Source organism: Nannospalax galili, unplaced genomic scaffold (assembly GCF_000622305.1).
Source record: "Nannospalax galili isolate Female #2095 unplaced genomic scaffold, S.galili_v1.0 scaffold786, whole genome shotgun sequence".
NCBI classification, from domain to species: Eukaryota; Metazoa; Chordata; class Mammalia; order Rodentia; family Spalacidae; genus Nannospalax; species Nannospalax galili.
The window spans coordinates 2045715-2113351 of record NW_008355774.1 but is presented as its reverse complement, the minus strand read 5'-3'; the positions used below and the strand labels follow the sequence as shown (position 1 = coordinate 2113351).

Below are 67637 nucleotides of genomic sequence, written 5' to 3'. Positions count from 1 at the left end.
TCAGGGGTCAGGGGTCAGGAGTACATGGGATGGATTCAGTACTTTCGGGCTGGGGCTAGGATAGAGACCTTGATTCAGGGCACCCGGCATGGGCAGGAACTCACAAGGCTGGGTTACAGGCACGCCACCAGCAGTCGTGCATACCCTCCGGGAAATGAGGGGTAAGAGTGTCCTCAAGATGCTGAAGTCATTGACGAAGAAGAAGAAATCACTGGTTGGCTGTGAGGCAACGCGCTTCAACTCCTCAGGATCAGCATTCTTGATTCCTGACATAATGCCCAATCAGGACTCAATTGCCTACATGTTATCTGACTGGTCCCCACTCCAGATGACCTCTCACCTCAACTTAGTACTCACCCACAGCAAACAGCTTGACTCCCTGCCCCTTCAGTTTCTGGGCAGCTATGTCCACTAAGTCCTGAGACTTCCCATCTGTGATTAGGATACAGACCTGGGATAGGTGCAGAGACCAGTTAGATATGCCTTGGACACTTCTTTTTGGGTCACCTTGGGAGGCATCGTAGCTTTAGGGATCACCTTGGGGATGCCAAGTCGGGTCAGATGGGGCAAGAAGACATGGTCAGACACATGGAGGAGAGCAGCCCCTGTACGAGTGTTGCCACCCTTGTAGCTGAGCTCACGAATGGCACGGATAGTATCACTTCCAGAGTTGAGAGCATCCAGACCAAACTCTGTCCTGATGGGAGGAAATGGGGTGGCAACAGGCAAGGGGTCATGACTTCTTCCAGCCCTAGCCTCTGAAGTAAGGCTTCTTCTTTTTTTTTTTTGAGACAGGGTCTCCCTGTAGCCCCAGCTGTCCTAGAACTCATTATGTAGACCAGGCTGGCCTTGAACTCACAGAGATCCACCTGCCTCTACCTCCCAAGTGCTGGGATTAAAGGAATGCGCCACCGCGCCAGGCTTGGAGTAAGGCTTCTTGAGAGTGACCTTGGTTCTGAGATGCCTATCCTGAAACTTCCATATCAACAAACTCCTTGGTTGCTCTTTTGTGTACCATCTATTGCTAGCCCTCAACAGGTCTGGAACCCTTGGGGTCCTCAGCCTAGAGGGACAGGATATCTAGTTAAATAATTACAGAAGGAAGGTCCCAGTTGTAGGAAAGTGGACATTGGCCAAACAGAAAACTTTTCTGGTGAGCAAAGAGGTGAAGGGGTTCAGGGAGCCAGAACATGGCCATTCCAAGAGACACCTAGCACTTAAGACTTCTGGACCCCTCCTGGACTTCCCCTGTCCATCCAGATCAGAAAACAGAGCTTCCCTGTGTTGGGCAGGACACTAGCCTAGAGGTGTTTCACTACTCTTCCTAGTAATCCCTATATATCTCCAGAGAAATTCTGCCTAGGGACTCTGGACTTCTCAAGAGGCACCCAGCCTGAAGGTTTCTGGGCTCTTCCCTGTAAGGGGAAGGAGTCTTGGTGGTCCTATCACTGATCACTGTCACTACTTACTGAGGGTCATCACTGTACTGCACCGTGGCAAAGCGGACGCCCTGTGCACTGGCTGCCCCTGAGAAAGGAAGCACCAGTCCCTCCAGGAAGCCTCGCACTTCTCGGAAGTTGCTGCGGCCAATGGAAGAAGAGCCGTCGAGTAAGAAAACGATGTCAGCGGCGTAAAGACGAGTGCAGGTCACTGAAGAGGGTAGGAGAGCTCATTTGACCTTTCCATACACCCTCCTCTCCTCACTGAGATTCCCTGGGACTAGGGGACTGAGTTGAGGAAGGCCTCAACTGTGTAGACAAAGCGAGCCCAGGTAGGTGTGTTTGGAGGAAGCTGCAGTGGGGCTCAGAGCAGAGCCTCCTGGGGAGGGCTGGAGCACTTGCGTGCGGGGGAGGGAGAATTGACGCAGGGGTGTAGCTCTGGAGCTGAGGTCACAGCATCTGAGGGGCCGGCGCCGGGTGGCATAGGGCAAGGAATTAGGCATGCGTCTAGGTAGCCAAATTTGGGTCCCAACAAGATAAGAGGCAGTTTAGGGAACCCAGTGAGGAATCTGGGGAGTCTGGGGAGCGTTAGAAGGCATTGGTGAAGAGTTCGGAGGCACCCGCGGTGAGGAGGTGTCAGTGATGAGGTTCGCGTGGACCCATGGGTGACAGGATGCCGGTGCCCCCAGAGGGCGTCCTTCCCAGCCGGTGCCCACCTCTCTCCCTGGGCTGGGCCCACACTCCAGGCGCCCCTGCCAGGATCTCGGCGCAGAGCGCAGTGACCAGGAGCCGCACTCTCATCCTGGGTGATAGAAACAGTCAGTCGGGATCCCCACCTCTGCCCCTTGTCCCTGGCGTCTTTGGCGGGTTGGAGCCCAGTGCCCCCCACCCGAAGTCCAAGCCTTGCCTGTGCTTCTGCCAGCTCCCGCCGCCGCCGCCGCTGCCGCTGCCGCAAGTCCCGCGGGCAGAGCTGAGAAAAGTCCCCATCCCAGGAGGCGGAGCAGCAGGCGGGGACCCAGGCGGCCCGCCCTCACCCACCTCCCCATAGGTCGCCCCCCCACACTTCTCCTGGACAGATGATATGACGCACTTAAATGCTAGGCCCCCTCCTGTGGCTTCTGGGAATCCCCCCAGCCCCGGGTTCTTGACAGACACTAAGAGACCCCAACCCAATATGGGGTCACAGATGGTGACTACTTTTAGTCAGATTTACCAGTGGAGTGGCTACTGCTGATTGAAATATGGCCAGGTTCCTGCAGACCATAGGGGCAGCAGCAGGATGGTAGGGGTAGTGAGAGCTGACTCACCTCCATCGCGGTGGGGGAGTCCAGACAAGGCCTTAGGCCATATGTCCCAACTAACAAGTCTGTGAATCAGCTATCCCTCTGTCTGGTGGACTTCCTGTGCCCCACCCTAACCTCTGTGACAGGCAGAGCAGACCCCAGCAAATGAGGGTCTTTGGGACTTGGGGAGATCAAGATCTCATTGGGCTGGCTCTTAGTACACCTCCTTTTAGGAGGGGGAAACCAGGAGAGAACCTATACCATGCTTATTCATGTATCCAACCCAATGTCCCTCACTCCCTACTATGCCTTGAACCGGTCCCAAGCAGATGCCATCCAGCTGTGTTTGCAGGAGGGGGCTGTCCATGTGCCGGAGGGTGGGACCACCCACAGGCACAGCTCATCTCTCAGGAATTCACCTCCTGCTACCCATGCTCCCACTGGCAGGACCTATGTCTCAGGCAAGGTTCCCCTGTCTGTCATCATTCTGGTCTCTAGGGGTCTCCCCCCTCAACCTACTTTTCCTGTAGACCCCTTCTACCCAATTCCCCAACTAGGCCCACTTCCTTTCCTCACTTCCTCAAGGTATCTAACTTTCCCTTTCATAACTTTCCCTCTCTTCTTCATCCCTCCTTGCTCCCGATTGACATCTATGATTGTGGACAGGCATTCCTAAACTAACACCACCACCCCCAGATCAAGCCCACTGTCTTTGGATATCCATATTATCTTCCTTTGATGGGTGAAGTCAAGGCAGAGAGACACTCCTAAGAAAATGAGCCCCCATGTGGGTGTGGGCCTGGCTTCCTTGTTTTCTATTCAGTCCTGAATAGTTCCACACAGTCCAGAAAGCAGATCTTCACTTACTGAAGCTACTGGATTGCTTCCAATATGCCTGGCCCTGCAACCTCCTCCCCTCAGATCCACAGGCTAAGTAAGGAGATGGGGATGGATGACAATTCTGTTAACATTTGTTTCCCCTGGATCTGTCTAGGTCTGAGGGTTCTCTAGCATGACCAGACCTCAGGGTAGAGAGGACCATCCAAACCCATTTTCTTGTTGTCCAGGAAAGCTGGAGCTTTCCCTTATCACTGACAACCCCAATCCCAGAACTATCCGGGACATAGTGGTGTCTTCACAAGACCCAGAACCTTTTTCCAAGGTCAAGGTCTCCTCAGCAGTGTCCTGGGACCTCCCACCCTTGGAAGGTGTGCTCCAGATGGGGGCAGTAGAGAACCAGGCATGCTCCCATAGAGATAACCCCTGCCCTTAAGGTCATCATCTACTCTGGTACAGCAAGGGTGGATGACAGCAGGGCAGAGATGGCATGTACGGTATGGACATACATGCATATGTGGGTCTGGCCCTTAGGAAAGATACATGGCCCAATTCAAGTGTTGGCATCAAGGCAAACCTCTCTAGAACTTAAGTACCCCTGAAAGGAAGGGCACTGTAAGGATCAAAGGAGTCTGTTGAGAAAGTAGAAGCAAAGTTGGGGAATGATTTAAGTCTGTAGTGGTCAAAAGGTTCAGGGTGTGGTCCTTGAGGCCCCTGACTGCAGCAGCCTGACAAACACACAGCATCAGGCACAGCCCTGGAGACCAGTACCTACCTACCTGCAGCTCTTCTATTAGGAAAGTGTGGACTGTCTTATGCCTCCCTGTACATTTTCTTCCCTGGCTTCAGTTGTTTTACCAGATGGCACCATGTTGCCAACCAGGGCCTCTTTTTGAGGTTCCAGTGGCACATCCCACTGTATCCTGGACATCTCCAAAGTCCTCATTGGAAATGTGGTTAAAACTAGGCAAGCTATCCCTCCCTCTGACCCACTCTTCCTCTGGGTCCCCCAGTACTAGTAGGAATGCTGCCTTGCTTATACTTCCACAGGCCACTCCAACTGTCCCTACAGCCCTGACCTGGACTGCCACAGAAATCTAACCTGAGTCCCCATGCTAATAATTCACAGCTCTCACCAAGCCACTTCTCTTTAAACTCCAGGGCACCTCCCTGACATGCTTCTAGAGGATAAATGTTCTGGCTCTTCATTATGTAAGGAGTCCAGACACTCCCAAGTCCCAGCTCTCTCATGTGTTCAGCATATCTGTAGCCTTTGGGGTCAAACATTGACTTCAAAGAGTCCCATCTTTTTCACTTGTTTTTTAATTTTCTTTTAATGATGTATTGCCTGCATGTTATGTAAGTATACCCATGTCATGCAATGCCCACAGAGGTCAGAAGAGGGCTCTGGAACTGGAGTTACAGTTAGCTGCAATGTGGGTGCTAGAAACAAACCTGGGTCCTCTGCAAGAACAGTCAGTGCTCTTAACCGCTCATCCTTCTCTCCAGAGCCCTAGAGTCCCATCTTCCAGTTCAGTAGACTCAGCATTCATTCCCTGGCCTGGGTACTTCATCTTAAACTACCAAAGTTGGGCCCAGCTAAGGATTCTGTTGCCCAATAGCTTCTCTCCAGCTGATCAAACAGTAGGATAACCTGTCTGGTACCCATGCAAAACATTAAGACATGCTCCCTAACTCACAATTGAGGGAAAGGCCCCAGGGAGCTTAAGAGTCAAGGCTTGTTTTGGCTTTCAGAAGAGGGTGATGGGAGACTTCTGAATAGTCCCCTCTCAACAAACTTTGTCCCATCAGCAGCCAGCAACTTCAAGAGGACCAGGCTCCTTCCTCCCATCTTTCCTACTGGGCCTCTCAGGAACCTGACTTGTAGAAGGATGGGGGGGAGGGGGTTGTGGGGCCTATCTGTTCATGTGCCTTAAGGGATTAAGGCCCCAAGGAGCAGCAGAGATCCAGCAGCTGAGAGCGCCATTAGATTAGTTAGGTCCTGGCTGCCTCAGAAAGATGGGGAGGGGATCACTAGGCCAACAGCTCAAGACTTGCCTAGGACAGACCTAGAGGAGGGAGGGGGCTTGGGCTCCACTGAGCTCAGGGTTATTCTTGGAGCCTGAGTCAGCAGCAAATCAAGGCAAAGGATTCTTGCCCTACCCTGCCTGTCCAGACAGCAGTTACAAACCAAATCAGAACACTGTGCCCCAGGCTATCCTCTCTGTAACACAGTAAACACTCAGAGGCTTCCTCAGGGATGCCCATGGCCCCTCCTAGTCCATCCCAGTGGGAACAGGGGCCAGCCAGAGTGGCCCTGTACAGGGTCTGCAGTGAGGGTTTTCTACCTAAGCTCCCAGATTCCAGGTTGGGACCTCTACTAGGGCATAGGCTGGGCCTGTAGTTTCCATGGACTCCCACATCCCACTCCTGGGACAGGCTGGCTGAGGAATGTCCCCCATGTAGCTGAGTGGAAACATCTGGGCTTTGCTCCCTGGAAGCATCAAAGGCTTCCGGCCTCTGTGTTGCAGCCCCCACACTTGCCCCTGGCTGAGGACACATTAGCCTGGGAGAAGACAGAAGGATCTAGGAGATGTAGAACTCGGGGGAAAAGTCCTTGTGCCCCAATGGACTCCATGCCAATGCTAAAGGAAGAACACCACAGTTCTCAACAGGACTTTATTGGTGGTAACTGGCAGCATGGGTTTGAGGAACCAGAATAGTATGTTTGTGGCAGAGGACCATGAGCCCTGGCCCCCTGCCTTCTTGCTTGCACAGGCTTCCTGCCTAGAAGCGCAGCCAGAACATGCCACTACGAATCCGGTTGTAGTCTGGGAGCTGCTCGATGGGGCCTGTGGGGATAGGGTGGGGAATCAGGGTGGAGTGTCTTGCCTGCACAGGGACACCTGGCCCTGTGCCATACCCAGCTCAGAGTGGATGCCCAGAGCAATACAAGACGGGCTTTGAGTGAAAAGAGGGAAGAGCACATTCCCCAGGGTGCAGAGCCTGTCCTTTCATGCTCTAGCCCTGGCAGCCCCACCCCACATGCAGGGTGCCCGTTACTTGGTGGGTTGGGGGCAGGGGGTATTGATGGAGGCTGCCTGGCAGGGACCCAGGGAGCTGCTGGGACAGGTTTTCTGAGCAAGAACTCCCTGGCAGCCAGGCTCCTGAGGAGAGCCTCTTGAGGACCTGAACTTCTTTCTCAAAGTATAAGCTGGCTTGGGGAGCAGAGGCAGACAGGGAGGCAAAGATAATGGCCTGAGGAAAATGATAAAGAACAAGCCTTCTAGACCACTCACCGTATCCAGCCACTGCTGGACACTGGTCATAAAAGTACTTGGAGCAGACCTCACGCAGCATATGGGAATCCACCACCTATAGGGGGAAGTAGAGAGCGCACTGAATGACAGGTACTTTGTACCCTCTTGGCCAGTTAACTTTTTTGAGTCAACCCCTATCTTCCAGGTATTCTGTGAAGCTGTCCCTCTACTCAAAGGGGAAATGTGGAGGGTCCTCCCTACTCTAGATGCCTGACTACCCCACCTCGGCAAGTGGTAGCCACCGAGGACAACAGAGATGTCTATGGGAACAAGCTCAATTCTGTCAGACCCCAACCCACAACTCCACAGAGGCCTGCCAGCCCTAGGCTCCAGAATTTCTTCCAGGGCCCACTTACCGCAATCCTGCTCTCCCATTCGGCCAGAGGGATGCGACGGCCATAAGTGAGCAGGCTACGACCAATATCTTCACACACAGGAGTGGTGCCTTCAAGGGAAGGGGAAATGCTTAGAGGTCAGGCTGACAAGGGCCTCCAGGACCTTGCTCTGATCCCAGCTCATAATCTTTATTTCTGATCTGGGCTACCTTCACCTGCACCTGAAACTCCAAACCCCTGCATGTGGGGTGGCAGGGCATGGTTTGATCTTCAAGTCTTCTTTCTTCTCTTCCCTTCCTCCTCCCTCCTTTTGGTTTCTTTTACTTTTTTAAAAAAATTATCTTTATTTTTTTGTGTATGAGTATATTGCCTACAATTATGTAAGTGCTCCTGTGTCATGCAATGCGAATGGAGGTCAGAAGAAATGGATCTCACGCCTGACCTTGTTGCCTCATCTCTCAAATGCTGGGATTACAAGTGTGAAAACACCACACCCGGCCTAGGTTTTCCTTTCTATACTTGGTTAGGAACAATGGTTACACTATAGATGCCACTGTGGCCCCTGGCAGGACACCCTCTATCCTTCCCTATAAAGCTGCAGGACTCACCATCCAGATGAGACACCAGGGCATTTCTGAAGATGTTTTTGCCCCTATTCACCTCACTCTCTGTAGCACTTGTACACAGGCGCATCCTAAAGCAGGGCATAGAAGGAGGGGGTGCAGCAGTGTTCATTCTGGAAGACTGTGCTGTCTCTTAGCCTCCCACCGTGCTGGTCAAAGGCCTCTATCTCACCCAATAGTACTGAGCTGACACTCACCACTGGCCTTGCAGGAAGAACATCATGTCATCAATGTTCATGCTATCACAGACGAAGTGCGCACCCAGCAACCCAGTGTCTGCGTAGCAGATATTGAAGGTCTGGAAACTCTGGCACAGCTTGTTAGTTACAGCAACTGAAGCCAGTGGGCTGGACAGATGCTGCCAGAGGCAAGGACAGTCATCACCCACCTCTTATCTGTGGCCCACATCCTGAGTCCCACAGCTTCTAAGACACAACCCAGCACCTCTCCAGACACAACCTCTCCTCCTTGAAGGCAAGGTACCATCTCTGTTCCTGGTACTTACGACTCCACCACCATAAGTACAATCATAGTGACCGATGATGGCATTGGCCACTTGGAGGGCAACATTATCTGGGTTAGTCCAACCAGGTCCCTCTACTGCAATGGCCACATGGGCCAAAGGCAAGGCATCATCACGATGGCGGATCTGAAACAATACATATCAAGGTTGATAGGCAACCAGCTTCGGGGCAAATAAAAAGGATGATGTCAGAACCCTTGCCAATTCCTTAAGTATCTAACATCACAAAGACAACCTTGTAGACAAGGGTCCTCCCAGAAGTTCCCAGCAACCCTGCCCACCAGGTAGCACACCTCACTCCCAGTGAAGCGACATGGAGTTATAGCAGGTATGGCATCCTCTTCATACGCTCCAGAGATGCTGCTAAAGTGCTTCTGGGCAAGATCTAGCAGCTGCCTGTGCTCCACCCCTGGGGAGACAGAGTAAAGTTAGTGACTGACCAAAATTCATGGCATAGCATAGGGGAATCACAGACAGGTGCAGGACCTCCATGTCCTGTGTCAGTGGAAATGTACACTAGAACAGAGTGAAGGAAGAAGAGGATCCATAGACAAACCCTGTCTCAAGGAGATAGGCATCTTGGGGCTAAATGGCTCTCATAGGCTCAGGCATATTGAACTTAAAAATGATGGACTGGATCCCAGAACTCAGGAGGCAGAGGTGGATCTCTGTGGTTTCGAGGCCAGCCTGGTCTACATATCAAGTTCCAGGCCAGCTGGGGCTACAGGGAGACCCTGTTTCAAAAGGACAAAAAAAAAAAAGGTGGACTGGGAACTGGGATAGGAGAGTATGTCAGTGGTTAGAGCACTTCCTTAGCATGGATAAGGCTCTAGCTTCACTCTCTAGCACCACAAAGATAAACAAACGAACAGACAAAAAAACCCAAAGGACTGTCACATCACACAAGTACTGACTTTCTCCCCAGAAGCACCATCTCACCTCCATCAAGGAGACTGGTGTGCTTTGAGTACAAGGCTACCTGGCTGCTTTGACCCTTCCTCTACTCTATTATAACCAGACCCGACTGATGAACCTAAAGAGGTGTTGAGATAGAACAAAGTGGTACTCCTGTAGGGCTATGATTCTCCCTGGACTCTGAATAGCTGGGGTCATTTACAAATAACATTACAAACTTATGTGACCTTTAGGATTCTGTGCCAGACACCTTGCCTCTTAGCTCATAAGAGACCTTTGGCGCCTTGACTGCCCTAGCCCTGCTAAGATTCAACAAAGTCTAATGGGTCAGTAGCTTACAATGTTCTTGGCCCCCAGGTTCCCTGACTAAAGCACCCAGTTATGCTCCTATCGGTCTTTCTCACCCACCCTGGTGGCAAGGCATGAGCAGGCCTACTTTCTCAGCCACATCCAGTCCTGTCCAGACCTGCATCAGAAAACTATCCTGAGTCCATCTATCACTCTCCCTTGCTCCTGTCATCTCCAACAGGGTACCTGGCACACCCTCCCTAGTTAGAATGCAGAGTGAGCCTTAGAATATACACCAGGCCACCACACTGTCCTTCTCCTCTGCTCAGGTTCCCACTAACAACTACCATCCTTCAGAGAAATCTACTCAAATGACCTATGTACAATGCTCCTTACCCACCTGTAAATCTTAAAATCTCTGCTCCACACATTAAAATCTCTGCTACCATTCTGTGCTTTTCAAGGTGGTCCCAGCCCATCATCACACAGCCAATGTCTCTGGCACCCAATGGCAAGGCCAGAAGGAATAAACGCAGGAGCTGATATCTTACACCAGCCAGCAAACTGGGTATCCTAGAACCAGTTGAGCCTAAGAGTTTAAGGCCTAAGGAGGTACTGACAGCACAACTGAGGCATGTGCTAGAGAGGGAGTACCCTTATATGGCCAGCCTCAGTGTAGTCACAGTCTATCCCACCTCAAAGCACAGAAGATGACACACTTCGATGATCTGACAGAACAAGGTTCCTCAGTTTCCAGGAGGCCCACTACAGTCAGAAGGCCCACTACAGTCAGAAGTAGGAGATCTGGGCTTTGATAAGCAACATTTGGGCCCACCTGTCCAGGGCTTCAGCAAATCCATCACTTACCTCCAGCTGCTGCCAGCACCATTCGAGGGGCTTTGTAATGTCTGCTGAGGTACTCAGTCAAGTCTGCACGCGACAGCTTCCTGAAAGACATGCAGCCAACGAGTCAGCTCTTCTACTCCACAGCAAGCTGAGTCACATGAAATGCAGCTCAGAAAAGGCATAATGTCTCTAAAGCACAGGCTATAACATACCCCTCAACCTTCTTCTCTGCCACCCACCTCTCTAGGACCCAAAGGGCAGCCTTCCTAAGGACCTGTCTCACAGCCCTCCAAGAAGTGCGACCTGAGTCCAATGTTGGCTTACGCTTCCTCAGAGGGCTGTGAATTCTAAGGGCAGCAGACTCTTCCTGCTCTGTATACTCCACACAGCACCCTCCCCATGAGAGGACATGGTAGTGGCACACAGAAGGGACACCTAGGTGCTTCCTCCCTCAAACTGTCAGTACAAGCTTAGAAACATATCCTGAACAGAATCCAAGGCTCAAATGAAGCGCTCATAGGCAACGGGGTCACATGACCATACAGCAGTACAAAAACTATAAATTAGGAAAACAAACACAGACAGCTAGCCAACTAAAAACATGATCTGAATGGTATGTGGCTCATGGGGACCATGTGTTACTCCACAATCACAACCAGTTCTCACCTGACGTTCTCACTGGGTCCCTCCACAGCCTGTGCTAGTGGTGTGCCCTGGAACGCTGTGGCATGCAGGTAATCAAAGACCACGTCCTGTAGAGATGCATCATTCTCCTGCATCTCCCGCAGGATCACATCTCGTTCTTTCTCTATCTGTGAGTCTTCCAGACTGCAATTCTGTACAATGTCAGCTAGGAGCTCCACAACTGGATACAAGATGGACAAGTTAACCAGGTGTGGTGATGCATGCCTCTAATATCAGCATTTGGGAGGCTGAGACAGAAAGATCACTAAGAGGTCAAGGACAGGGCTACATAGTGAGTTCAAAGCCAGCTTGGGCTATATAATGAGATATTGTCTCAAAAAACCTAAGAGACAACTCAATGGGTAAAGGCACTTGCCACCAAGTCTGATGATCTGAATCAGGGCCCCAGAACCCACATGGTACAATGAGAGAACTGATTCCCACAAGCTGTCCTCTGATCTCTACACGTGTGTCATGGCACACAAGATATACACACACATAAAACAAGCCAGGCATAGTGGTCCACGCCTTTACTCCCAGCACTTGGAAGGCAGAGACAGGGGGATCACTGTGAGATTGAGGCCAGCCTGGTCTACATAGCAAGTTCTAGGCCAGGCTTATATAGTGAGACCCTGTCTCAAGAAAATCAAAACTAAAACCAAACCAAACACACACACACACACACACACACACACACACACGAGCATGTCTAGGTGCCCAGTAGAGCCCAATGGCAGCATAAAACCTAAGCCTGGCATACCATCTCCTGCTATCATACACTCCTGCTGGTTGCACTGTGCCAAGGCTGCATCCTCATGAGTAAGTTCAAGGCTGTGGCCAATCCAGGGGCTCCTGGGAGCCTGACCTCGGCTGCCCTGAAGACCTATCCTTGTGTTCCCACATCCTCCTCTACATGTTACCTTTTGGCAGGTCCTTGGACAGTGCCTTGACGTAGTAAGCTGTGTGCTCCCGAGTGCTGTAGGCATTAAGATGGGCCCCCAAACTCTCTACCTCCTTCTCTAAGGCACTGCCAGGTCGATTCTTTGTTCCCTGGAACCAGACATCAAGACAATCAATCAGGAGCCACACCAGATTGCAAGAATCCTGCCCTCAAAGGTTAAAGCCTCAGCAGGACCAGTGGTTCGTAAGTATACCCTCAGCAATATGTACTCATTGAGCACTAAGCAGGCCTTGAGCTGAAGCCACAGCATCATGGTCCAAAGGATGGAGTCAGCCAGTGGGGTCCAGATAGAATAGCATGGCTTTAACAACTGTTACCTAGTACCTAGAGTTCTTATAACAGCCTGACCTTACCAATACGCCACATCCCCTTACTGACAGCCATGTTCAGAGACGCTCACACCCGTGAACAAGTGATGTGATCTAGTTCTCTCACCAATGCCATTATGTAAGCTAGCAGCCACCTCCATAAGGCCAATTCTAGGTCCACATGTATAAGGGCAGCAGACTGTCTCATGGTGCCATCTCATGGCACACACTGAAGCATGCACACACAAATACATCTGCATAAGCACCTGTGACAACATAACCAACTGAGATGAGATGCCCATTCCAACTCCTCATCAGCCCCACCCCCACTTACAGAAAACACAGCCTCTGCTCTATAATTGAGAGATATAGGTAAACCATCAGAGCAGAGCATTTCTTTGACCATGCCTGTCTGTAATGCATATGCACATATGTGCAAGTTCATCAAGTCCACCTGTAGACATGCACATGACACAAGCCTACAATGCTTAGTTTTAACTGTCAACTTGACAACCTAGAATCATCTGGGAAGAAGAGTCTTAATAAAGTATTACCTAGATTAGGTTGGCCTGTGGGTATGTATGCCTGTGGGGGACCGCCTTAATTTGTTAATAGATGTTGGAAGGCCCAGACCTCTGTGGGTGGTACCATTTCATAGAGAGTGGGCCTGAAGCAAGCTCAGCACAAGCAGCAAGTAAGCAAGTAACATCCCTACATCCATTTCTCTTTGCACTTGACTGTGGAAATGATGTGACCAGCTGTTTCAAGCTCCTGCCACTGTGACTTCCCTGTGATGAACTGAAATCTGGAACTGCAAGCTGCTAAACTGCCTTTTGTCAGTTTAGCAACATAAATGAAACTAAAATACCTAGCCTCCGTAGTAAAAAGAGGGGCTCCTATGGCTTCTTGGGGACCTCATGCAGGGGCTCATCAGATAAGCACTCAGCCAAGAAGCTGAGCCCATATGACTCTTTCCAGAAATGCTAATCAGAGATTATACCCCAATGGGCCCATAATCAGGAAGCTAATTTTTCTATCTTTCATTCTTAAAATAGGCAGCCCTATTATGAGGGAAAAGAGACTTCACAAGACTTACCTTGAAAGCCAGGTGTTCCACAAAGTAGCCTGCCCCATTGTTCTTCTCAGTCTCATAACGGCTGCCAGCATCAATCCACACTCCCACCTGGACAAGAAGCCACAGACAAGAGTAACCAACAGATCACTCACATCCCCACTCACAAATCACTGAGTAACTCAGTACTGCGCCACGTAGGTCCTCATAGCTGTCAATATGGGGAGGAGCTGATACAGTAAGATCACTATGATTAGAGGGACAAGAGGGCCTAGAGCACAGAGCACGAACCAAATGACTAGTCAAACTGCATCACCTCTTCTTCCTTCCCTATTTCTCACTGGTTATCAAAGACATCCAGAAGCATTTTTTATTTGTTGATTTTTGAGACAGTATCTTGCTCTGAAGCCTAGGCTGGCCTTGAACTCACAGGAATCCTCCTGTCTTAAGCTTCTCAATTGTGCCCATTTACCTGGCTCCACAAGTATAAAATTCTTTTTTTTTTTTTTTCAGGTCTTTTTGAGATGGTTTCCATGTACTCTCAGCTGGCCTGGAACTCACCATGTAGACCAGGCTGGCCTAAAACTCTTAGAGATCTGCCTGCCTCTGCCTCCCGAGTGCTGGGATTAAAAGCATGCGCCACCAGGCCCGGCAATTTGTGCTCAAATATGGGGTGTGACTATTGAATGAGACTATTTTCTCATTGGCTTAGAGAATTAACTGGTGAAACAGGTGTTCTAAGGGGGCTTTGGCAAAAAGAGAAAAACCTCTGGGAAACTAATATAACAGCAATTCCTAAGTCTGCCAGTAAAATCCTGATTCATTACTTTAATAGAAAGGATGTTGAGTTTTTTCTTTCATGAGACACGGTCTTCCTGTAGTCCCAGCTGGCCTGGAACTTTCTACCAGCTGCCAGCTGGCCTAGAACTCAGAGATCCACCTGCCTCTGCCTCCCGAGTCCTGGGATTAAAGGCATGTGCCACCAGGCCTGCAATTAATTCTATTTTTTCTGGGCATGAAGCTTATCATCTTTCTTTTTTTTTTTTTTCTGTCTTTTTCAGACCAGGTTTTCCTGTAGCCACAGCTAGCCTAGTAGACTAGGCTGGCATGGTTTCTCAGAGATCTGCCTGCCTCTCTGCCTTCTGAGTGCTGGGTTTAAAGGCATGTGCCACCATACCCGTTATTTTCTATATTCTAAGACTCATACCCAAGCCAGGTGTGATGGCATACATCTTTAATCCCAGCACTCTGGAAGCAGAAGCAGGACTGAATTCAAGGTCAGCTTCTGCTTACAGAAAGACTGTCTCAATAGACAACATACTATAGCCTGCCTGTGTTCTGATGATTTTATCCTTTCATCAAGGAAGGAGGCTATTTTGTATTAAAGAGCTGGTTGTGGTGGTGCTTGCACTTTGTGTGTGAATGTCTGTGCATGTGTGTGCAGGTGTGGGTGTCAGTGCACACATGGAGGCCAGAAAGTGGCATCAGATCCCTCAAAACTAGAGTTACAATCAGGGTTCCCAGCTTATTAGGCAATGCTGGAATCTTAACTCTTGTCCTGATTACACAGCAAGTACTTTTAACTGATCCACAATATAATCCTTTGATTATAACTGGCAGCATCTTTTTTGAAAATTTATTTTTTCTTTCTATCTATGTATGTGTGTGCCTGTGCATACGTGAATCCTGCTCCCTGTGGGGGCCAGACATTGGATCCTCATGGAGATGTGGTTATAGGTAGTCTGAGCCATTAGACATAAGTGCTGGGAATCAAACTCGGGCCCTCTGCAAGAGCAGCAAGAGCTCTCAACCAGTAAGCCATCTCTCCAGGCCCTCTACTCCTCCTGTTTTAAACAGTGTTCTTTCTTTAGAATTGAAGCACAGTGATACTCCTTACAATCTATGGTATCTCAGTCTCCAATATACAGCATGATTTACTAAGCTTTCTTAATGGGCTTTGGGTTAAGTTTAAAGAGGTGCTACGTAGCAAGGAAGTTGTTCACTGTGTTTTCCTGTATTTGGTAACAATTTATATCATAAAACATTATTTGTTCCTGGAAAACTGCCAAGAAAACACAAGTCCTGGAGCTAGTGTGTTGGGAGAAGGGTGAGTTCTTAGGAGTTTTCTCATCTATTCATACATCTACTCAAGATTTCTATCTTTGAATCAATTTTGAGGATTTACAACCATTTTTAAGAAGTATTTATTCTGTGTGTGTGTGTGTGTGTGTGTGTGTGTGTGTGTGTGTGCGTGTGTTTACCTATGCGTGCAGGTGCCCAGGGAGGCCAGAAGAGGGTGTCAGATCCCCTGAAACTGGAGTTATAGGTGGTAATGAGCTGCCCAAAGGAGGTGCTGGGAACCAAATTCAGTCCTCTGCAAGAGCAGCTATGAATTTGCCACTGTTTTTGGATAACTGTTTAATTCACTGCTATGCTATTCACTTCAGTGTTATGGATCCAGCCCAGGGCTCTGTATATGCTGGCTCTACCATCGACTTACATCCCCAGTTCCTCAGAGGCTCTTGTTTGGGTGTGTATGTGTGTGTGGTATATGAATATGTAAGTGTACTTGACCATACATTTGTTTATTAAGACAGCAAAAAAAGTTGGGTGTCCTCTATCACTCTCCACTTTATTTACCTTATTTTAAAAATATTTTTATTTTTAACTATGTGGAGATACGTGTAGTTGAGCACAGGTGTCCTCGGAGGCCAGAAGAGGGCAATGAATCCCCTGGAGCTGGAGTTACAGGTAAAGCTGTGAGCCACCCAATGTGGGTGCTGGTAACTGAACACTGGTCCTCTGCAAGAAAAAGGCAAGCTCTTATCCCCTGAGCTATCTCTCCAGCTCCTCCACCTTATTTTATGAGACAGGGTCTCTTACTAAACATGGAGCTTGCTGATTGGCTAGAGTTTGAGCCCCTGGGACCCACCTGTCTCAGCAATTCCTGGCACTGTAGTTAGGCCCATTTCACATTTGGCATTCAAATTCGGGTCCTTATGCTCGAGCAGCAAGCACTTTACCCACTGGGCCATCTTCCTAGCTCTTCAGAGGCATTTCTTGAAGTCCATTTCTAGTCTAGCCTGGTGATTATGAAATAGGTGGTGCATCTGACAGAGGTAGACGATTTTACATGTCACTTAAGTTACCTCATCACTTAAGTTACCTTAAGTCTCTTAAATAATTTTCTTCATAGTAAGACAGAGATAATGATCATTTCTCTCATGTGGGTGGGACAAAAAGCTGGAAAAAAATTTGGCCCTATCCTTGGCAGGTGTCCTATGCTAATGCTGGCTGCGAGTGAGGGGGCTGCCCCCATGAAGTTAAGGCAAGGCTGAAGTAGGGATCAGAGGCAAATCCGGCAGTGAGTGAGCCAAAGTCTCCACCCAAACCACAGGCGGAGGACTGCAGCCCAAGGTCACAACCTGGGAAAAGCGAACTGGGCCAATCCAGAGGTCTGGCGCCCACTCACCGTACAGGTAGGCTGGTTGGAATGCTCCGAGGCCACACGCAGCCCGTTGTCCAAAAGGCTGACCTGTGTCTCCGGCACGCTCTGGAGGGCCTGGGCGAAGGTGGCGGTGCCCCGCAAAACAGGTGACCTTAGCAGGGCCGGCTACAGGGAGAATGCGGCCAAAGTGAGAAATGGCTGGAGAATCGCTCCCGGGACTGCCGGCCGGAGGGGTGAACGCCAGTTTTAGCCCCCGTGCCAGCTAGATCCCCACCCTCATCCCGGGCCTCAGCCGTGACCTTCCCACGGCCCTGACCTCGCGACCTCCCCACCTCCACCCGGCACTGCCAACAGCCCGCTCCTTATTGGCGCGCAGGAGGCCGGAGCGCTGCAGCCCAGCGTTCTCACCGCGACCTCACCGAACGGCGGGTGCGCAGCAGCGCTTGCGTCCCAGAGCAGGCCGCCCGGCAGACTGCGGACGCCGCCATCTTCTAGCTCGTCAGCGTGAAGCCGCGCCACGCAAGCGCAGAATGGGGAGGTGGAGTCTGGGGGCGCAGGCGCAGTGTGGACAGACTTGGCGTTCGGCCGCCCCCTAGTGTCAACCACGTTTATTGATAACGCATGTGCTCCAGTTCTGTCCCTGCGTCCTTCAGTCCATCCACCTTCTGGCCGGCCCCTTCGTTGCCCTCTTCCATCTGTGGGAAGGCAGAGTGCCCTGTGTCTCTCCAGCCACCCGAGCCCGGGATCCTCTGGCTGCCAGCAGCAGCACCGAGGCCTGGCGGGTAGGAGGCACAGCAAACCCGAGTCTCAGTCCAGGAGCAGAAGTGACCTGTGACCTGGTGACCCCGAAAGCCACAATTGTTTCTTTAAAAAAAAAAAAAAAAAAAAAAAAGAAGGAGTCTATTTAAATGGTTGACTTGGAGGAAGTTTAATAATACATTGCTAAAGTCGACCGTGGTGGCGCATGCCTGGAATGAATGTGAACGCTTGGGAAATGGAAGCAGCAGGAATTGAACATTCTTGACTATATGATTGGTTTGAAGCCAGCCTGGGCTACATGAGACCCTTATCCAAAAAACTGGGGAAAGGGTGTATGTATGAAAAAAGGAACAATGTAGAAGTTAATTAGTGAAATAAGATTCCTTGTTTGGGGTTGGAGAGATGGCTCAGTAGTTAAGAGCACTGGCTGCTCTGGAGAGGACCTGGGTTTGATTCCCAGCACCTGCATGGTGGCTAACAATTGTCTTTAACTCCAGTTCCAGGGGATCTGATGCCCTCTTCTGACCTCTGAGGGCATTGCATGTCACAGGTGCACTTACATATATGCAGGCAATACACTCAAACAAAATAGATACATAAATAAGGAGTCCTTGTTTGGAAAAAAAAAAAGACATGCATTTTCTATATGTGCGATATTTCCAAAATTTATTCCAAATTAACTATCTGAAATTGGACAAAAGATGCTTAGTGTGTACTAGTTAATACTTTATGAACTAAAATTATGATTTAGAAATTAGAGGTGAAGTGAAATTGAATCTTCTATCTGCCTTTTTATTTTAGGAGACAGTCTCATGTAGCCAAGGCTGGCCTCAAATTCACTTTGTAGCCAAGAATGACCATGAACTTCTGATCCACCTGCCTCCACCTCCCAAGTGCTGAGATTATAGGCATGTCCACCACACTTGATTTATGTGGTACTGGGAAGTGAACCCAAAGTTTCATGCATGCTACACAAGTACTCTACCAACTGAACTATTTTTTGTTTTGTTTTGTTTGTGTGGTTTTTGAGACAGGGTCTCACTGTGTAGTACTGGCTGGCCTGGAACTGAATATGTAGACCTGGCTGGCCTTAAACTCACAGAAATCTGTCTGCCTCTGCCTCCTGAATGCTAAAATTAAAGGCATGCACCACTATGCCCAGCCACTTATTTTTTAGTTTTTACAAATTATTTTTTATTACCTCTTATTGTATGTAGGTGTGCACACAATGTGTGCATGGGGTGTCGGTGCTGTGGCATGCATGTGAAGGTCAGAGGAAAACTTTAAGGAGTCAGATCTGTCCATCTACCTTTAATGGGTTCCAGGGATCAAATTCAGGTCACCAGGCTTGGAAGTACCTTTACCCACTGAGCCATGTCCCTGCCCCTGAACATTAATTTTTAGAACAGCTTTATATTTACAGAACAGTTGAGCCTATGGTATAGAGAGCCCCCATACACTCCACATGCACACATGAACAGCTTTCCTTTTATCAACATCTTACATGTGTAGTTCATCTGTTAATATTAATGGGCTATTATTGGTTCATGATTAACCAAAGTTCATAGTTTATTCAGATTTCCTTTTTTTTTTTTTTAACCTGACATCCTTTTTCTGTTTCACAATTCCATTCAGGATACTACCTTACTAATAGGTGAATCGAGTCAGTCGGGAAAAAGCACCAAGACACAGATAAAACTCCAGCAGGATAGTTTATTAGCAGAGGAAAGCACACAGGACAGTCTCCTCCAAGATAGAGAAGCTGCAGGTCGGTCGGTCCTTCAGGCTGCTGGCTGGGGGTTTTTTGGGGGATGCCGAAGGCTGGAAGATTTTTTAAAAAGTTAGGCAGGGGAAAGAGAGAGAGAGCCCAGGACTTATCAGGAGAGAGTAGCCTCTGTCAAACCGCCCCTTTCCATCCTCTTCCATCAGCCAGGATCTGGGTCAAAAGGTGTAAAGAGTCTGTTTATCCTTGTCTTCCAAGATCAGGGTGCTTATTAACTCAGTTCCTACATTCTCAGGGGCCCTGCAGAACCATGAGGCCCTGTTGCATTGGGGAGGGAGTTGCTAAGGTTTGAACCCTAACACTTACATCTATCTGTCTTCTGAGGCTTCTCTTGCTTTTGTGAGGTGTTTGTTTTTTTCAATCCCAGACTTCAATGTGACCCTTTATAAGACTTTCAATTTAAAGTTATAGTGAAAATTTAGTATACTATTTTTAAGCCAAGTTATACAAACCTGTGGAGTGCAATAAAAAACACTGATCAACTTGGCCTTCCTTCATAAATCTTTATAAAATCTCAAACTCGGCTGGAGAGATGGCTCAGTGGTTAAGAGCCCTGGCTGCTCTTGCAGAGGACCCACTTCAGTTCCCAGTACCCACATGGTGGCTAACACCTATTGCAACTCCAGTTCCAGGGAATCCAACGCCCTCTTCTGGCCTCTGTGGGCATCACACGACACAAGCATATATACAGGCAAGCAAAACACTCATAAAATAAGGATAAATAATTTTTTAATTCTCAAAGTCTAAAAGGTAACAAGCCAGTTATCTTTCCACACGTTTCTGTATTCCTCACAGTACTTTTACACACTCATATCATAATTAAATCTTGAAATCTGTACCTCTGTCATCACTCAAATTAGAGATTCCTTCAGATATTTCATACAAATTAAATGATAATTTATTCCACAAAAATGTCCAATTGTAGTGGTTTAAAATCTGAATATTTTGACAAGTCTACGTCATTAAGACTTCTGGGTTTTGTTTTTTTTTTTTGGTTTGGTTTGGTTTAGTTTGGTTTTGTTTTGTTTTTTGTTTTGTGACAGAATCTCACTATATGATTGGCTCACCTAGAACTCACTCTGTAGACCAGGCTGGCCTTGAACTCACAGAGATCCACTCCTCTTTCTGCCTCCCAAGTGCTGGGCTTAAAGGCAAGCACCATCACATCCAGCCTTTTGTTTTGGGTGTTTTTTTTTCAAGATTTATTTTTATGGCCAGGTGTGGTGGCACACACCTTTAATTCCAGCATTCAGCAGGCAGAGGCAGGCGGATCTCTATGAGTTCAAGGCCAGCCTGGTCTACATAGTGAGTTCCAAGCCAGCTTGGGCTACAGGGAGACTTTGTCTCAAAAAGATCTAAAACAAAACCCCGTAAAGGGCTGGAGAGATATCTCTGTGGTTCTCAGCACCCAAATGCCACCTCCCAAGTGCTGGGATTAAAGGCGTGCACCACCACGCCTGGCTAGCCCCTGAGTTTTTTTTTTGTTCTTGTTTTTTTTTAAACATAATTATTTAGGCCAGTGAGATGGACCAGTAGGTAAAGGCACTTGCTGCTAAGCCTGACAACATTAAGTTTGATCCTTGGAACCTACATGATAGAAGAAGAGAACTGACACTACAATGTCCTCTAACCTCCACACTAACACATATACACACATATTAAAATAAACGTAATTATTTGTCAGGATGCAACATAGTTCAGTGATAGAGTACCTGTACGAGGTCCTGTGTTCAATTCCCACTATCACACAAAATAACCACGTTTTTAAGTAATCAATAAATATAATTATTTGTCATTATACAAGAACATTTGTATAATGTTCATTGTTTTCATTTCCTTTGTAACTGGATCATGTATTGAATAAAATAGAAGAATAGAAATTGTTCAAGAGCCAGCCTGGTTTACATAGTGAGCTGTTCCAGGTCAGCTGGGGCTGTCTCAAAAAGAACAAAAAAAAAAAAAAAGAAATTGTTCAAGAATCAAAAAGTGCTCTTGGCCTTAGCACCATCTTCCTCACAGAAACGTCTATGCTGTGAGAACAAGTGGAGGAAGAAGCAATTGCCCAGGCTAAAGCATGGAAGAATAAGGATGAGGCAGAGGTCCCGGGAAACTAGCTTGTGTACCCACAGAAGCTTCAGGACAGCAACTAGGAATGCTGGAGACTGAGGAAAAATTATCTCAATTAGCTGGGCTGGGGGGCGGGCACACCTTTAATCCTAAAACTCTGAAGGCAGAGGCAGGTGAATCTCTGAGTTTGAGGCCAGCCTGGTCTGTATAATGAGACCCTGTCTACAAAAGGAAAACAAAACAAAACAAAAAGTTATCTCAATGTGTCTGGAACCTCCACCACCACTAACGGCCAGTCTCTGAGAGGGCCACCTCATTCACTACTGAAACAGTTCCTGAGGCATTCTGAACTAGTTCTGTTCTAGTTGTGACCAAGTGTAACACGGGTGCAATAAACCATTTCTTTTGCTGTCTCAGCTGAAGAATCAAAACTAATTAAAAAAAGAAACAAAATGGATGTCTTGAGTGATTCGTATACAGGCTATCATAATAGCGATAAGAGCGTTCCAGAAATATGAAAATAGAACATTACTCAGATCCCAGTGAGGGTGAAACATCTGAAGAGGCAAACAGCAGACTCCTGAGAGGACTGGGAGACACCCAAGTCCAGAGGGCATGAGTAAATTCTCCAGAGGTACAATATGAACTTGACCATGAAAAACGGATCATCAGCAAATTGGTCTTGATTCAGACTATCTTTGGAGAAAACTGGCTTAAAGGAGATTCTCCTTCACAGTACATTGATTTTCTCTGCTACTTTATTTGAAAGTCTTTACTTCTGTCCCCAGAATGACTATTTTCTTTTCTATAATTCAGTTAAATTATTTTGTATATTAGTCTTTCTCTTTTCGTTCACTTGTATAACACACATGTACATTACACACATATGTTTGTTTTGATACAGACCTTGGTATGCAGCCCAGGATGTTCTCAAATTTATGATCCTCCTGCTTCAGCCTCCAAAGTGCAGGGATTACAAGTGTGAGTCACTAGACCTGCTCATTTTTACAACAAATATTTGCGGAGCATCTGCTATATTCTGGAGTACATGAGATGAGAGAAAGAGAGAGAGAGAGAGAGAGAGAGAGAGAGAGAGAGGAAAAATGCAAGGTAAAAGAAAATAGGTACCTTCAAAGTGCTCAAAGAAAACTTAAGCATGCCAATTACAGATGTTTTGGGGGAGAAGGAGTGGTGATGAACAGGTTCTAAGGAGCAGGGACTTCTTGCCCCAGGTAATAGTTACCCAGGTATGTGTTTGTGTTGTGAAAACTGGTCAAGCTACAGGCTTATTGTTCATGTGGATGTTTTTCTGTATTATGTTCTGTTTGAAACAAACATTGTGTATAAAACATTACATGACAGCTGGGGAGATGGCTCAGTGGTTGCAAAAGCATAAGACCAGGGGCCAGAGAGATGGCTCAGCAGTTAAGAACACTGAATGTTCTTGCAGAAGACCCAGGTTTGAGTCCCAGCACCCACATGACAGCTAACAACTCTCTGTAACTCCAGTTCCAGGGGATCTAATGCCTTCTTCTGACCTCTGTGAGCACTGCATGACATGGGTACACTTACATTCATGCAAGCAATACACACATACACGTAAAATCAAAATAATAAAAATTTCTTAAAAAGTGCCAGGCGTGGTGGCACACGCTTTAATCCCAGCCCTCGGGAGGCAGAGGCAGGCAGATTTCTGTGAGTATGAGGCCAGCCTGGTCTCCATAGCAAATCAAAAAAAAAAAAAAAGCATTAAGGACCAGAGCTCAGATCAGATATTCAGATCCCTAGCACCTGAGTAAAAGTCAAGTGCTTGTATGAAATCCCAAGGCACAGGAGGTGAAGACAGAATCCTCCAGGCAAGACTAGCCAGACCAGCTAAAAAGGTGAGCTCTAGAGTCAAAAGGGTGAGCTCCTGAGCTCCAGAGTCAGCAAAAAACCTTCCCTCAGGGCTGGAGAGATGACTAAGCAGTTAAGAGCATTGACTGTTCTTGCCGAAGACACAGGGTTCAGTTCCCAGCAACCAAATGGTGACTAACAATTGTCCCTAATTCCAGTTCCAGGGAATTTGACACCCTCTTCTGGCCTCTGAGGGCACTGCATGACACAGGTGCACTTACATATATGCAGGCAAAACACTTACATACATAAAATAAAATTTATAAGTAAATATTTTGTTTTTAAATCCTGCCTCTTTGGGCTGGAGAGATAGCTCAGCAATTAAGAGCACTGACTGCTCTTGTAGAACTAGGTCCTAATCCCAGCACTCACATGGCAGCTAATAGCCATCCCTAACTCCAGTTCTAAGGGATCTGACACCCTCTTCTGGCCTCTGTGGGCATTGAATGACACCAGTGCACATACATACATGTAAGCATTACACTCATATACATAAAATAATTTTTTAGTGGCCTCAAACTCATAGAGATCTGCCTGAGCCTGCTTCCTAAATTCTGGGATTAAAGACATGAACCACCACATATATACATAAAATTAAAAATTAAAAAAGAATTTTTTAATTTTTATTTTATGTATATGAGTGTATTGCCTGCACGTGTGTAAGTGCATCCATGTTGTGCACTGCCAACAGAGGACAGAGAAGGCATCGGATTCCCTGGAATGCTTGCTAGCCACAATTTGGGTGTTGGGATTAGAACTGAGGTCTTCTGCAATAACAGCCAGTACTCTTAACTGCTGAGCCATCTCTCTAACCCATAAATAAATACTTTTTTAAAAATCCTGCAAAAGGGGACAGTTAATGTAGAGAAGCTAACTGAAATAAATGCTGAGAATAAGTGACTATTGAGTGCACAGCCCTACGTGAGACATCTTTATCACCCTTCCAAGACCCCAGGAACATTAGGGAAGAAGGGACAAAAGAATATAAGAGCCAAAGGATGGGGAGGAGTGCTGTGAACCACTGTCTTCTGGATATGATATGGCTGTCATGAACTCACAGCAGCCTACACCACACACACACACACACACACACACACACAACACAGTGTATGTGTGCATACATTCTGTGTGCAAACACACACAGAAACAAAATTTTTTAATTATTTTTATTTTATGTGTATGAGTAATTTACATACATGTAAGTGCACCCGTGTAGTGCAATACCCATGGAGGTCAGAAAAGAGCATTGGTTTCCCTGGAACTGGAGTTATGGATTGTTGTTAGCCACTATGTGGCTGATAGGAACTGAACCTGGGTCCTCTGCAAGAACAGCCAGTACTTTTTAAAAAAATATTTTATTTATTATTTTTATTTTAAGTGTATGAGTATATTGTCCCCTGGAACTGGAGTTAAGGATGGTTCGTAGGTGCCATGTGGGTGCTGGGAATCGAACCCAGGTCCTCTGCAAGAGCAGTCAGTGCTCTTAACCGCTGAGTCATCTCTCCAGCCCCCATAAATATTTTTTTTTGAAAAAGAAGGGAAGATGGGTGTAATGGCACAAGCCTTTAATCCCAGCACTTGGGAGGTAGAGACAGGTGGATTTCTGAGAGTTCTAGGTCAGCCTGGTCTGTATAGTAAGTTCCAGGCCAGCCAGGGCTACATAAGGAAACCTTCATTCAAAAAGAGGGGAGGCAGAGTCAGCAGGATGGGGGGGAGATAGGAGAGGGTCATAGGGTGAATATGATCACAATACATGGTATATATGTATGAAACCATGAGAAAATAAGGAAAAGAAGTGTTTCAGAGGTTGGTCATAAAAGGAAATGCTTTAAAAAATCAAGTATAAGCAGCTAAAGGTCAAGGGGCCATGGCAATGATTTAGCAAGTCTTTAGTGACTCATAGAATTGATCTCTATAATTTACTGGGTGTTGGGTGTACAGTGAGGTCAAATACTCCCCTACCCATTGCAAACTGAATTTTGTAACCCATTTCCTGACCAGACTTCCTCTCTCCATCTGTCTCCGAGGCCCTTTATCATTCCAGAAACTCTCAAGCCATAGGCAGGCACTATCCTGTTTGGGAAGTCCTTGCAATTCACCTTACTTTTTTTTTTTTTTTTGACAGGGTCGAGATCTGCCTGCCTTTGCCTCTGCCTCCTGAGTGCTAAGACCACAGGGTACACCACCATGCCAGGCCCTCACCTCACTCTTTTTTGACACAGGGTCTCATACAGCTACATCGGTAAGAATGACTCCTGACCCTCCTGCTTCCCCTCCCAGTGCTGGGATTGCAGCTGTAAGGCTGCACATTGGACTTGCATTCACTTTACTCTTTGCCCAATATTTATTTCACCAAGTCAGCTGTTCATTTTCCTAGATTTTAAAAAAATTTTATGTGTGAAAATATACTAAAACACCCATGACAAGATTTAGCATAATTAGGTACATAATTTACTGGCATTAGAATCATCTACAATGTTGTGTAACAATAGCCACTATTTCTGGAAAGTTTTTGTTATCCCAAACACAAACTCTGGACCCATTAAACAATCACTCCCCATTTTCTCTCTCCCAGTCCCCGATAACCTCCTTGCTACATTTTATCTTTATGACTACTTAGTCTAGATACCTGACATAAACAGAGTCATACAATATTTATCCTTTCGTGTTAATTTATTTAATTTAACATAATGGGCTCAAAGGTTTATCCATTTTGTAACATGTATAGAAATTTTATTCCTCATCGGGTGTGGTGGAACAGGCCCAGAATCTTAGAAGCTGAGGCAGGAAGATCACCAAAGTTTAAGGCTAGCTTGGACTACTTATTGTGTTCCAGGCCAGACAGTGCTACAGAGTGAGATCCTGTCTCAAACAGGGGCTAGGAATGTAGCTCAGTTGGTAGAGCGCCTATCTAGCACAAACAAAGCCCTAGTAGGTTCATCCCCAGCACCACATAAAACTGATGGCAACACAGGCCTATAATCTTAGCCTTTGAGAGGTAGAAGCAGAAAGACAAGAAGTTCAAGGTCATCCTTGGCTGTATAGAGAGGACAAGGGCAGCCTGGGATAGATGAGACTTTGTCCCATAAAAATTAAAAATAATAGGCCGGGTGTGGTGATGCATGCCTTTAGTTCCAGCACTTGGGAGGCAGAGGCAGGCAGATCTCTGTGAGCTCACGGGCAGCCTGGTCTACATAGTAAATTCCAGGACAGCTCGGGCTACAGGGAGACCCTATCTCAAAAGACCAAAAATAAATAAATAAATAAATAAATAATTGATTTTTAAAAAGTTAGATAATAAAAAGAACTTGATTTCTAGACAGGCGTAGTGGTACATGCCTTTAACCCCAGTAGTCTGGAGGCAGGGACAGTAGGACTGTATGTTCAAGGCTGGCCTGAGCTACATAGTAAGGCCTTGTGGTAAAATATACACAACCAAAACTTTCCGTCATGATTATTTATTGGCATTGCTGGGGAATCAAGCTTAAGGAAAGTTCCTACATGCTACACAAGTACTCTGAGGCACATGTATCTTCAGTCCACTAGTATAAGTTTTTTGTTATTGTTTTGTTGGTAGTTTTTGTGTTTTGTTTTTATTTGGGTGGGTTTTTTTATTTATTTTATTTATTTATTTTTTTGAGACAACGTCTCCTTGTAGCCTCAGCTGGCCTAGAACTCACAGAGATCTGCCTGCCTCTGCAGCTGGGATTAAAGGCGTGTGTCACCATGCCCAGCCTTAGTTTAACATTTTAAGTGGAATGAATTACACTCATAATGTTGTGCAACCATCACCCCTTTCTTTCTATTTCTAAAAGTTTTTCATCATCTCGGAAAGTCTGTAACTGTTAAGTAGTAATTTCTCATTTTCTGTTTCCTCTAGGTTCAGGTTACCTCTAATGTACTTTCTGTCTCTAGGTACCCCCAAATAAGCAAAATCCTACAGTTTTTTTTTTTTTTTTGGTCTTTTTGAGAGAGGGTCTCCCAATAGCCCCAGCTGCCTGGAACTCACTAGGTAGACCAGGCTGGCTTTGAACTCATAGAGATCTGCCTGCTTCTGACTCCCAAGTACTAGGATTAAAGGTGTGTGCCACCACACCCAGCCAGAATTTGTCCTTTTGGGTCCAGTTAATTTCATTCACCAAATTATCTTCAAGGTTCATTCATGTTGTAGTGTGCATTAGAAATTCAATATGACTGAATAAAACATTGCATTGTGGGTTGGAGAGATGACTTAGCAGTTAGGATCACTGCTGCTCTTGCAGAGGACCTGGGTTAGGTTCCAAGGACTCATATGGCAGCTTATAATCTTCTGAAACTCCAGTTCCAGGGCTACACTCTCTTCTGGCATCCACAGGTTTGCATGCAGGTGGTGCACTTAGATACATGGGCAAAACACTCATAAAATAAAAATAAATAACTTTTTTTTTTGAAACAGTGTCTCACTGTGTGGCCCTGGCTGGCCTAGAACTCACCTTCTACACCAGGCTAGCCTAGAACTCACAGAGATCCACTTGCCTCTGTCTCCTGAGTGCTAGGATAGGTATGCACCACCACACCTGGCTAAAAATAAATAAATCTTTTTTTTTTTTGTCTTTTTGAGACAGGGTTTCTCTGTAGCCCTAGCTGGCCTGGAACTCACTATGTAGACAATACATTCATACGCATAAAATAAAAATAATACATAAAATATTAAAACAAAAATTTTATTCTACAGTAAATCAGATTTTGTTTATGCATTCTTCTGTTGATGGACACACCAGTTTCTTCCATCTTTTGGACATGTAAGGGATGCTGCAGTGAGTATGGTTTTATAAGGATTTGTTTGGGTCCTTGCTTTCAATTCTTTTAGTAAGTACAAGCCAAAGTGTTAGATCATATGATGATTGTCTGTTTAGCTTTATTTTTTAAGACAGGGTCTCTGTATAGCTTTGAATTTGCAACGATCCTCATGCCTCCATTTCCTGTGATTACAGTATGTGTCACCATGCCAGACCCATTAGCTTTTTTTAAATTACATTTTAAAAATGTATTTGTATTGCATACACCATGGCCTACATGTGGAAGTCAAAGGACAAGTTGCAGGAGCTGATTCTCTCCTTCTACCATGTGGGTTCCAGAGATCAAACTCAGGTCATCAGGCTGGGCAACAAGTGCCTTTATCCACAGAGTCATCCAGCAAGACCTTCTGCTTTTCTTTCTTTAAAAAATTTTTTTGAAATATACCATTTTGCCAGGCGTGGTGGCCCACAAAATGCCTTTAATCCCAGCACTCGGGAGGCAGAGGCAGGCAGAGCTCTGTGAGTTCAAGGCCAGCCTGGTCTACATAGTGAGGTCCAGGTAACCAGGGCTACAGAGAGATCCAGTAAAAAAAAAAAAAAGACCAAAATAAATAAATAAAAAAGAAATATACTGTTGTGATTCACTTCTCTTTTTCTTTTATATTCCCTTAGTGGTTACCATGAGTATTACGTGTGTGTGTGTGTGTGTGTGTGTGTGTGTGTGTGTGTGGTGTGTGTATGCATGTAGAGGCCTGAGGAGGTCAATGTTAGGCGTCTTCCTCAATGGCTACACATCTTATTCATTGAGGTAAGATCTATAACTGAACTAGAGCTCACCCACACAGTTAGCCTAGCTAGGCAGCTTGCTCTGGGGACCTCCTTGTTGCTGCCTTTACCATGCACACTGAGGTTACAGGTGGGCCAACCACACCTGCCAGCATTTATGTGGGTTCTGGGGGTCTGAACTCTGATCTCCATACAAGTACTTCATTCACTGAGCCATCTCCCAAACTTCACCAGCTTTCTTTAAAAAAGTTTTTTTCCTGTTTTTGTTGGTTTGGTTTGGTTGAGACAGGGTCTTCACTATACAGCCCTAGATGGCCTGAACACTACATAAACCAGATTGACTTTGGATGCATGGTGATCCTCCTGCCTCTTACTCTCTAGCCCCAGCTGGCCTGGAACTTGCTCTGTAGACCAGGATGGCCATGAACTCACAGAGATCTGCTTGCCTCTGCCTCCCAAGTCCTGGAATTAAAGGTGTGCACCACCACACCTGATGGTTCTTTCAAGATTTTTACCTCTGACCAGCGTGGTGGTTTGCTCCTTTAATCCCAACACTCAGGAGGCAGAGGCAGGTGGATCTTTGTGAGTTCAAGGCCAGCCTGGTTTATAAGAGCAAATTCCAGGCCAGCTGGGGCTACCAGGAGACTCTCTCAAAAAGAACAAAAAACAAAAAACAAAAAAAAAAAAACTTTTACCTCTCAGTAGTCCCAGAACTGGCAAGCTGAGAATCACAGGTAGCATTTCTGGAAATTCAATTCCCTCCTCCTTGAGGGTTGCTGATTTCTGCTTGTTAAGAGCACTTGTCTGTGGCTTTCCAAATGCTAGAATTAGAAGTATAAGCCTACAATACCTGGCCCATGACATTTTTTCAAAGTGCGTGTCCTTTATTGTGTGCACTCTGAAATTTCTGTTCCATTGTTTCTGAGGTCAATCAGTGACCTGAAAAAAACTACCTTAAATGGCCAGTGTCTAAAAGGGAAAAAAGGAAATATTGTTCCTTTAAATTCCCTGCATCTGGAAAGCCACTTTAGCTTGTGGGGTGGGGTAGCAGTGAAGGACTTTGAAACTGCTGAAATTTACCAGTTTCTTCATCAGACTCTCTCCTAGATGCTACAAAACAAACAAACAAACAAAACCAGGTGTGGTGGCCCACACCTTTGATTCCAACCCTTCAGAAGCAGAGACAGGAGTGTAAGGTTAGCCAGGGCTACAAAGTGAGACCCTGTCTCAAAAACAAAACCAAAAAAATCCTTTATGCATTTATTTACTTATTTTGTGTGCATGTATGTGTGTGTGTGTGTGTGAGTGAGAGAGAGAGAGAGAGAGAGAGAGAGAGAGAGAGAGAGAACAAGCAGGTGCCACAGTGCACATGTAAAGATCAGAGGAGAACTTTTCCAGGAGTTAGTTCTCCCCTTCTACCTTGTATTGACACAGGATCTCTCCTGTTTCTGCCACTAAACTGTATAATGGGCCTGAAAGCTTCCATCTGGCTAATTCTCCTGTCTCTGCCTCCCATTCTGCTTGTAGAGGAGCTGAGATTACAGATGTGCACCACTGCATCTGGCTTTTTACATGAATTCTCGGGATTTAACTCAGGTAGTCAACTTGCATAGCAAGTGCTTTGGCCCACAGAACCATCTTCCCACACACAAATTACTTATATAATGTAGAGGTCCTCCAGATAGGAAGCCATAAACTGTAGCGGGGGAAGTATTAGAGGAATGTGTGACTGTGTCAGGAATTCACCACCAATGTTTTCAGGAACTGTCATAATATTTGTCAACTTAAAACATTTTCTTTGTTTTGCTTTTTGAGATACCATCTAACTATGTAGCCCTGGCTGGCCTGGAACTCACTATGTAGAGCAGGCTGGCCTGGAACTCACAGAGATTACATGCCTCTGCCTCCCAAGATCTGAGATTAAAGGCATGCACAACCAGGCTCAGGTTTCTGTTTCTATTTTTGAGTTTGTTATGTTGAGCTTCTTTTCTAAAAGACTTTAAAAATATGCCTCAGGTCCAAATCAGCCTGGATTGCCAATGGTAGAAGGAATCAAAAGGAGTGAGGGGTCCTTTGAAGTGGTTTGACCTTCAGTCCTATCCTAAAGTCCTAGGAACAAGGGCCAATCAGGCACTAGAGTATGTGTGAAGTTGCCAGGAAAACAGGTGGCTAGGGCTAGCTCTAGACTGTTGGACTGAACTACAGTTGGGATCAGGCCAGAGTGGGGATCTCAGCAAGGAGCCTAGGATCTAGGGAATATCAACTCCTGGGGACCCCTGGAAAGGATCAGAGAAGGAAACCAGAGCCAGCTGCTTTCTCACAGCAGGACTGAAGTCATGAGTTCTCCTCTTCAGCCTCCCTGAGACGGTGACAAAGGCGGGGGAAACAAAGGAGTGGCTTCTACTCCACAGTGACTGAGGCCCCAGGGTTCTTCATCCCCACAAGATCTCTTGGGTATGGTTCCCATCCTCATCACTAACCCTCAACTCTTCAGGCCTTTCTTTCCCAGTCAGTATGCTGCAGAAGCCCAGGCACTCACTTGACAGAGGCCTTTCACAAGTTATCAACGTCTGCCTCACCAACATACATGGAGTACCAAACACAGCCTCTGATCAGACTGGGGCCTCCACCTGGAGTATTCTTTCAGACCGATTTCTCCACAGGACTCAGGCATGTTGTCGTCTCCTTCCTGGTAGCCCTCCCCAGACCACTGTCTGACCTAAGAGCCAGGACTTCCACCACTCTGTGGGTCTTCAGATACTGTCAGGCTGGAGGAGGGAGGGTGCTACATGGAGCTTCTCACAATGGGAAGGGTCCAGACAGTCACACAGACACACAGGCTGAAGTCCTGCTTAGGGTCTCAGTCCCTTCCACACCAATCAGAAAAGAGAAGCATGGATTGGGTTACCCAGACTGGGTGGGGGTCACTTTTATTTGACTTTGTTGCTGGGAGGCCAGTCGCTGCAGGTGGCCTTCAAGGTGGAGCAGGATGGCATCCAGCATGTGAAGGACCTTGAGGACTAGGGTGCGGTCTGAGATGGGAGGCTGCCGTTTCCAGTGTCTGCAGGCACTGGTGGTCACCTGTGGGTGCTGAGAACATAGGACCAGACTAAGAATGAATGAGGGTCCATGGGTACAGCAAGGGGCAGCGATGGAGCTAGGGAGAAGGGCTATGGGGCAGCGCCCAAAGGGGAATGAAAGAGAGACATAGTCACGGATCACTGTGGCTCTTCCAGGAGCTAGGTGGTCTGGAGGCCCATGGAGACTGAATGAGGAAAGGGAGAACTAAATGAGGACAGATGGGCCATGATACTGGCCCTGGGAAATGGTCAGGTTGTAGACAAGGGTTCCAAGAGATACAAGAACAGACTACAGGATGGAGGACAAGGTTAGGTAGGCCAATCCACAAGGCCATAAGCCAGGCTGATGGGGAGATGAGGAACAGGGAGGATATGGACCCCTGGGAAATGAGAAGAGGCAGGAGCTGAAGAGGACAGAGGGGTGCTGTGCTCACCTGACCCTTAGTGACCTGAACACGCCACCAGTGCAACATCACGCGGCTAAGGACCAGCATCATGGTGGTGGTGATCATGACTCCAGCCAAGGGGTAGATGCGGTTTCCTCCCAGGCCCATCCAGCAGCCAGGGCAGCCCAGGCTGCTCCTGCAACCATCCAGGCTGTTTGGCTGGCACCCCCAGGGCTGCAAGTCCAGCCCTACCTGGTACCAGAGCGGTCGTGACCAGGCATAACTCTGGGTAGGCATCACCAGCACAGCCAGTGCTGGTACTAAGAACAGTGTCCACAGCATGTCTTGGATACTACCAGAGGCCGGAACCTGGGTGCCTTGGCAACCCAGCAAACACCCCTCCCCCAAGAGCAGGCCCAGCTCTGAAGCAGCAGGTTCCAGGCAGGTCCATGGCCTTTCAGGATATGCCTGGTCCAATGATGGGGGATGGAGACTGGGGATGAAATGGCAGACCTGTGGCCTCCTGGGTCCCAATCTCTCAGTCAGCCCAGACATGAAGGAATTACCCTATGAACCAACTGACCTATCATGCCTCCCTAAATCTGAGCACACCACCCCCCTTGAGGCACATTGCTGCCTACCTGGGGTAGCAACACCCAGGCTGATAAACCAAAGTGCAGAAGAGCTGTTCAAAGCCTCCCCACCCCCAGCTGAGCCCCACTATTGGCACTGTGCAGAGTGAGCACTCAAAAGCTTGGCTCCCTTAAACGTTCCTGCTGCCTACTGCCCCTGCCTCACCCAGATCTCTCTGAACACTGGCACTTCCTTGTTCTAGGAGCATGCTTTCCCTTCTAGAAAGTCACCTTCTCAAGGTTGGAGTTTCAGCCCAAGTATCATGTGCTCCCAGAGCCCCCTCCTATGACTATATTGGTGACATAGTTCCTTCTCTCTAAGGAGACCCTATTTTCTTCAAAACCTACCTATAGCCACGTCTTTATTCCCAAAGCTGTAAACACACATCAGTTCCTTCTCTGCACCCAACCAAGGCCAACCTGACTGAATTTCTTTTTTTGTTGTTTGGTTGGTTTGGTTTAGTTTAATTTGGTTTGGTTTTTGAGAAAGGGCCTCCCAGTAGCCCCAGCTGTCCTGGAACTTGCTATATAGACTGGGCTTCCCTCTATCATACAGAGATCCACCTGCCTCTGCCACCCAAGTGCTGTGATTAAAGGTGTGTTTACCACCATGCCCAACATTGATTGTAATTTCTTGTTTGAGGTCTAAATCTGGCTCCACCTGAAAAGTCTTCCTTCAAAGTATTTACTAAGTATTCATTCCTGGTGTCAGCAGGCAGTGTCACAAAGAAAACAGAGCTCTGCCTTCTTGAACTGAGGTTTTCGCAAGAGCACAGATGACTTGTAAATACAGTGCCAGTTAAGGACAAAGGCCATGATAAAAATAGGGCGAGGCAAGGATGCCTGGGTGATTTGGAGGGCAAGGAGGCCCTGTCTACAGTAAGACCTTGCCCAGTGCCCAGCACAGAGCCTGGCACCTGCAGAGTATCTGATGAACAGAGATTCACATGTTAAGAACAGGTAATGTGAGCCCTGCATTATTCAGGTCTGCATTGTTCCAGGTGTTTGCTCAGTTAATACCCATCTGGTTTTCATTCTTCTACTGATCAGGAACACACCACTGACCCCACAGACATTCATCACTGGGTCAGCTGCCCATTAAGCCACACACCCTCTATTGGCATTTTATGCCAGAAACAGCCAGATCCTGACTGACAATGTTCTGCCAATCCCAAAGCTCTAATTCTATGTCAGATTAACTCATCATGCTTATGTTTAGATCCAGCAACAGCACCAGGGAATGGCTGCTGATACTTTGATGGGAATTTGGGGTTCACTGTGCATCCCTGGTAAGCACTGACTGTATATTGCATCATATCAGGTACCCATGAGAATGGACTGGTCCTGAACAACAGCTTTGATTCCATCTATTTTCTCAGCTAGGAACTAAAAGTCTGTGTGGAACCTTGAGCTTGTAATGTCCCCACCCTCTGGCCCCATAACTGTCCTGCTCCTGCATGCTCTCTGCTTCACCCTGACATCCCCAAATCTTACACTGATGTTCTGTTTATCTTGGGGGCATATTGGGAGTCAGGCTGTAAATCACCTGACACCCCAGACAAAACCCACCATGACACTGCAGAGCCTGAAGTTGGACAGACATACCTTTATTCCCAAAGTTGTAAACATACATCCATTCCCTCCCTGCACCCAGCCAAGGCCAGCCTGACTGCAATGTCCTACCCCAGGCCTGCAACACTGAACTTGGAGTCCCAAAGACCTCCATCCCTGAGTTGTATGTTTGTGCATGTACATGAGGGGAGTCCTGGGTGGCACCTGGCGATGTCCCAGAGCCAGGGCATTTCAGGAGGGTGACCTGTCACAACCCCCAGAGGTAGGCAGTGTCAGCAGCATAATCAGAGTTTGGTGGCCTAAGTGGGCAGGAGGAGAGGTTTCAGTTAGTGTCCAAAGGTTATATCAAGCCCTCTAGCTTGAGACAGCACCCCCACCAAAAACAACTTCATTCTAAGGCAGACTGGGAAGAGCAATCAGTTCATAGGGGCCAGATGGACTTCCTGGAGTTGGGGTCAGGGTGGGGACAAGCAACAGATTAACAAAAAGTCCTCAGTGGGCCATGAGAGCTTACCGAGACAGGGCTGTTGGGGCCAAATTTTGAGTGTTGGAGGGCAAAGGTCACAGCATCATGGACAGAGGCAAAGAGGTGCTGCTTAGTGATGGATTCGTCAAAGAAGTGTCCAGCCTCGAGCTGGGTGACCACAGGGCCTGTGGGTAAGGAGCAGTCCTAACACTTAAGACCATCAGGAACCCCAGGTCTGAGGCACCCCTAGACACCTTTGAGAAATCCCTGCCACCCTGGGATTTCTCTACTTACAGTTAGATACCCAAGTCACTCCTGAGTCTGTGTGCTGGGCTTGTACCCAGAGGTCAGAGCAGTGTGTCAGATGTTATGTTCTATCAGTCTTAACCTTAGTCCTTTGAGATAGGGTGTCCAGCCAAGCCTGACTGACCAGCAAGTTTTTTTGGGTTCCATCTGTCTGTACCCACCAAAGGCTGGTGTGATGGGGCACGCACAGCCAAGCCTGTTGGGGTTTTTTTGCCCCCGATCTTTTAAGACAGGGTCTCCCTGCAACCCCAGCTGGCCTGGAACTCACTATGCAGACCACGCTGGCCTTGAACTCACAGAAATCTGCCTGCGTCTGCCTCCAGAGTGCTGGGACTAAAGGCTTGCACCACCACGCCCAGCTTCTATGCCTGGTTTTTTACATGGGTGCTGGGGACTTGAACTCAGGTCCTCATACTTAGGACACCATCATTCCTACCCACTGAACCATTTCCCCAGCATCACTCCCAGCTCTTGACTCCTGTCTCCCAAGACATCTCTGACCTCTATTTTTAGAAAAAAATATTCCTTGTGCTGCTGGACAAACCCACTGGACAGAAGAGTCCCACCCTCTGCTGAGATCATTCTTGCTGTGCCCACTCAACGCACTTTGGCAGGCCGCAATGTACACCTCCACCTCGATCTCCTGGAAGTCATGGAAAATCTGCAGCAACAAAGTGGGCTGAGCTTAGATGGGGCAGCAGTTGGACGAGATTTAGTGGGGAGCTCAGTGGGCTTAATTTGAGACATCAGAAGGCTCAGAGTGCTTTCTCAACACAAGGGTCAGTGTGGAGGGTTTTGGGGCCCTGGCCAGCCCACAAGCCCTTACGTTCTTCAGGCTCTTAATGCACACAGTGTCCACAAAGGAGAGGGTGCTCAGGTCCAGGACGAGGCTATGGAAGCCTGGCTGAGGCAGACCCAAGGACTTCAGTGTGGTCACGTTTGGGGCCTTGACATCTTCTGGACTGTTGGCTGCTGCATTCTCTAACTCATCCCTTCGGTGCACCTGCAGGGAGGCAGATGTGCTGAAGGGTCACCATGAGGGGGTGAAGGCAGAATAAGCATGCTGCACAGGGACACACAGGTCAATCATGGAAGCACATGTGTAAATAGCCAGATAGATGGAGGCATTCAGGGTCCACAATAGAGACTCAGAAAGAGGATAATCGAAAAAGATGGGAGAGTGTGTGTGTGTGTGTGTGTGTGTGTGTGTGTGTGTGCGTATGGGAACACACAGGAGGGCATACCCCAACATGTACAAACTGCTCTGTTTCTTTCTGGTCCTAAGCCTAAAAGAAGGGAGACCATGTTCTATCATTAGTCAAACACAGGGGAGTGCGAAGGGGCCCAGAGAAAACCTAATGGGAACCTGCTTTCATGTGCCCACAACCATACATACACACTTGGACATCCTGACCTGTCTGAGTCTTTAGTTTAGTCCCTTTGACCCCTAGATTTTTCCAGTACTCCCAAGCCCAACCCTGAGCACAGACTGTGAGATCTTGTTGCATCTAGAAATTCAAGCTGTTCATCCAGTACCCATGTCATAGACATGAAAGCCACAAGGAGAATTCTCTATCACCAGGGGTCTTCCTACAGTATTGATCCATCACCGCATTCCTCCTATCATCACCCAACACCAACAAACCAACACTGGTTTCATGACTTTCTCATGGGGCATGTGTAGGCACCCGCATCTCTGGAGCTCATAGCTGGTCCCTCTTCTCCCACCTTTAGCCTCACCTTGACCTCAGAGCCCTCCAAGTCATTGCTTTCAATGTCCCCAGGATTGGCGCTGACATTGACGGAAACTGAGAAGATCTTGGAAGAGGCAGCCTAGGCCAGGAAAGAGGAGTGATCAGAAAGCTATCCCCAGTGCCACGTGACCACCACGCCAGGTAGACCTGGTGTTGCCCTGGGTTTTGGTTAAATGGATAAGCCAGGCGCCAGTCTGCAGGCCTAACAGCTGCAAAATTGAAAGAGAGCTGCAGTCTATCCTGCCATCAGGGAGTGAAACAGAGTCCCCTGGGCCTGAGGGAGAAAATGATGGGTCAGGGAACATCAAAGAGAAATTAAGTCAGGGAGGCTTGGGGTGGTACAGGGCAGGGCAAGTCTAGGTCAGGGCTAGTGTCCACAGTGGGGCAGGGCCAGGAGGGGAGCTGCTGAGAGGGACCCTGCCTTTCTCTTGGACTTCTTGGCTTTCTGGAGTCGCTTCAGCTTCAGCTCCTGTTTCTTGATCCGCTTCTTCTTCTGGGAGATGAGGTGGTCAACATCCACACCACACTAGAGACACAAGCCAGAGGTGGGGTTTTTTGTCTCACCCTCTGCTTCAGCGAGTCACAGTAGAGCTCAGCATTGGCAAAGTACATGGTGACTGAGGAGCGGAAGACCTTCACACCTGGGACTTCCTTGGCCTGGAGATGAGGTGAGGTTGGGGTGGCCGAGCCTTCCTTACCTTCCACTGCATCTTCTCTCACCTTCACCCCTTAGAGGGCCCAGTGCCTCCCCAACCCGCCTCTGTCTCCAGCCTGTGACATATACCCTCCTGGGAGCCTGGGCCATGAACCTGGCTAGGTGACTTTCACTCCCTGTCCTGCCCAGGCCCTGTCCCTCCCCACTCTCCTGCCCTTCCCAGGATTTGTGGCTATTAGCCCTCTCTCTTCTTGGGTCTCCTAGCTCTGCTCTGTGCTCCCCTTCTCCAAAGGGAGAAACCTCTCTAAGCTGTCATTCCAACCGGACGTTTCCCAGATCTCTCACCATTGAGTACCCAGTCCAGGTCTAAGCTGGGTATTTGGGCCTGCACCATGTGACACACACACCCCCAGCTTCAACCTGGGCTAGTCCATTCATGTTCTTCCCATACTTAGGCCGCTCACTCTACCCCTTATCCTGCCTAATCATACTATGCCCAGTCTTAATGTTTCCATGATAGGGTCAAAAGGCTTATCTTTTCCAGAGTCTCACACAACCTGTGTTCTCAGGCCTTGGTATGAGACGTTCCAGGACATAAACTAGGGATTGGATTGGACACTTTGTAATTCTACTGATCGGATTAGGAAACAACCTCCCCTATATCCTATGCCTCTGCCTGCTCCTCCACTCTCCTGACCCAGGGGTACTGGATAGGGTGGGGCTTGTGCTGCGGGTTCCAAGCTCATCTCATCTGCTTATACCTTAAATGAGGGTCAGAGACACAAACTCCTGTCTTCAAATTACAGAGAACAAAGCCAAAGTGCTCCCAGCCTATGACACATACCCTCTTAGGATATGTAATGCATGCATGTGTGTACACATATATGTGGACGGATGCATTTTCTGTGGAGGCCAGAGGCTGACATTGGATGTCTTCCTCTATTGATCCCCACCTTTGAGACAGGGTGTCTTATTGAATGTGACGATTACCAACTGGCTAGTGAGCCCCAGAAATCCTCCTGTCCTCCTTACCAGCAGTGAGATTATAGACATACATGCTGCCATACCTGGCACTTTAAATGGTTGCTGGGGATCAAAACTCAGGACTTCATGTTTGTGCAGAAAGCACTTTACCCACTGAGTCATTCTCTAGTCGTTCCCCTCAGTGTTCATAGACAGGAACATGTTCATGTTCACAAGGAAGGGAATAAAAAGGGCCCGTTATACCTTTGGTCTGCCCTGCCCCCTACCCCATTCAGCCCCTGCCACTCACCCCTGAGTATTCTGCCACATCTCTATAAATATCCGTGTCTGGCACCTGCCCCAGGACAGAGTAATGCGGCCTGAAGAGAGAGGGAGGGCAAAAAAGGAGGCAAAGAGAAGAACATGAGAGGAAGAAAGAAGAACATGGAGTGTCCCCAGAGATGTGGGGAGCCAGTGCAGAACTTACTCCCTCACCGAGATGAAACTGGGGTGACCAAAGGGCTGACTCACAGCTGTGTTCGGAAAACCACAAGCAGCAGGGCAAAGACTATGGAAACTGCCAGACCAATGTCCAGGTTCAGTAGGATGGTGGCCACAAAGGTTACCAGCCAGATTAGCTGAAAATGGAAGGGTACGGTCAAAGGGTCCATTGACACTAAAGACCCCAAGCTCCGCCCTGGCTCCCAGGGTTCTTACCAGGTCCATTCGATTTGACTTCCAGAGGGAACAGATGTCAGAGAACTGCTTCATCATGCCCTTAAGATTCACAATAATGACAGCTGCCAGGACAGCCTGGGGCAGGGAAAGTCACCAGGGCTGCTGAGAGGTACCCGGAGGCTCACAGCCTCCACCACCCAGGCGTGACCCACGAGGGCTGACCAAGCATCTGGGCAGAGCCCAGTCCACAGCCACTACCACCCACACCAATTTTAACCCATTGGTTCTGACTAATAAAAATTCTTTTCTTCAGTCTTTTTGAGACAGGGTCTCCCTGTAGCCCCAGCTGGCCTGGAACTCACTATGTAGACCAGGCTGGCCTTGAACTCACAGAGATCTGCCTGCCTCTGCCTCCCGAGTGCTGGGACTAAAGTCATGCACCACCACGCCCAGCTTATGACTAAAATATTTTAACACTTCACCCTGGACCACAGATTTCATCTCAAGATTACAACCTTGTATTTCTATGCCCCATACCCGGGACTAGAGTAACTGATCTGGGTCTAGCCTACCCTACACACTGAAGCCCAGAAGAGAGGGTTGGGAGCTCACCTTGGGTAGATCTTGAAAGAGTTCCCCAAGTTTGACAATGATTAGGAGGATGAAAAGAGAAGATACAGCTCCAGCAACCTGCAAAGTAGGGGCAGCAGAGGGTACAGGTAAACACAGGTGTAACGGGGAGCATGAGGGAAGAGTGAACACAGGGTGAGGGGGAGCAGTAGCTGAGGGTGAACATAGGGGGAGGTTGAACACCAGGAGAGGGTGAGCAAGCACAGGACCGTCCTGACAGAACTGCATGCACATACAGATGCACATTTACCCAAAAGCTCATGCTTGTGCCCGAGGCCCACCTGTGTGTTGCCCCCAGTGCTCTCCTGTACCAGGCTCCGAGACATAGAGCAACTCACAGGGAAGCACTGGAAGAAGCCTCCAACGAGGTTACTGAGGCCGAGGGCCACCAGCTCCTGGTGGGGAAACGTGGGTGTGAGGTCTTTCCAGAAGCACTGGGTTGCTCTCCCACTATGTCTAGGCTGATGGACTCCCAAAGCCCATTCCCAGTCAATGGCCTGCAAGGTTTGCTGTTGTTCCACATGTCCTGTGCTCTCACCCTCAGTCCCTTCTGAGTCCAGCCTGACTCTACCCTGGTCATCTGGGCCTTTGGACTCCTGCATGCCCCCTACTTGTCCTGCACACACAGACCTGGTTGCTGTCCACCCGATAGCCATGCCTCAGGGCAAAGATCTTCCCCAGTGAGATAGCAATGGCAAAGCCCACCACAGCAATGGCAAAGGCATTTCCCACAAGCTTTGCAAACAACTGGGCATTGGGTGCCACTGGAGGTATCAGCCTGGAAGAAACATCTGTGAGATCAGAGACGGCTCCAGCCCTAGCTGCCCACCTCCCTGACAGGACCAGAGCTCACCCTGCAGGGATGCTGCCTACCACATCCACACTGAATCTGTTCTGCAGGTCCACACCATAGGAAATCCCGGTGGCCCCGATGAGCTGTGGGGACAGGACAGAGTGAGGGGAAGGAGGTGCTGGCAGTATCATAAGGGACATGGGTAAACCATTTTGAAAGACAAATATTTTTCTGAGAGTAGGGTGTTGTGGGTAGGGTGAGAGATAAACAGTACCATTTGGAAAAGGGGAGATGCTGTCAAGGGTGGTAAGGAGCCAATATGGGGGCTTTCTGTTGCAGTTCCCCAACACCCAGGAACCCTTACAGTGGTCACTCCAGATGGGCCTCAAATACCTTGAGGCTGTGCACTTGATCAGATCTATGTTGTCTTTCCTCTCCCCTGCCCCCCACTCCCTGGCACCCGAACCGTGAGTAGTTCCCCAGGAATGGGCAGGGGCAGGTATCTCTTCAGCTTCTCATTCAACAGCTTCACCAGCACAAGCACCACTCCTGACACAATCGCCGTGATCAAAGTTCCCACAACAGTCTCAGGCAGCTTTGAGCAGACCTCCAGAAATGTCTGAAGAGAGGTGGCATTACAATTAGAATGCCAGGTCATGGAGCACAACACACCTACCTGCCCTTGCTCCCACCCTCACTCACATAGATAACTGACAGTGGCCCAGAGTGACTGTTCAGTGTGATGCCAAACACATACTTGAGCTGTGAGATGAGGACCTGCACGGATGCAGCTGTGGTATAGCTGCGGACCAAAGGCTCTGACAGGTAGGTGACCACAAAGCCAAAGTGCACCAGACCCAGCCCCACCTGTGGGGTCAACAGGTGTAGTCAGAGGCGGTAGAGGTTATAGGGATGGCCAAGGGCAGATAGGATCAGAGGGGTGAATGAAAAGCAAGAGGGGATAGCCAGACACCCAGGGTAATTGGGGGGGTCACATATTCCTGACTGTTGTACCACCTGGAAGAGGCCAACCAGGACACTGAGTGTGTAGGCGATCTGTACTCGGGCATCTTCAACTGTGGTGTTCAAGCTTTGCACGAAGGCCTCATCTGCAGTCAGGGATTCTGTCACACCGCCCACCATCACAGACATTACAGCAAAGGTTCCTACAGAGGTAGAACAGGGAAGGTCTGAAGGGAAGAGGAAGCTGGCCTGCCCCGGAGGACTGTCTTAATTAAGAAAGGCCAGGATATATCCCATTCTGGGTAAATATGCTTTGGATTATAGTTGTACAAATGGACGCAGTGCTAGTTAGGTATGGCCAAAGTCGAAAGTGACCCCTGATAGGCATGTTGGCCCACACCTTTAGCCCCATCCCTGGTAGGCAGAGGCAGGCAGAAATCTGTGAAATCTAGGCAAGTCTGGTCTTATAGCAAGTTTCAGGCCAGCTGTAGCTACAGGGAGAATCTGTCTCAGGAAAAAAAAAAAAGTCGGGCATTGTGACACAAGCCTTTAATCCCATCCCTCAGTAGGCAGAGGCAGGCAGAACTCTGTGAGATCTAGGCCACATACATAGCTACATAGCAAGTTCCAGGCCAGCTGGAGCAACAGGGAGACCCTGTTTCAAAAAGACAAAATAAATAAATAAATAAAAAGGAATCCTCAGTTTATAAGCTCTCAAGGCTAACCAGAAATGCTGCCTCATCAAACTCCCTCCCCTCACCTGTGTCCAGCAGTCTAGGAACACAAAAGCTATCTGTGGAGCAGGAAAAGGATCATAGTTTATGTCAAGCTGGAGGCCTCTAGGAACTTCCAGGCCTCCTGAACTGCCTCACTTACCCTGGGGCCAGAGCTTTGAGATACCTTGAATCTGAAGTCCCACACTCCCATGGCTTAATACAGCCAAGGATGAGCCATGATCTAGTCTCACTACCCATGCTACCTAGTCCCGCTCAGCCCTCTCCTACCATATTCTCCTAGATAGACAGCGACCCAGAGTGAAGGATGGTTTCACTCCTGAGTCCACTTACCCAGAGAGATGTGCCGAGAAGTACCAAACAGAAAGTAGATGAAGACCGGGTAGAAGGAGCTGTAGAGGCCAAATACAGGAGGCAATCCAGCCAGAAGAGCATAGGCCAAACCTGGGGGTGGAATGGTAGCAATGTAGACTTGGAGAAGAGGGACTCAAAAAGGCATGGGAGTCCAAGTCCTGGGCACAGGGACCATATTTCCATGGCCAGGGGTCCTGACTCCTGATTTGGGGGTCTCATAGATCATAGAGCTTGTAGGCCAGGTCCTTGAAGGTAGCTCACCCTGGGGAAGCTGCATGATGGCCACACTCAGGCCAGATACCAAGTCACCCAAGAGCCAGTCACGCACAGGATAGCGGGGTAACCAGCCCACAACTGGAACATGCTGGACCAGAAGGGCATGGGCCCGAGCACGGGAGCATCTGCAGACAAGAAGGGTCCTTTAGAGACAGGGCTACCTGGGTCTTTGTCAGAGCTCCCAGACCTCTATCCTGAGCCTTACCGAAACCAATCACGCCACAGGTGGGTCTTAGGCGCTGGACCCCAGTGTCCCAGCTCCTCCAGCTGCTCCTGGTTCAGCAAAGGCCTTTCCACATGGTAGTCCCGCCTCTGCAGCTCCATGGTCTGTGTTGCAAACCAGAGTGCCTGAGTGTCCTAGGGTCTGGAGTGGTGAGACCAGAAGTACAGGGAGTATTTCCCTTGTCTAATCTTTCCTAAACTTCTGCCTGAGATCAGAGAATCACATACCTGAGCTTTTCAGGCTGGAAGATTGAGGGTTGATCCAGCCCTGTTGGTCTCTGAGGGCCCCATGCTCATACCCAGACTGGGACAGTACCTGAACTTTGGCTGCTGGAAGCCACTTTCTGGGCCAAAGTCTCTCCGGAAGGGAGAAAGGATGAGCATGACCTACATATCCATCTTAGGTGTGGCTGCCCAGCCCTGAGTACCACTTCAAGTCAAAGTCCAAGTCTAGGGCCAGACAGCCTGTGTCTCCTGGCCCCTTCCTACCAGCTCCTTGCCTTCCCTGAATCAGTCCCTGTCCAGTCCCTTAGCAACTGTCCTATGAGCTCAACCTGGATGGCTGAGAACACATTCAGGGAAAGGACTTCACAAAACAGAGGTCTAGATCTGCAAGCAATACTCTTCCCAAGGTTCAGGCCTCCAGATATGATCTGCCTCTCTGAAAGAAGGATGGTTTTAACACTGGACCTCTAACTCCAAGGTCCAGGAGGGAGAGGCTCCCACTTGAAGTAGGAAAACATTTCACCTGGGAACAGGCACTTTCAGAGGTCAATCCAATGTAGAGGGAACTTTGCCCAGAAAGCTTTTGGCAGCCAGGCAAGTTCTGACCTGGGAGGAATCTATACCTACCAGGAGAAACCTCTCTGAAGTGGAATAAGACCTCACTAGGAAATAGGATGAGGGGGAGGGCCAGGGTTCTCATCTGAGGGGGTTCTCTTAATTAAGAGACACTCTTGGCTAGGGGGAGGGCCCACATGGAATGCAGCTCTCCCCTGGGAATAGATTTCACAGGATGAATTTTAGGGTTGATATGTAGCATATCTGTAAAGCTGATGTGGAAGAAACCCTAACCAGGGGAGAGTGGTCCCACCAGAGGGGCAGGAACTCACCTGGGAAGAGGCTCTAACCTGGCCCTCCAAGCTGGAGGAGGGAACAGAGCAGGTGCAAGGGAGATCCTTGAAGACTCTCACTGCAAAGCAGCCTGTCTCCACTCATAGACCTTAGCACTCTCTCCCCTCCTCCTGGATCATTCAAGTCTTCTTAAAGGGCTCCCTCCCCCTTACGCAGCCACTGCCCCCGAAGGGTGGAGCTTTGACCCTTGGCTTCAGCCTCTGGGAGGGCACTGGGTTCCTCAGTGTCAGAGTTCCCAGCCAGAGGAACTGCTAGACATACTCAGGCCCCTGCAGGTCCACCCGCCTGGCTAGAGACAGTTATGCAGCCATGTCCTGGGTTCCTCTGCAAGCAACATCTCTGTGGTCCCCTTGTTAGCTCGGAGACAGCATTCCAATGGCTTTCTGTACAACCCTCATGGATTGGGGTCTCGCCAGCTCCGGTCACCATCCTTCTCTATAGACCACCACCTGCGGAAAATCGGCAAGGCAGGTAAACCCAGGCCCTGCAGTCAAGAAATGACTGCTGAAGACTTGGCGGTTCCTTTTCAGAACTGGCCTAGACTTGGGAGCCCACGCGGGTGTCACAGGACCACTAGTGCTTAGTGAACACTCAGAATTCGGGCCATGCCCTGCAAGTCACCAGGACCCAACTGACAGCTCTGTGAACCAACAAGTAGCTCACAGCTCTGACAACTCCAGCCAGAGTCCACTACCTGCTGGACAGCAGGGAACCCAGTAGGGGTAGGGGTGGGGGTGGGGGCAAGCTCCAGTGGGCTAATCCCTGTCCAGAAGAACAGGTTTAGACCAATCAGAATTCTGCGGGTGGAGCCTAAATCCGCTCTTTGAGCCCTGCGAGCCTGAAGAACTCCAATTTAACCCTTTTTTCCCCCTAGGTAGCTCATGCTACCCTTGATGGTTTGCTAACCCTCCGCCTGGAAGCTAGTGGGACTGCAAAACTGGAATGAACGACTTGTGCCCGGCTTGGCCGGGGTCGAGGCTCCAGGCTCTGAATGGAAGAAGTCAGTCCTACGTCCTGGCTTTGTAGAGGGGTCCAGTGTGGTGAGAGGAGAAAGGCTTGAATGATCTGGATGCCTGGGTTATGTGGCCAGTGGTCCCAGCTTAACTATAGGAGATTCAGGCCTCTCATTGTATACAAGCTGCGGGCATCACCCTCAGACTTCCCCACTGAGACCTGGCTTCCATTTCACCTCTGGCTACCTAGACCAGAAATGGGGAGCTGTGAGGATCCCTTCTGTCCCCCTCTGTAAATCCAGCCCAGACACCAATCCTAGAAAAGGAACCTGCTGTGGGTGAGTAAGGCAGGAACCTCAAGGGCAACTCCTAGGTTTGGTTTGACGATTGGTCAGCACCACAAATGCCAGGCCCTGAACATTAAGGAACTCCTCATGCTACTCCTAGACCAGGAAGGAGGCTTCCCCTGACACCTTAGGCCCATGCTGTGCTCCAACTTCAGGCTCCAATCACTAGGTGAGGAGCCACATTTCAGAGTAAAAGAGAGGGAAACCTGGTCTAAATCTGCCATGAAGTGGACTAAAAATAACTGGATATTTTGGAGGGAGGAGGGTTTAGATTCCCCTCAAAGATCATTCTGGTGTGACTCATTCTTAGCTGCCACCCTCTGCCACTATCTGAAACAGAGGCAGACAACAAACACTTCTATAGAAATTTATTACTAGCCAGGGGTGGTGGCCCACACCTTTAATTCCAGCACTCAGGAGGCAAAGGCAGGTGGATCTCTGTGAGAAAGAGGCCACCCTGGTCTATATAGTGAGTTCCAGTCTAACTAGAACTATAGGGAGACCCTGTCTTCAAAAGATCCCCCCCAAAAAGTTTATTCCCGAAACAGAGCATGGCCTCATGGAACATTGTACAGGTAGCAAAGAGGGCCACTGTGCTGGAGGGGATCCCATAGAGGGACATTTACAGAACCCAGACATAGCAAGGACCCTCTCCAACTCACAGTAGGCCACTCAGCCCTTCAAAGCTGGGGTCACCCTTGGGAGAAGAGCTGAAGTCCTAGCTGATGGGATTTGGCAACAGTTTGTAAAATGGGATTTTTAATCTTGGAAACTGCCTCCCAAGAATAAGCATGGGGTAGGGGTGGGGAAGTATCAACACAGAACTCTAACTATGCACAATCACAACACATTATCTGCTGATCTACAAACACCACAGCATCTGTCCTAGGTCATAAGGCAGTAAGTAGCGGGGAGTCCATGTAATACACATACACATCCATGGGGAAGATCGGTATGAGCCCTTATCAGGGGTTGGAAGACCCTGTTTTCTAAGACCAATCCCCAACCCCAGGAGTTTGGACTGTGGGACATTAAACAAAATACAAAGACTGCCAGGCGTGGTGGCACAGGCCTTTAATCCCAGCACTTGGGAAGCAGAGGCAGGCGGATCTTTGTGAGTTCGAGTCCAGCCTGGTCTACATAGTGAGTTTCCAGGACAGCTGGGGCTACAAAGAGACCCTGTCTCAAAAAGACAAAAAAAAAACAAAGATTAAATCTGCATGTTGGCTCCAGACCATGTTCAGATAAGAGTGGGAATGGGGAGGGAAGGAGAAGATCTGTCCCACCTGTCCACTCTACCCCATAAAATGAGAGAAAAAAACATATGGTTTGTTAAGGACCTGCACCTCTCTCACGACCTCTTCCCCCGCAGCCCAGCCTCAGACCCCTGGGAGACAGAAAAGCTGAAAAACAACATAAGCATATCTCTCTGGTTACAAAGGTACAAAATGTATAAAAGTCCTCCCCTCAGTTCCCACCCTCTGCACCTGTCACACGCATGCTCACAGATGCGCATGGGACCTCCGCACTGCACTGCACTGCAATGAGAGAGTTGAGGGGAGAACTTGAAGAAGGCTGCCTTGAGATCAACCCAAAGTCTCTTCTGGCAGCCGAAATCTTCTGCTGCCCTTGGCTGCTCCTCACCAGCTTGCCAGCCCCTCAGGAATGACCCTCACTTCTGGGAACTCTGTCAAGTTGAATGTAGAAATTAAGGGTCATGGCTGAGAGAACCTTTGCCTCTCAGCCCACAGCCCCTTCATGCCCACTCCAGGGTTCTGAGTCCTTTGCACGTCCCTTCTGGACCTCTACTCCCGAGACTCATCAGCAAGGCTGCTTGGCTGCCGAGGTCTCTTAGCAAGTCACCATTTGTGAGACAGATGTGTCACAAATATCCATATCTCAAAGAGTTTGTTTCTATAGACCCCTTCTACAGATGAAGATGCTGACTCAGAGCAGCTTGTACTGTGCCAATGTCACAGCAGATGAGAGACAGAACTCACATTCCATGTGACTCCAGCCCGAGTTCCTGCTCGGTGCCCTGGCACTTCTGCTACACAGCCAGACCCCAAGGCCAGACTTCAGGGGGGACCCAAGTGGGTTATCTCTCTCATCTCCGCCCCTAAGCATTGCTCCAGAGCTCCAGGTTCCCCATCACCAGGCTAATTCAAATCCCTTAAATCCCTTTTTAAAGCCAGGTGTAATGCTCTTAGAAGGTAGAAGCAAGAGAAATGCTACAAGGTTCAGTCCAGTCAGGGACACACAGCTCCACACTGTCTCAAAATAAAAGAAAATTAGAAAATAGAAATAGCCAGGCACAGTAGCATAAGTCTTTAATCCCAGCACCAAGGAGGAATGGATCTCTGTGAGTTCCAGGCAAGCCTGTTCTACAGAATGCGCTCCAGGCCTACCAGTACTACATAATGAGTCTCTGTTTAAAAAACCAAAACAACCCCACCGGGTGTGGTGGAAGAGGCAGGCGGATCTCTGTGAGTTCCAAACCAAACAAAACAACAACAAACAAAGCCCCTTTTAAATTTGTCATGATTTTTCTCATTTTATTTGTTTCTTCTCAGAGGGCTCAAACTCAAGGACTTTTGCATGCTAAGCATAGGCTTTAACACTGAGCAACAGTCCCAGCCCTTTTCTCATTATTTAAAATCACTCCTCTACTTTTGAGTTTGTGAATTGAGTTTCTTTTCAAAACAAGGGCGCGAAAAATGCAAATGCCTTAGACCTAATTCAACCTGGAACACCAATAGTAGAAGGGACAAAAAGAATGAGGGGTCCTTTGAAGTGGTTCAACCCTCACTACTATTCTAGGGGCCTTGAAATGAGGGCCACACAAGCACCAGAGTATGTTTGAAGTTGCCACAAAAGACAAAGGCAGCTAGAGCTGTATACCAGGCTCTAGACTGGTCTTAGCTAGGAGTAGGGGTGAGGTAAGAATGGGGTTCTCGGAGGAGCCAAGGATCTAAAGCGTCTAAGCTTTTGGGGATCCAGGGGGAGAGACTTGGCAAGTGAAGAAACTGGAATCAGCTGCTTTCTCACAGCAGGACTGAAGTCATGAGTTCTCCTCTTCAACCTCCCTGAGATGGTGACAAAGGTGGTGGAACAAAGGAGTGGCTTCTACTCCACAGTGACTGAGGCCCCAGGGTTCTTCATCCCCATGAGAACTCTTGGGTATGGTTCCCATTCTCACTAGTGGCCCTCAATTCCTAAGGCCCTTCTTCCCTACCCTGTGTGGTGCAGAAGCCCAGGCACTCACTTGGCAGAAGCCCTACACAAGTCATCAGTGCCCACCTCACCAACATACATGGAGTACCAAACACAGCATACAGCTTCTGCTCAGACTGGGGCCTGATGTACACTTCCAGAATTATTCATCCACAGGACTCAGCTATGTTATCATCTCCTCTGTACAAGGATCGGGTCTTCCACACCATGGGTCCTTGGCTATTAGTCAGGCTGGAGGAGGGAGGGTGCTTCAAGGACCTTCCAACAATAAGACGCCACAGGCTCCAGACAGTCACACAGACACACAGGCTGAAGTCCTGCTTAGGGTCTCAGTCCCTTCCACACCAATCAGAAAAGAAAAGCATGGATTGGGTCACCCAGACTGGGTGGGGGTCACTTTTATTTGACTTTGTTGCTGGGAGGCCAGTCGCTGCAGGTGGCCTTCAAGGTGGAGCAGGATGGCATCCAGCATGTGAAGGACCTTGAGGACTAGGGTGCGGTCTGAGATGGGAGGCTGCCGTTTCCAGTGTCTGCAGGCACTGGTGGTCACCTGTGGGTGCTGAGAACATAGGACCAGACTAAGAATGAATGAGGGTCCATGGGTACAGCAAGGGGCAGCGATGGAGCTAGGGAGAAGGGCTATGGGGCAGCGCCCAAAGGGGAATGAAAGAGAGTCATAGTCACAGATCACTGTGGCTCTTCCAGGAGCTAGGTGGTCTGGAGGCCCATGGAGACTGAATGAGGAAAGGGAGTACTAAATGAGGACAGATGGGCTATGATACCAGCCCTGGGAAATGGTCAGGTTGTAGACAAGAGTTCCAAGAGATACAAAAACAGACTACAGGATGGAGGACAAGGTTAGGTAGGCAATCCACAAGGCCATAAGCCAGGCTGATGGGGTGATGGGGAACAGGGAGGATATGGACCCCTGGGGAATGAGAAGAGGCAGGAGCTGAAGAGGACAGAGGGGTGCTGTGCTCACCTGACCCTTAGTGACCTGAGCACACCACTGGTGCGGCTGAGGACCAGCATCATGGTGGTGGTGATCGTGACTCCAGCCAAGGGGTAGATAGGGATCCCCCCCAGACCCATCCAGTAGCCAGAGCAGCTCAGGCAGCTCCTGAAACCATCCAGGCTGTTTGGCTGGCACCCTCAGGGCTGCAAGTTCAGCCCTACCTGGTTCCAGAGGGGCCATGAACAGGCATAGCTGGGAGTATGTACTGGTCTAGCACTGGTACTAAGAAGAGTGTCCACAGCATGTCTATGGACACTACCAGAGGCCAGAACCTGGGTGCCTTGGCAACCCAGCAAATACTCCTTCCACAAAAGCAGACCCATGGTGGCACACACCTATAATCCAGCACTCAGGAGGCAGAGGCAGATGGATCTCTGTGAGTCTAAGGCCAGCCTGGTCTACATAGTGAGTTCCAAGTCAGCTGGGGCTACAGGGAGACGCTGTCTCAAAAAGATCAAAAAAAGCTCTGAAGCAGCAGGTTCCAGGCAGGTCCATGGCCTTTCAGGATATGCCTGGTCCAATGATGGGGGATGGAGACTGGGGATGAAATGGCAGACCTGTGGCCTCCTGGGTCCCAATCTCTCAGTCAGCCCAGACATGAAGGAATTACCCTATGAACCAACTGACCTATCATGCCTCCCTAAATCTGAGCACACCACCCCCCTTGAGGCACATTGCTGCCTACCTGGGGTAGCAACACCCAGGCTGATAAACCAAAGTGCAGAAGAGCTGTTCAAAGCCTCCCCACCCCCAGCTGAGCCCCACTATTGGCACTGTGCAGAGTGAGCACTCAAAAGCTTGGCTCCCTTAAACGTTCCTGCTGCCTACTGCCCCTGCCTCACCCAGATCTCTCTGAACACTGGCACTTCCTTGTTCTAGGAGCATGCTTTCCCTTCTAGAAAGTCACCTTCTCAAGGTTGGAGTTTCAGCCCAAGTATCATGTGCTCCCAGAGCCCCCTCCTATGACTATATTGGTGACATAGTTCCTTCTCTCTAAGGAGACCCTATTTTCTTCAAAACCTTTCTGACTACCTATAGCCACATCTTTATTCCCAAAGCTATAAACACACATCAGTTCCCTCTCTGCACCCAGCTAAGGTCAGCCTGACTGCAATTTGTCTGAGGTCTCCTCTGGCTTCACCTGACAAATCTTCACTCAAACAGTATTTACTAAGTACCCATTCCTGGTAAAAGAACAGAGCAGACAGAGATCCTCCTTCTGAGACTGAGGTTTTGGCGAGAACACTTATAACTTGTAAATATAGTGATAGTCATGGATAAAGACCCCGATATAAATAGGGTCAAGGGGCCTGCAGAGTACCTAATGAACAGATTCACATGTTCAGAGCAGGTGATGTGAGCCCTGCATTGTTCAGGCCATTTCCAGGTGTTTGCTCACTTAATACCCATCTGGTTTTCATTCTTCTACTGATCAGGAACATACCACTGACCCCACAGACATTCATCACTGGGTCAGCTGCCCATTAGGCCACACCAACTCTGTTGGCATTTTATGCCAGAAACCAGCCAGATCCTGGCTGACAGTGTTCTGCCAATCCCAGAGCTCTATGGCAGGTAACTCGTCATGCTTATGTTTAGATCCAGCAACAGCACTGGGGAATGGCTGTTGATCTTTAGCTGGGGATTCAGGGGTTCACTGTGCATCCCCTATAAGCACTGACTCTACTTTGCATCACATCAGGTACCCATGAGAATGGATTGGTCCTGAATGACAGCTTTGATTCCATCTATTTTTCAGCTAGGAACTGAAAGTCTGTGTGGAACCTTGAGCTTATAACGTCCCTACCCTCTGGCCCCATAATTGCCCTGCTCCTGCATGCTCTCTGCTTCACCTTGACATCCCCAAATCTTACACTGAAGTTCTGTCTACCTTGGGGCATAAGAAGGGTTGGGAAACAGGCTGTAAATCACCTGACACCCCAGGCAAAACCCGTCACAACACTGCAGAGCCTGAAGTTGGACAGACATACCTTTATTCCCAAAGTTGTAAACATACATCCATTCCCTCCCTGCACCCAGCCAAGGCCAGCCTGACTGCAATGTCTTTCCCCAGGCCTGCAGCACTGAACTTGGAGTCCTAAGACCTCCATCCCTTAGTTGTATGTATACGCATGTAGATGAAGGGGAGTCCTGGATGGCACCTGGAGATGGCCCAGACGCAGGGTGTTTCAGTAGGGTGAGCTGTCAGGAGGGTAGGCAGGGTCAGCAGCACAATCAGAGTTTAGTGGCCTAAGTGGGCAGGAGGAGAGGTTCCAGTTAGTGTCCACAGATTATATTCAAGCCCTCTAGCTTGAGACAGCACCCCCACAAAAACCAACTTTATTCTAAGGTAGAAGGGAAAGAGCAATCAGTTCATTGGAGCCAGAGCCAAGGCCAATGGCATGGACTTCCCGGAGTTGGGGTCCTGTTGGGGACAAGCAACAGATTAACAAACAGTACTCAGTGGGCCAGTGACAGCTTACCAAGACAGGGCTGTTGGGGCCAGATTTTGAGTGTTGGAGGGCAAAGGTCACAGCATCATGGACAGAGGCAAAGAGATGCTGCTTAGTGATGGATTCGTCAAAGAAGTGTCCAGCCTCGAGCTGGGTAACCACAGGGCCTGTGGGTAAGGAGCAGTCCTAACACTTAAGACCATAAGGAACCCAGGACTGAGGCACCCCTAGACTCCTTTGACCCCTGCCACCCCTGATCTCTACTTACAGTTAGATACCCAGTCACTCCTGACTCTGTATGCTGAGCCTGTACCCAGAGCAGTATGTCAGATGTTACGTTCTATCAGTCTCAATCTTCGTCCCTTGAGATAGGGCTTCCAGCCAAACCTGAAGCTTGCCATTTTGGCAATGCTAACTGACCAGTAAGATCTTGGGGGTTCCATCTGTTTGTACCCACCAAAGGCTGGTGTGCTGGGCATTCACAGGGCATGCCTGGTTTACATGGTGCTGGGGACTTGAACTCAGGTCCTCATTCTTGAGCAACCATCACTCTTACTCGCTGAGCCATCTCCCCAGCCCCACTCCCAACTCCTGACTCCTATCTCCTAAGATATCTCTGACCTCTACTTGAGTCCTACCCTTTGCTACGATTATTCTTGCTGTCCCCACTCAACATACTGTGGCAGGCTGCAATGTACACCTCCACCTCGATCTCCCAGAATTCACGAAAAATCTGTGGCAACAAAGGGGTCTGGTCTCAGCGGGGCAGCGGCTGGGCAAGATTTAGTGGGGGAGCTCGGAGGGCTTGATTTGGGACATCAGAAAGCTCAGAGTGCTTTCTCAACACAAGGGTCAGTGTGGAGGCTTTTGGGGCCCTGGCCAGCCCACAAGCCCTTACGTTCTTCAGGCTCTTAATGCACACAGTGTCCACAAAGGAGAGGGTGCTCAGGTCCAGGACGAGGCTATGGAAGCCTGGCTGAGGCAGACCCAAGGACTTCAGTGTGGTCACGTTTGGGGCCTTGACATCTTCTGGACTGTTGGCTGCTGCATTCTCTAACTCATCCCTTCGGTGCACCTGCAGGGAGGCAGATGTGCTGAAGGGTCACCATGAGGGGGTGAAGGCAGAATAAGCATGCTGCACAGGGACACACAGGTCAATCATGGAAGCACATGTGTAAATAGCCAGATAGATGGAGGCATTCAGGGTCCACAATAGAGACTCAGAAAGAGGATAACCGAAAAAGATGGGAGAGTGTGTGTGTGTGTGTGTGTGTGTGTGTGTGTATGGGGGACACACAGGAAAGCATACCCCAACACGCACAAACTCCTGTTACTTTCTGAGCTTAAGCCTAATAGGGACATAGGAAAGGAGGGTGCTAGGAGACCATGTTCTATCATTAGTTAAACACTGGAGAGTGAGAAAGGGCCCAGTGAAAACCAAATGGGAACCTGCTTTCATGTGCCCACAATCATACACACATATGTAGACACTCTGACCTGTCTGAGTCTTTAGTTTAGTCACTTTTGACCTCTAGATTTTTCCAGTATTCCCAAGCCCTACCCATGAGCACAGGCTGTGAGGTCTTGTTGCATCTAGAAATTCAAGGTCTTCATCCAGACCCCAGATCATAGACATGAAAGTCACAAGGAGAATTCTCTATCACCAGGGGTCTTCCTACAGTGTTGATCCATCACCGCATTCCTCCTATCATCACCCAACACCAACAAACCAACACTGGTGGGTCATGACTTCCTCATAGGGCATGTGTAGGCACCCACATCTCTGGAGCTCATGGTTGGCCCCTCTTCTTCCACCTTTAGCCTCACCTTGACCTCAGAGCCCTCCAAGTCATTGCTTCTGATATCTTCAACACTGTCATTGACATTGATGGAAACCTCGGTGATCTTGGAAGAGGAAGCCTAGGCCAGGAAAGAGGGGTGACCAGAAAGCTATCCGCAGTGTCACATGACAACGATGCCAGGTAGATCTGGTATTGCTCTGGCATTGGGTAAGTGAAAAAGCCAGGAACCAAGCTACAGGCCTGAGAAGAGTGACAAAAATGAAAGAGGCATGCTGTGGTCCTTGGTATGACTGACAGAGGAAAGAGAAGAAGAAGAAAATACCACTAGAGCCTGTCCTGCCTGTCAGGGAGTGAAACAGGGTCTCTAGGGCATGACAGAGGCAGTGGAGAGGCACAGAATGTCAGAGAGAAATGGGATGGGGGTACCCCAAGATTGGGAGAAAGGCTTTGGGAGGTACAGGTCAGGGCAAGGCAGGAGGTAGGGGTCAGGGCTGGCGTCCACAGCAGGGCAGGGCCAGGAGGGAGCTGCTGAGAGGGACCCTGCCTTTCTCTTGGACTTCTTGGCTTTCTGGAGTCGCTTCAGCTTCAGCTCCTGTTTCTTGATCCGCTTCTTCTTCTGGGAGATGAGGTGGTCAACATCCACACCACACTAGAGACACAAGCCAGAGGTGGGGTTGGGTATTCGGGGGAGCCGAGGGGTCCTCAGACTCCCCTTCCCCCTACCGGACAGGGAGACCAGTCTCACCCTCTGCTTCAGCGAGTCACAGTAGAGCTCAGCATTGGCAAAGTACATGGTGACTGAGGAGCGGAAGACCTTCACACCTGGGACTTCCTTGGCCTGGAGATGAGGTGAGGTTGGGGTGGCCGAGCCTTCCTTACCTTCCACTGCATCTTCTCTCACCTTCACCCCTTAGAGGGCCCAGTGCCTCCCCAACCCGCCTCTGTCTCCAGCCTGTGACATATACCCTCCTGGGAGCCTGGGCCATGAACCTGGCTAGGTGACTTTCACTCCCTGTCCTGCCCAGGCCCTGTCCCTCCCCACTCTCCTGCCCTTCCCAGGATTTGTGGCTATTAGCCCTCTCTCTTCTTGGGTCTCCTAGCTCTGCTCTGTGCTCCCCTTCTCCAAAGGGAGAAACCTCTCTAAGCTGTCATTCCAACCGGACGTTTCCCAGATCTCTCACCATTGAGTACCCAGTCCAGGTCTAAGCTGGGTATTTGGGCCTGCACCATGTGACACACACACCCCCAGCTTCAACCTGGGCTAGTCCATTCATGTTCTTCCCATACTTAGGCCGCTCACTCTACCCCTTATCCTGCCTAATCATACTATGCCCAGTCTTAATGTTTCCATGATAGGGTCAAAAGGCTTATCTTTTCCAGAGTCTCACACAACCTGTGTTCTCAGGCCTTGGTATGAGACGTTCCAGGACATAAACTAGGGATTGGATTGGACACTTTGTAATTCTACTGATCGGATTAGGAAACAACCTCCCCTATATCCTATGCCTCTGCCTGCTCCTCCACTCTCCTGACCCAGGGGTACTGGATAGGGTGGGGCTTGTGCTGCGGGTTCCAAGCTCATCTCATCTGCTTATACCTTAAATGAGGGTCAGAGACACAAACTCCTGTCTTCAAATTACAGAGAACAAAGCCAAAGTGCTCCCAGCCTATGACACATACCCTCTTAGGATATGTAATGCATGCATGTGTGTACACATATATGTGGACGGATGCATTTTCTGTGGAGGCCAGAGGCTGACATTGGATGTCTTCCTCTATTGATCCCCACCTTTGAGACAGGGTGTCTTATTGAATGTGACGATTACCAACTGGCTAGTGAGCCCCAGAAATCCTCCTGTCCTCCTTACCAGCAGTGAGATTATAGACATACATGCTGCCATACCTGGCACTTTAAATGGTTGCTGGGGATCAAAACTCAGGACTTCATGTTTGTGCAGAAAGCACTTTACCCACTGAGTCATTCTCTAGTCGTTCCCCTCAGTGTTCATAGACAGGAACATGTTCATGTTCACAAGGAAGGGAATAAAAAGGGCCCGTTATACCTTTGGTCTGCCCTGCCCCCTACCCCATTCAGCCCCTGCCACTCACCCCTGAGTATTCTGCCACATCTCTATAAATATCCGTGTCTGGCACCTGCCCCAGGACAGAGTAATGCGGCCTGAAGAGAGAGGGAGGGCAAAAAAGGAGGCAAAGAGAAGAACATGAGAGGAAGAAAGAAGAACATGGAGTGTCCCCAGAGATGTGGGGAGCCAGTGCAGAACTTACTCCCTCACCGAGATGAAACTGGGGTGACCAAAGGGCTGACTCACAGCTGTGTTCGGAAAACCACAAGCAGCAGGGCAAAGACTATGGAAACTGCCAGACCAATGTCCAGGTTCAGTAGGATGGTGGCCACAAAGGTTACCAGCCAGATTAGCTGAAAATGGAAGGGTACGGTCAAAGGGTCCATTGACACTAAAGACCCCAAGCTCCGCCCTGGCTCCCAGGGTTCTTACCAGGTCCATTCGATTTGACTTCCAGAGGGAACAGATGTCAGAGAACTGCTTCATCATGCCCTTAAGATTCACAATAATGACAGCTGCCAGGACAGCCTGGGGCAGGGAAAGTCACCAGGGCTGCTGAGAGGTACCCGGAGGCTCACAGCCTCCACCACCCAGGCGTGACCCACGAGGGCTGACCAAGCATCTGGGCAGAGCCCAGTCCACAGCCACTACCACCCACACCAATTTTAACCCATTGGTTCTGACTAATAAAAATTCTTTTCTTCAGTCTTTTTGAGACAGGGTCTCCCTGTAGCCCCAGCTGGCCTGGAACTCACTATGTAGACCAGGCTGGCCTTGAACTCACAGAGATCTGCCTGCCTCTGCCTCCCGAGTGCTGGGACTAAAGTCATGCACCACCACGCCCAGCTTATGACTAAAATATTTTAACACTTCACCCTGGACCACAGATTTCATCTCAAGATTACAACCTTGTATTTCTATGCCCCATACCCGGGACTAGAGTAACTGATCTGGGTCTAGCCTACCCTACACACTGAAGCCCAGAAGAGAGGGTTGGGAGCTCACCTTGGGTAGATCTTGAAAGAGTTCCCCAAGTTTGACAATGATTAGGAGGATGAAAAGAGAAGATACAGCTCCAGCAACCTGCAAAGTAGGGGCAGCAGAGGGTACAGGTAAACACAGGTGTAACGGGGAGCATGAGGGAAGAGTGAACACAGGGTGAGGGGGAGCAGTAGCTGAGGGTGAACATAGGGGGAGGTTGAACACCAGGAGAGGGTGAGCAAGCACAGGACCGTCCTGACAGAACTGCATGCACATACAGATGCACATTTACCCAAAAGCTCATGCTTGTGCCCGAGGCCCACCTGTGTGTTGCCCCCAGTGCTCTCCTGTACCAGGCTCCGAGACATAGAGCAACTCACAGGGAAGCACTGGAAGAAGCCTCCAACGAGGTTACTGAGGCCGAGGGCCACCAGCTCCTGGTGGGGAAACGTGGGTGTGAGGTCTTTCCAGAAGCACTGGGTTGCTCTCCCACTATGTCTAGGCTGATGGACTCCCAAAGCCCATTCCCAGTCAATGGCCTGCAAGGTTTGCTGTTGTTCCACATGTCCTGTGCTCTCACCCTCAGTCCCTTCTGAGTCCAGCCTGACTCTACCCTGGTCATCTGGGCCTTTGGACTCCTGCATGCCCCCTACTTGTCCTGCACACACAGACCTGGTTGCTGTCCACCCGATAGCCATGCCTCAGGGCAAAGATCTTCCCCAGTGAGATAGCAATGGCAAAGCCCACCACAGCAATGGCAAAGGCATTTCCCACAAGCTTTGCAAACAACTGGGCATTGGGTGCCACTGGAGGTATCAGCCTGGAAGAAACATCTGTGAGATCAGAGACGGCTCCAGCCCTAGCTGCCCACCTCCCTGACAGGACCAGAGCTCACCCTGCAGGGATGCTGCCTACCACATCCACACTGAATCTGTTCTGCAGGTCCACACCATAGGAAATCCCGGTGGCCCCGATGAGCTGTGGGGACAGGACAGAGTGAGGGGAAGGAGGTGCTGGCAGTATCATAAGGGACATGGGTAAACCATTTTGAAAGACAAATATTTTTCTGAGAGTAGGGTGTTGTGGGTAGGGTGAGAGATAAACAGTACCATTTGGAAAAGGGGAGATGCTGTCAAGGGTGGTAAGGAGCCAATATGGGGGCTTTCTGTTGCAGTTCCCCAACACCCAGGAACCCTTACAGTGGTCACTCCAGATGGGCCTCAAATACCTTGAGGCTGTGCACTTGATCAGATCTATGTTGTCTTTCCTCTCCCCTGCCCCCCACTCCCTGGCACCCGAACCGTGAGTAGTTCCCCAGGAATGGGCAGGGGCAGGTATCTCTTCAGCTTCTCATTCAACAGCTTCACCAGCACAAGCACCACTCCTGACACAATCGCCGTGATCAAAGTTCCCACAACAGTCTCAGGCAGCTTTGAGCAGACCTCCAGAAATGTCTGAAGAGAGGTGGCATTACAATTAGAATGCCAGGTCATGGAGCACAACACACCTACCTGCCCTTGCTCCCACCCTCACTCACATAGATAACTGACAGTGGCCCAGAGTGACTGTTCAGTGTGATGCCAAACACATACTTGAGCTGTGAGATGAGGACCTGCACGGATGCAGCTGTAGTGTAGCCTCGGACCAAAGGCTCTGACAGGTAGGTGACCACGAAGCCAAAGTGCACCAGACCCAGCCCCACCTGTGGGGTAGTCAGGTGTAGTCAGGGGTGGCAGAGCTTTAGGAATGGCCAAGGGCAGGTAGGATCAGAGCGGATGAATGACCACATATTAAGAGCAAGACAGACAGACACCCAAGGGAACTCCTGACTGTTGCACCACCTGGAAGAGGCCAACCAGGACACTGAGTGTGTAGGCGATCTGTACTCGGGCATCTTCAACTGTGGTGTTCAAGCTTTGCACGAAGGCCTTATCTGCAGTCAGGGATTCTGTCACACCGCCCACCATCACAGACATTACAGCAAAGGTTCCTATATGGGTAGAACAGGGCAGGTCTGAATGGAAGAGGATGCTGTCCTTCCCTGGAGCAAAGTCTTAATTAAGAAAGACCAGCAGCTGGGTGTGGTGGCACACACCTTTAATCCTAGCACTTGGGAGGCAGAGGCAGGCAAATCTCTGGGAGTTCCAGGTCAACCTGGTCTACATAGTGAGTTCCATCCAGGTCAGCTAGGGATACAGGGAGACCCTGTCCCAAAAAAAAAAAAAAACCAAAGACCAGCAGCTATCCCATTCTGGAAAAATATACTTGAACTACAGTTGTACAACTGGAGGCAGTACTGGTTAGATACAGTCTAAGTCAAAATGGAACCCTCAGCTCACAAGCTCTCAAGTCTGGTCAGAAATGCTGGCCCTGACTCATCACCCTGCCTCACCTGTGTTCATTGGTCCAGGGACACAAAAGCTCTCTGTAGAGCAGGGAAAGGGTCATAGTCTGCTGCAAGCTAGACAAGCCTCTGGAAAGTTGTAGGCCCGGTGAGCTGTCTCAGTCACCCTGCAACCAGGGCTTTGAGATATCTTGAATCTGCAGTCCCATAGTCTGTAGCCTTAGTACTGCCTGTGGTAAGCCATTAGCTCTGGTCTTAGTAACCACACACCCATGCTGCCCTCTTCCCCAAGCTGCTCTGACCAGCTTAGCCCTTTCCTCCTGGAAAGACTGTGGCACAGAGTAAAGGATACGATACTTCACTTACCCACAGAGATGTGCCGAGAGGTACCAAACAGAAAGTAGATGAAGACCGGGTAGAAGGAGCTGTAGAGGCCAAATACAGGAGGCAATCCAGCCAGAAGAGCATAGGCCAAACCTGGGGGTGGAATGGTAGCAATGTAGACTTGGAGAAGAGGGACTCAAAAAGGCATGGGAGTCCAAGTCCTGGGCACAGGGACCATATTTCCATGGCCAGGGGTCCTGACTCCTGATTTGGGGGTCTCATAGATCATAGAGCTTGTAGGCCAGGTCCTTGAAGGTAGCTCACCCTGGGGAAGCTGCATGATGGCCACACTCAGGCCAGATACCAAGTCACCCAAGAGCCAGTCACGCACAGGATAGCGGGGTAACCAGCCCACAACTGGAACATGCTGGACCAGAAGGGCATGGGCCCGAGCACGGGAGCATCTGCAGACAAGAAGGGTCCTTTAGAGACAGGGCTACCTGGGTCTTTGTCAGAGCTCCCAGACCTCTATCCTGAGCCTTACCGAAACCAATCACGCCACAGGTGGGTCTTAGGCGCTGGACCCCAGTGTCCCAGCTCCTCCAGCTGCTCTTGGTTCAGCAAAGGCCTTTCTACATGGTAGTCCCGCCTCTGCCGCTCCTTGTCTTGTGTTACAGACAAGAGTGCCTGTGTGTCCTGCGGCCTAGAGTGGTGAGACCAAAGACATATAGTGAAGATTTCACTTGTCCATCCTTTCCTAAAATTCTCCCTGAGACCAGCGATAAGCAAAACCTACACATTCAGCTTAGTTGTGGCTGCCTAGCCTGAGATGAGGCAGGTGTTCTGTCTTAGCCCCTTCCTCCCAGCTTCTTCCTTCCCTGAATCAGTCCCTTAGCACCTGCCCAATGAGCTCAGCCTGGATGGCTGAGAACACATTCAGGGAAAGAACTTAGCAAAACAAGGATCCAGGTCTGCAAGCAATAGTTTTCCTAAGGTTCAGGCCTCCAAATAGGATCTTCCTCTCTAAAGGAAGGATGATTTTAACTCTGGACCTCTAACTCCAGGGTCCAAGCTCTCATCTGGAGGGAGAGGCTCCCACTTGAAATAGGGAAACATTTCACCTAGGAATAGGAGATTTCAGAGGCCAATCCAATGTAAAGGTAACTCTGCCCAGAAAGCTAGGCAAGTTCTGACTTGGGGAGAATCTCTACCTACCAGAAAGAACCTCTCTGAAGTGGGAGAAAGAACTCACCAGGAAATAGGATGAGGGGGAGGGCCAGGGTTCTCATCTGAGGGGTTGTCTTAATTAAGATACACTCTGAGCTTGGGGGAGGGCCCCATGGAATGCAGCTCTCCCCTGGGAATAGATTTCACAGGGGGAATTTTAGGGGTGGTGTGTAGTATATCTGCAAAGCTGATCCGGGAGAAACCATCATGGGGGGGGGGTCCCACCAGAGGGGCAGGAACTCACCTGGGAAGTGGCTCTAACCTGGCTCTCCAAGGTGGAGGAGGGAACAGAGCAGGTGCAAGAAAGATCCTCGGAGATTCTCGGCAGTGCCTTACTCTGTGAGACCTTAAAACCTCCTCTCTTCTCCTAGAAGATCACTCAAGTCTTTGCAAAAGGCTTCCTCCCATCACCATGCCACACTCAAGTCTTTTCAAAGAGCTCCCTCCTCTTACCAGGCCACACTAGCCCAGAGGACAGAGCTTAGATTCTTAGCTCCGCCCTCTGGGAGGGAACAGAGGGGCTCCCCGCAGTGCCAGAGTTCTCAGTTCCTAGCCAGTGGGCGCCCTGCTCCACTGGTCAGACCACCGTCAGCCAGCGGTCTCTTGGTCCTGAGGCAGCGCAGCTGGCATGCCTCTTGGGCCTGGGCTCCTTCGTAAGCAGCAACCTCCCTTGTTAGCCCAAGGGCAGCACTGCAGTGGCTTTCGGTACAACCCTCAAGAGCTAAGGTCTTGCCAGCTCTCGCCCTCATCCCTTGCTCTAGAGAATCGCCTGCCGGAAATTGGCAAGGCGGGTAAACCGAGGCCCTGTAGGCGAGAAATGACTGCTCGAGACTTGGTGGTTCCTTTTCAGAACTGGCCCAGACCAGTAGCCCACGCGGGGGTCACAGGACCGCTAGCGCTCAGCGGACACGTAGAATTCGGGCCGCGCCCTGAAACTCACCCGGATGCATCCAACATCCCCATGGCCCGCTAGTAGCTCGGGTGCTGCAGCTCGGATGGCTTCCCGCGAGAGGCCACTGCCGGCTCGGTGAAGCCAGGCCGGTGCGCCAGTCCCGGACATGAAAGATCTAGTTTAGACCAATCAGAGTTCTCGGGGGTGGAGCCTAAATCCGCTCTCTTGGGTGGGGCTTGCCTGGAGATCGTGGATTTAACCCTTTTTTCCCTAGTCACCTAGCTCGTGCTACCCTTGATGGCTTGCTAACCCTCTACCTGGAGGCCAGTGGGAGACTACAGAACTGGAATGAACAACTTCTGCCCGGCTTGCTCAAGGTCGAGGCTCCAGGCCCTGAATGGATGGAGCCGGTTCTAAATCCTGGCTTTGTAGAGGGGCCCAATGTGGTGAGAAGAGAAAGGTGTGAATGATCTGGATGCCTGGGTTATGTGGCCAAAGGCCACAGCCTTGACTATAGGAGATTCAACCTTCTCATGCCTCCATACTGGGGGCATCACTCTCAGACTTTCCCACTGAGACCTGGCTTTCCTTTCACCTCTGGCTACCTAGACCAGAAATGGGGAGCTGTGAGGATCCCTTCCTCCTGTAAATCCAGCCCAGACACCAATCCTAGAAGGGCCTTTCTGAGGAACCTGCTGTGGGTAAGGCAAGAACCTCAAGGGCAAGGCCTAGGTTTGGTTTGACAACTGGGCAGGTCCACAAATGCCAGGCCCAGAACATTAAGGAAGCCCTTATATTACTCCTAGACCGAGATGAAGCCTTCCTCTGGCACCGTAGGCCCATTCTGTGCTCCAACTTCAGGCTTCAATCACAAAGTGAGGGGCCATGTTTCAGAGAGAGATGGGAACCTGGTCCAAATCTGTCATGAAGTGGGCTAAAAATAACTGGATATTTTGGAGGGAGGAGGTCTCAGATGCCTCTCAAAGGTCATTCTGGTGTGAATCATTCATAGCTGCCACCTTCAGACACTACCCGCTACAGAGATAGACAACAAGTGTTTTCTATAGAAGTTTATTCCCAAAACAGAGCGCGGCTTCACGGAACAATGTACACAGACAAGAAAGAGGGCCACTGTGCTGGAGGGGGACCCCAGAGAGGGGCAGCTACAGAACCTAGGACATAGCTAGGACACTCTCCCACCCGCAGCAGGCCACTCAGCCCTTCAAGGGCTGGGATCACTCTGGGTAAGAACAGCTGGGTCCTGGCTGGTGGGATTTGGCACCAGTCAGTGAAGTAGGATTTTTAATCTTGGAAACTGCCTCCCAAGAGTATGCATGGGGTGGGGAGGTATCTGCACAGAATCCCAGCCCTGCACACCGATGTTCCAGGTGTCTGGAAGGCCTTCTCCCGGGCTTCTTGGTGTGCTATTAAACAGACTTAGCTGACCTTTGGCCTGGAAAAGGTGGGGTTAGAAGTCCCCCTCAAGATGGCCAGGTGCAGGGTCATCACAGGTGGGTCCTACAAGCCCTCTCCTACTTTCCCTACCTTTTATTTGTAAACAAAGAGGGGAAAAAAAAACATTCTAAGCTGTAAACAAAGTGTAAAAGTTCAAGGTTTTAAGCTATAAACAAAGTAAAAAAAAATTTTTTAAATCTTGACCTGTAAACAAAGTAACAAAATTTTAAAGTCCCCAGTTCTGGACATTAGACAAAGTAACAGAAGAGAGCTTTGTGAACAGGGTCCTAACAGTCATTTTTCCCTTTAGAAGGGAATAATAGAAAGGCATGGAGTAGTCACTGTTGCAGCCCGTGCCTGAGGCCAGAAAGGATCCTGTAAACTGCAAGAAGTGGCACCTACATTCTCGGTCTTGAACTCCCTTGTTTCTGCTCCTTTTTTTACCTCCCACTCATCCCTTGGAGCAATGTAGGGAATCAAATGGCACCATGGACAACTGTTGCTCAGGCAGGGGAAGGGGAAGGGGCAAGGGAATGGCCCCTCCACCCACCCTCTGCAGGAATGTCTGAGTAGAGACCTAAGACCCTTCCCATGGGAGAAAGGGAAGCCTTGCTCTGTAAACATGACATCTGCTGCTCTACCAGCACCCACAGCATCAGTCCTAGGTCATAAGGCAGTAAGTGGCAGGGACTCCATGTAATACACATACACATCCACGGGGGGCGGGGGAAGGAGTGAGCGGCATAAGCCCTCATCAGGGGTTAGAAGACCCCTGTTTTCCAAGATCAACCCCCAATCCCGGAAGTTTGACCTGTGGGACATTCGAGAAAATACAAAGATCAAATCTGTACTTTGGGCCCAGATCATGTTCAGATCAGAGTGGGAATGGGGAGGGAAGGAGAAGATCTGTCTCACCTGTCCACTCTACCCCATAAAATGAGAGAAAAAAACATATGGTTTGCTAAGGACCTGCACCTCTCTCACGACCTCTTTCCCCCCAGCCCAGCCTCAGACCCCTGGGAGACAGAAAAGCTGAAAAATAACATAAGCATATCTCTCTGGTTACAAAGGTACAAAATGTATAAAAGTCCTCCCCTCAGTTCCCACCCTCTGCACCTGTCACACGCATGCTCACAGATGCGCATGGGACCTCCGCACTGCACTGCACTGCAATGAGAGAGTTGAGGGGAGAACTTGAAGAAGGCTGCCTTGAGATCAACCCAAAGTCTCTTCTGGCAGCCGAAATCTTCTGCTGCCCTTGGCTGCTCCTCACCAGCTTGCCAGCCCCTCAAGGGGCAAGGGAATGGCCCCTCCACCCACCCTCTGCAGGAATGTCTGAGTAGAGACCTAAGACCCTTCCCATGGGAGAAAGGGAAGCCTTGCTCTGTAAACATGACATCTGCTGCTCTACCAGCACCCACAGCATCAGTCCTAGGTCATAAGGCAGTAAGTGGCAGGGACTCCATGTAATACACATACACATCCACGGGGGGCGGGGGAAGGAGTGAGCGGCATAAGCCCTCATCAGGGGTTAGAAGACCCCTGTTTTCCAAGATCAACCCCCAATCCCGGAAGTTTGACCTGTGGGACATTCGAGAAAATACAAAGATCAAATCTGTACTTTGGGCCCAGATCATGTTCAGATCAGAGTGGGAATGGGGAGGGAAGGAGAAGATCTGTCTCACCTGTCCACTCTACCCCATAAAATGAGAGAAAAAAACATATGGTTTGTTAAGGACCTGCACCTCTCTCACGACCTCTTCCCCCGCAGCCCAGCCTCAGACCCCTGGGAGACAGAAAAGCTGAAAAACAACATAAGCATATCTCTCTGGTTACAAAGGTACAAAATGTATAAAAGTCCTCCCCTCAGTTCCCACCCTCTGCACCTGTCACACGCATGCTCACAGATGCGCATGGGACCTCCGCACTGCACTGCACTGCAATGAGAGAGTTGAGGGGAGAACTTGAAGAAGGCTGCCTTGAGATCAACCCAAAGTCTCTTCTGGCAGCCGAAATCTTCTGCTGCCCTTGGCTGCTCCTCACCAGCTTGCCAGCCCCTCAGGAATGACCCTCACTTCTGGGAACTCTGTCAAGTTGAATGTAGAAATTAAGGGTCATGGCTGAGAGAACCTTTGCCTCTCAGCCCACAGCCCCTTCATGCCCACTCCAGGGTTCTGAGTCCTTTGCACGTCCCTTCTGGACCTCTACTCCCGAGACTCATCAGCAAGGCTGCTTGGCTGCCGAGGTCTCTTAGCAAGTCACCATTTGTGAGACAGATGTGTCACAAATATCCATATCTCAAAGAGTTTGTTTCTATAGACCCCTTCTACAGATGAAGATGCTGACTCAGAGCAGCTTGTACTGTGCCAATGTCACAGCAGATGAGAGACAGAACTCACATTCCATGTGACTCCAGCCCGAGTTCCTGCTCGGTGCCCTGGCACTTCTGCTACACAGCCAGACCCCAAGGCCAGACTTCAGGGGGGACCCAAGTGGGTTATCTCTCTCCTCTCTACCCCTAAGCATCGCTCCAAAGCTCCAGGTTCCCCAAAATCCTGTTTCCCAACATAGTCCTGTTCAGTCCTCTTGTCCCCTGCCCCACCCTCTGAAGTCCCTTTCCTTCACAGTCATCTCTCATCCTACAGATATAGCCCAGAACCTGAGCTAGCAGCTTCTCCCTTTTTAAAATTTTTTATTTTATTTTATTTTTTTGAATAAACAGGGTCTCCCTGTAGCCCCAGCTGACCTGGAACTCGCTATGTAGACCAGGCTAGATCCATCTGCCTGCCTCTGCCTCCTGAGTGCTGGGATTAAAGGCATGCACCACCACACCCTGTTTTAATATTTTTTTTTAATTTAATGTGTACAACTGGTTTGCCTGCATGTATGTAAGTGCAGCCATGGAGGCCATAAGAGGGTGTCAGTTCACCTGGAACTGGAATTATAAAGGCTGTTAGCTGGGAACTGAACCTGGGTCCTCTGAAAGAGCAGCCAGTGCTCTTAATTACTAAGCCATCTCTCCAGTCCCCTGTATCTCCTTGAAAAAGAACTCTCCTATTGGCTTACAAACCTGGCAACTCCATGGCTGAGTCCTGCTAACTGAATCTGGAAACAGCTCTTCTCTGATCCCCCCCATTCCTCCTTGGATTCCTGTATATCCAGTTACTTCTAAGTGTCTCTGACATTCTCAGCCCCACATGTACCCCACATGTACCAGGCCTCACACCACAGTGCCCACTGATAAGAGGAACTTAATACTGATGGAATACAGCAATGAATGGATGATTTATCCTCAAAGTTAGCTCTCAGTCTTGTATACCCTTCTTTTTTTTCAGAGCTGAGGACCGAACCCAGGGCTTTGCATTTGCTAGGCAAGCACTCTACCACTGAGCTAAATCCCCAACCCCAATCTTGTATACCCTTCTATCCTTTATGACCTCTCAGGCAAGACTTCCTCTCCTCAATGCCTCTTACAAATGCCACATTATTTTGCAGTTCTGGGTCTTGACTCCTGCCTGCCCCTTCCTTTGGGCTACTTATCTGGGATGAGTGAGGAAGGGGAAGGTGGCCCTAATCATATAGCCAGCAAGTCCTGGCTAGTCATAGTCCCATTTACTGCCAGATTTGTCCCCATCCTGTGGCCCCCTGGCTATGTTGAGTCTGGTGTAGCTCACACCTGTCTGCCAACCCCCACCCCATCCTGTGGTGGAACCTAGGGTGGGGTACACAGGAAGTTCCCCTAAACTAATGAGACTGGGAACAGGTGACTGAGCCCTGCTTACTCTGAGTCTGGAGACAATTCCGAGATGCTGTGGGATGTGGCTGATCGAGGTGTGGAGGGCCCAAGTGCAGAGGCTGTGGCAGAAGGTGTGGCAGTGGTATGAGGGCCCGAGGGTGTGCTTGAGGACTGCACTGAAGAGAGGGCCGAGGAGTTGAAAGAGGCAAGGATAGAGGATAGAATATCCAGTTGCTCTGTG

General features: G+C 49.3%; 6 protein-coding genes and 1 pseudogene across 16 annotated transcripts in view; all 7 read right to left on the bottom strand.

The window, feature by feature from the left end:
- Col7a1 (collagen type VII alpha 1 chain) overlaps positions 1-2434 on the bottom strand; it is a 34714-nt gene extending 32280 nt beyond the window's left edge. Inside the window, exons 1-6 of one of the 4 annotated variants that reach the window (XM_029556158.1) lie at positions 2347-2434; positions 2156-2241; positions 1470-1650; positions 538-697; positions 358-451; positions 69-266 (exon numbers count right to left, since the gene is read on the bottom strand). In XM_029556158.1, the coding sequence (XP_029412018.1) occupies positions 69-266; positions 358-451; positions 538-697; positions 1470-1650; positions 2156-2241; positions 2347-2426 (799 nt within the window). In that variant the 5' untranslated portion in view covers positions 2427-2434. The remainder of the gene's footprint in view (positions 1-68; positions 267-357; positions 452-537; positions 698-1469; positions 1651-2155; positions 2242-2346) is intronic. The other 3 variants (XM_029556156.1, XM_029556157.1, XM_029556159.1) reach the window with 3 other exon arrangements.
- Positions 2435-6223: 3789 nt separating this feature from the next.
- LOC103750218 (cytochrome b-c1 complex subunit 1, mitochondrial) lies at positions 6224-17449 on the bottom strand. Its single transcript, XM_008853239.3, has 13 exons — positions 17302-17449; positions 16907-17047; positions 13459-13545; positions 12014-12143; positions 11076-11274; positions 10431-10510; positions 8654-8769; positions 8343-8486; positions 8035-8195; positions 7823-7908; positions 7236-7324; positions 6859-6934; positions 6224-6411 (listed from the first exon to the last, which is right to left on the bottom strand). Exons 1-13 carry the CDS (start codon positions 17368-17370, stop codon positions 6347-6349), a joined length of 1443 nt encoding a protein of 480 aa, XP_008851461.1. The 5' UTR covers positions 17371-17449; the 3' UTR covers positions 6224-6346.
- Positions 17450-31855: 14406 nt separating this feature from the next.
- On the bottom strand, positions 31856-32759 carry Tmem89 (transmembrane protein 89). The gene is made up of 2 exons (XM_008853238.1): positions 32466-32759; positions 31856-32041 (listed from the first exon to the last, which is right to left on the bottom strand). The coding sequence occupies exons 1-2, from the start codon at positions 32757-32759 to the stop codon at positions 31856-31858; spliced, it is 480 nt and encodes a 159-aa protein (XP_008851460.1).
- Positions 32760-34677: 1918 nt separating this feature from the next.
- On the bottom strand, positions 34678-43550 carry LOC103750240 (solute carrier family 26 member 6). The gene is made up of 20 exons (XM_008853273.3): positions 43399-43550; positions 43179-43318; positions 42897-43007; positions 41884-42032; positions 41569-41733; positions 41333-41485; positions 40927-41009; positions 40704-40851; positions 40355-40468; positions 40056-40133; positions 39483-39578; positions 39297-39403; positions 39076-39145; positions 37712-37804; positions 37569-37673; positions 37134-37226; positions 36220-36396; positions 36000-36054; positions 35136-35272; positions 34678-34920 (listed from the first exon to the last, which is right to left on the bottom strand). Exons 1-20 carry the CDS (start codon positions 43515-43517, stop codon positions 34906-34908), a joined length of 2208 nt encoding a protein of 735 aa, XP_008851495.1. The 5' UTR covers positions 43518-43550; the 3' UTR covers positions 34678-34905.
- Positions 43551-49456: 5906 nt separating this feature from the next.
- LOC115067691 lies at positions 49457-50342 on the bottom strand (annotated as a pseudogene).
- Positions 50343-52070: 1728 nt separating this feature from the next.
- LOC103750215 (solute carrier family 26 member 6) lies at positions 52071-62379 on the bottom strand. Of its 5 annotated transcripts, none has more exons than XR_003847064.1 (22): positions 62254-62369; positions 61558-61680; positions 60631-60789; positions 60411-60550; positions 60129-60239; positions 59260-59408; positions 58956-59120; positions 58720-58872; positions 58314-58396; positions 58091-58238; positions 57742-57855; positions 57443-57520; positions 56870-56965; positions 56684-56790; positions 56463-56532; positions 55099-55191; positions 54898-55002; positions 54379-54471; positions 53450-53626; positions 53190-53284; positions 52582-52718; positions 52071-52348 (listed from the first exon to the last, which is right to left on the bottom strand). XR_003847064.1 is itself a non-coding variant. In XM_008853232.3 (22 exons), the coding sequence occupies exons 1-22, from the start codon at positions 62274-62276 to the stop codon at positions 52334-52336; spliced, it is 2394 nt and encodes a 797-aa protein (XP_008851454.1). In that variant the 5' UTR covers positions 62277-62369; the 3' UTR covers positions 52071-52333. The 5 variants fall into 5 exon arrangements, 4 of the variants coding, with proteins under 4 accessions (XP_008851454.1, XP_029412052.1, XP_008851457.1 ...); XM_008853232.3 differs by having other exon boundaries at positions 53230-53284; XM_029556192.1 differs by adding an exon at positions 61339-61443 and having other exon boundaries at positions 53230-53284; positions 61558-62363.
- Positions 62380-65488: 3109 nt separating this feature from the next.
- Celsr3 (cadherin EGF LAG seven-pass G-type receptor 3) overlaps positions 65489-67637 on the bottom strand; it is a 26233-nt gene continuing 24084 nt past the window's right edge. For all 4 annotated transcript variants that reach the window (XM_008853237.2, XM_017803200.2, XM_029556188.1 and 1 more), the window contains 2 exons: positions 67443-67637; positions 65489-65746 (listed from right to left, as the gene is read on the bottom strand). The exon at positions 67443-67637 is cut by the window's right edge and continues 691 nt beyond it. In XM_008853237.2, the coding sequence (XP_008851459.1) occupies positions 65719-65746; positions 67443-67637 (223 nt within the window). In that variant the 3' untranslated portion in view covers positions 65489-65718. The remainder of the gene's footprint in view (positions 65747-67442) is intronic.

What these genes read in the sequence shown, in the direction of transcription:
- LOC103750218 (XM_008853239.3), bottom strand. Translation starts at nt 17,370, where the DNA reads ATGGCGGCGTCCGCAGTCTGCCGGGCGGCCTGCTCTGGGACGCAAGCG. An exon ending in GTCGCTTCACTGGGAGTGAG is followed by an intron (nt 8,487 to 8,653) that starts GTGTGCTACCTG and finishes GTATTGTTTCAG; the next exon opens with ATCCGCCATCGTGATGATGC. An exon ending in TCCAGCAGTGGCTGGATACG is followed by an intron (nt 6,412 to 6,858) that starts GTGAGTGGTCTA and finishes CTATCCCCACAG; the next exon opens with GCCCCATCGAGCAGCTCCCA.
- Tmem89 (XM_008853238.1), bottom strand. Translation starts at nt 32,759, where the DNA reads ATGCTGTGGACACTGTTCTTAGTACCAGCACTGGCTGTGCTGGTGATG. An exon ending in TTCAGGTCACTAAGGGTCAG is followed by an intron (nt 32,042 to 32,465) that starts GTGAGCACAGCA and finishes CTATGTTCTCAG; the next exon opens with CACCCACAGGTGACCACCAG.
- LOC103750240 (XM_008853273.3), bottom strand. Translation starts at nt 43,517, where the DNA reads ATGGAGCTGCAGAGGCGGGACTACCATGTGGAAAGGCCTTTGCTGAAC. An exon ending in CTGTGGCGTGATTGGTTTCG is followed by an intron (nt 43,319 to 43,398) that starts GTAAGGCTCAGG and finishes TCTTGTCTGCAG; the next exon opens with ATGCTCCCGTGCTCGGGCCC. An exon ending in CCAAGAAGTCCAAGAGAAAG is followed by an intron (nt 37,227 to 37,568) that starts GCAGGGTCCCTC and finishes TTCCTGGCCTAG; the next exon opens with GCTGCCTCTTCCAAGATCTT.
- LOC103750215 (XM_008853232.3), bottom strand. Translation starts at nt 62,276, where the DNA reads ATGGGGATGTTGGATGCATCCGG. An exon ending in AGGTTAGAGCCACTTCCCAG is followed by an intron (nt 60,790 to 61,557) that starts GTGAGTTCCTGC and finishes TCACCACTCTAG; the next exon opens with GCCGCAGGACACACAGGCAC. An exon ending in GCATTAAGAGCCTGAAGAAC is followed by an intron (nt 53,285 to 53,449) that starts GTAAGGGCTTGT and finishes TTGTTGCCACAG; the next exon opens with ATTTTTCGTGAATTCTGGGA.